This window comes from Anarrhichthys ocellatus, unplaced genomic scaffold (genome assembly GCF_004355925.1).
Source record: "Anarrhichthys ocellatus isolate YVR2014 unplaced genomic scaffold, GSC_Weel_1.0 scaffold49, whole genome shotgun sequence".
In the NCBI taxonomy this organism is placed as follows: domain Eukaryota; kingdom Metazoa; phylum Chordata; class Actinopteri; order Perciformes; family Anarhichadidae; genus Anarrhichthys; species Anarrhichthys ocellatus.
The window spans coordinates 2199836-2266852 of NW_022280079.1; the positions used below are offsets into that span (position 1 = coordinate 2199836).

The window sequence follows — 67017 nt, forward strand, 5'->3', positions numbered from 1 at the left end:
GTAGGCGCGCCTCCTCCAGGAAGCTCTCTGAATAGCGGGCATCTGGACTCCAGCCTGGACACACAGGAAAGCTCAATTCAAATTGACCATGTCTGTATGTGGCATATTTAATGATTCCACTTCCATCACTTGCCATAATTAATGTAAATGTAAAAAGTAATTAGTTATGTCTGAATAATATGTTGAACACTATTGTAATTCCATTAATCTTGTTTATAATGTATTGTTATTAGTTTGCCACTGAGACCAATGTGTAGCATAAGTGCCCTCCTCTCAGTGTATCCTGTCCCTATGGTAGGTTGATTTGTGATAAGCTTGGTTATAATACTTTAATATTGTTTGTTGAAGTGTGTTTTCTATACTTTGTATGCTAAAATGAGCTTCCAATTAGCACAGCAATTAGGCATTTCACAATAAATACTGGAATTATTCTGTATGTGAACTGGAGTGATGATCTTACCCATGTGTCTGACGTGCCACAACGGGTCCAGTGTTGTGTATTTGTCATGAAACACTATTAACATGGGTGGAGTCGCCACGCCTCCTGCCATTGCACTGCTGTATATGTTGTGCCTGTTGGAGAGGAGAGGAAGAGGGTTTCTGATCTGGCGGATGCTTCTACTGCTCCGCAACTCTTATAAAATATAAACATAAAAATGCATATTTATGTTACAGCCTACACACGAAATAAAGAAAGGTGATTTAATAAAAAAAGGACTTGCTCATTTAATCACGCTTCATTCAAATGAAACGTCATTAGAAGCTTTGAATGTAAAAAAGAAATTACATTTGGTCCTGCCAAGTAAAAACGTTCTCGCAAAATAACCATAGAAACTTCTCAAAACACGTAGAGTGCTCAAGTTAGTGAGAATATGTCCATCTCTTTAATCTGAAAGTCAACTTAAAACCATTCAAATCTTGGTTTAGTTAGTTAGTAATAACTTATATCTTAATCAATAGACACACAGTCAGGGAGTGTCATCGAACCAGGGACCCAGGTGAAGGAGACCCTCAGACATTTTCTTCGTAATCTCTGATAAGAGACTGAACATGTAGTTTGTGTTTCTGTAAATATTCTATTGTTTTCATATATTTCTCCTTTGCCAATCAAATTACAGTATTGTTTTTGCCACTGTTTTACCCCACAGCTTCATCTTTGAGCTGGACATGTTGCAAAATGAAATGTAAGGGTTTCCAGAAACTGATGGTCACTGTGCGTACCGGAAATTCTCCTCCATCCATTTCTCCAACTGTTTGGTGATCTTCTGTTTCTTCCATTCATTGACATCTGCCACAAACACTCCAGGGTTGAAAGAGCATTCTCTGGGGTCGATGCCCAGGTCTCTAACTTCCTCTTTCCTATAGTCCAGGAAGCCCATGTAGGTTGTCTAGGGGACAAGCTCAGAGGAGAGGACGCCATATTTCAATAAAGCAATGTGTCTTTTCAAAGGAATATAACGTTCAGTATCAAGTCCTCTAATGGTCCAAACTGAAGACCCATTAATAAAAATCAATGCATCTTGCCCTGCATACTTTTTAATGACACTAGCTAAAGGCCAAAAATGGACCGACCCACCTTTTTGATTATCAAACAGCCATTACAATGCCCCTTCACACTGGCGAGTTAATAGTCAAAGTGATTATGATACAATATGATAAAAGACATAAACATCCACCTGCATGCCGATGCTGCGCACCATCTCATGTGTGGAGGGCAGGTCGCAGTCGGTGGAGAAAGCAGCAGCATGACCCGGCTTCAGCTTCATATTGAACAGATCCTTGATGTCGCCTGAGAAGCATGAAAAGGCTGTAAGTGGTACAACACATACACATATTCTATAACTGTTACACTGTCGCCCACCTCTGTATGAAATGAGGCAATATTGCTTATTTCAGTCTCACTGCATATAGACATAATTGATACAAAATCAATTTAAAAAAAAACTTTCAAATATGTGGATTTGATGTTTATCAATGAGAAATTGTAATCATAAAACTTTTGATTCAGTTTAAAAGTTTGAACGATTTAATATTTGATAAATCAATATATAACAATTACTACATTATTATTGTGCTTTTATAATATTGTGTTATGCTGTATCATAGCATTCACTTGGATTTATATTATATGTACTTCCGTTGTCTTAATAATTTATAGTGTTTGAATATTACACAAACTGTGCATATATATTAACACTATATACTTCATTATATTTATTATATTATATTTTATAATTATATCATTATGTATGTTATACTTATTATTCATATCTATACCTATATGTTTATAGCATATATAGTTAACACATCATGGCTGCTGAAGTCACACTAATGACTCTCTTAACAAATACTACTAAAGTGTTAGGTATTGCAATATATATATATTAGTTTTTTAATGTCACCTCTCTAATTTCATTAATCTCTTACTTTTTAAAAACATTTTTAATTATGAATTATATTCAAAAAGTTCGTTATATGTTTTTACCACTCAGCCTGTGCTGCTGTAACTTCTGAGTTAAAAGTTTTATCAATAGGCCAACCTTAAAACCATTTCATCTGAAGGATGCATGGATTCCTGCCTACCGTGATCACACACATACCCTGCACAATGACATCATCGTCTAGGTATATCACCCTCTTATGGTTGATGTCAAGCAGGGGCAGGTAAAAGCGCACAAAGTTGAGCTGCAAACAAAACAGACGTTATGATTGTCGCATCTTTGTGACGTAACATTCAGATTGTGGGGTAGCGCACGTTGGAGCTGCATCTGTGCATGTGAATCGTATGTGTTGTTACATGAACAAAGGCAAACCCAGAACTCACTGGATGTAGCAGTTCGGGTCGAGAGGAATCAGGCTTCACTTTTCCTTTCAGAACCATGGGGTTGAATTCCAATATCTTATATTTGATGCCTTTCAGTTTAGTCTTCACTATGTACTGTCTGGGAAGACGCGCAGAAAGGAAAACTGGGTAAATAAAAAGTCAAGAGTATAGGCAATAATACTGGGGTGTCAGGTGCCCCCCCCCCCCCCCCCAAAGAAAGATTGACAATTAAAGATTCTGTACACGTCTGTACAAGTGACAAACCTCGTCAGTTTCACGGCTTCGCGAAGAGTGACAATATAGAAGAACACACTGGCGTCTGTGTTGCTGTAGATGCTGTTGATGACCGCCATGGTTGCACCGATGCGCTCCTCCGATGCGCATATCAGGACGGGGACGACATTATCCGCCTCTGACACTCTCGCTGCGGGAACTCTCGCTGCAGGAACTCGCGCTGCGCTTCCGAGGCTCTTCCAGTGATCTGAGAGAGAATTCCCAAAAAAACTGCTCAGTAATCTCCTAAAACAGAAGAAATGTCACTCAAAGAAGAGTAACTAGTGCATTTGTTGGAGACTATTTTCAGCTGCGCATTGATACACATTTGTTGCTCTAGTGAGTTTTTGTGGCACCAGGACGGTTTAAGTTGGATTTTGTCAAAATAAACTACAGTGTGTGGTCATGGTAATGTAGGAACATGTCACCCAGTGCAACACTGTGGCTCATTGATGCGTTTATAATAGTTTTTTGAACAATGGGGCTCCATGGCACAGAGGAAGAAGATATATCTGGTTTTATATTCACAGACAATACTCCTTTAATGTTTTCCCACGATTGAATGTGCTCTGTATAGATTTGAATAAAGCCTGTGTGTGGGTGTACCTGAGAGTTTGGGCCGAGTGGAGGCTCTAAGCACTGTACTGTGCAGGAGGAGACCCACCATCAGCACCAGCAGCACCACGAGGGCCCGGTTAACTGAAACACAGGGAGAGGCAGGACTCAGAGTCAGCAAGAACATCTTCACAAATGAACACCACTTTTATGATTTCTGAAACGTGAATGCAATCTCCAGAAGTAAAACACTAACATCGGGCTATAAATGCTCCACACCACGGTCACATGATGTGGCATCACCCCCACTAAGCTGAAGGAGGACTAGTGTTTGGCTTGATGATGTTTTGTAGTCTCATTTAGCCACTTGTTTGCAACCTCCTTTTTTAAGACACGTAAAACATTTAAAATTCCCAAGAGAGGTATTTACTGATGAGTTATATCATCGAACAAAAGTACTTTGAAACGAGGGAATCGGAAGAGCAAAAATACCGACTCATTTCTAGGTTTTAGGACTCCTTCCTCCAGCACTCTATGATTATTTATCAATCTCTTCTTTTTCATTTTTTAATGGAAAATGTTGAATAAAAATGAAAAATGCCTATTGTGGGTGACAAAGCCCAAGCTGATGACTTCATAGTGCTTCTTTTGTCAGACCAAGAAACCAAAATGACATAAAGGAATAGTTTGACATTTTGGGGAAAAGACTTTTTCATTTCCTGCTGGGAACGGTTGATACCACTCTCATGAGTCATGCTAGAGCTTAGCTTAGCTTAGCTTAGCATAAAGACTGGAAGCAAAAGGAAACAGCTAGCCTGGCTCTGTCCAAAGGTGATAATACACATTCCAAGACATCCAAAGCTCACTAATTAATAAATTGCATTGTATTTCATTAATCCGTACTCAAACAGAATAAACTGCTTCTGGCCTCCATGGTCCAAGCTAGAGATGGTTGCTCTTCAAGACATATTTATTTATTTATTTACACATCATGTAGAAATAAAATGTTTTTGTTCAGTTGGAGTACGGATTAAACAAATGAAAATGTGTTAATTGGTGAACTTCACATATGCTCATAGGTGTAATGTGGACAGCACAAGGCTAGCAGTTACCCTGTGCTAATTGCCTCTCGTCCCAGCACCATACTTAACAAAAAATGAGACTTTTCGATCTTCTCAAACTCACAGCAAGAAAAATAATATGTCAAACTATTCCTATAAAGATTAAAGTGCTGACATTTCACTGTATTGTTTACTTCTCATTGCAGCAGAAATACACATTGTGTTTCACCTCTAAAGTTGAACACCAGCTGCAGTCAGGCAGACATAAGAGAAAGGAGGATCGAATACCCATCTGCAACCTGTTAACAGACACTTTTATCATGTCTGGCTGCTCATCCAGGTGCCATAGCTACTTCTGCACAGTATGCTACCTGAGCAGCAGTTTTACACATTCAGGACTTGCTGACCCAGATCAAGGATTGCACATATGTACTTTTTGATGTACAGTTAAAGATGAGACATACACCCAAAAGCAGTGGCGGGCCGTGCATTTTATACCTGGGCCTTCTGTGCTGTCCTACTACAGTTGGACCGGCCGGCTGTGGAGCTCCATTTCCCTGCGAACGTGTTCGTTGATCTGTGGATCCACTCGGGTTTCTCCAAAAGTTTTCAAAAGCACCGTAGTGTCCTGCCGTGCTATGGCGTCCTCAGGTTAGCATCGCGTAGCTCCAAACACCAAGACGCTCAGTTAAAATGAAACACATTCCCAGCCATAAAATGTGCAACGCTGTCAGCCAGGAACACCGTTCATAAAAATAAATAAACTACACCAAGCAAAACCCTAAAAATGTTATAATTTATTCCATATCTTTCAATTTGAACTCTTACTACTCCAACTAACTTCTGCCAAGCTTCCTTAAATTTCACATTAGTCACGCGCTGGCCCACTGACCAATCACGGCGCACGTTAATGCTGATATACTTAGCAGGCTACCTGGGTAGCACTGGCACGTCAAAGAATACGCCCAACATGTCAAACTAAAGATCTGATTGGTTGAAGACTATGACAATCAACAATATCGTCCCCATTCACTTAAACTGCAAAGGCTCTCTAGCGGGCATCGGGCCTCTCTCCTTACATAGAGACATAGGGGCTGAATCTGATTGGATAAAAGCTGAAGCCCACCACTGCCCAAAAGGCAGATAAATTCCTCAAAAGCAAGGGTTGAGACAGACATTTAGTGCTTTAACAATGTTGGGTGAACATAGATGTATTTTGCTTTCAGTCCAAATTGCTTTTCACACACTGGATGGAATCCTACATTTTAACTCATTACAGCCTGACATCTGGTTACCTCATCAACCCTCCCCCAGCATACACACACACACACACACACACACACACACACACACATACAAACACACATTTGGTGCACGTGCATGGAAGCTGGATGCTTCCCTTGAGAGAAATATGGGGGTTTCCTCACTGGCCTTTGCACAAAGTAATACTGATGCTATTGTTAATAGTCCACTCCCACAGCCTCATGTGGGAGTGGACGACGCCATCATCTACCTGCTGCAACGAGCTCAGTTGCACCTGGATGGAACCGGTGGCTCTGTGAGAATCACTTTCTTTGACTTCTCCAGTGCATTCAACACCATCCAACCAGTGCTGCTGAGTGAGAAGCTGCGGGTGGTGGGGGTTAACACGTCCACTGTCTCCTGGATCACTGACTACCTCACAGGCAGACCACAGTTTGTCCGACTGGGCCGTGTGCTGTCTGATACGGTGGTCAGTGGTATTGGAGCTCCACAGGGAACTGTTCACCTTGTGCTCAGGGTCATGCCATCTGCAGAAGTTCTCTGATGACTCTGCAGTGGTCGGGTGTATAAGGGATGGACGGGAGGAGGAGAACAGGGCAGTGGATGACTTTTGTTAAGGATTTCAGTATTAAAAGCATTATTAGTAGGATTAAATAACACCCAAGTGGTGAGTAGAAGTGTCACAATAATAAGAATGTCAAAATATGTTAGAGTCACAAAATATTTACTTATGGAATGTATTATGTTTACAATATTCTTACTTGTAGAGGATATTATGTTACAGTATTTTACTCATTGACTGTATTAAACCATAGAAGTATAGTCACTAAAGGTATTAAAACACTGTATGAATAGTTTTGAGGGTCAGAAAGGGAACATTTTGAGTGAGACTTTACAGAGGTGCAGCAGAGGACAGAGGGATGGACAACTGACCACCAGGACCTGAGGAGGAGTCCGGACGACTTCAACCAAACACTGAGATGATAACTGCCCCAAGCCAGGAGGGGCTATTGAATTTCGGCCAATCACAGAGGCTGATACTGGACATTTAAACTTTCGGACAGAGACTTTTAAATATAGGCTTAGTTCCAGAGGGTTTTGGCCAGAGGTCGCGCCGTTACCACTCTGGGTAGTTTACCAGCTGGGCTGGGCTATTTAGTGGGCCTTGTGAGAACTCTGCCCTGGGGACATATTGATATCGATAGAGTAATTCAGTTTGCAACTGTTCTAGCTTTTCTTGTTTATTAAATACTTTTTGATTGTTAACCGGATCCAGTTCATTTTTGGTGCGACTGGAAAGTCCAGCGGTCTGGGTCTCCCCTGAAAACATCTAAACCTAACACTTTGTAGAGTGGGCCGGTAGAAATCACCTGATTCTGAACGTGACCAAGACCAGAGAGATGGTGGTCGACTTTAGGCAATACAGCAATTAAAAAAATAATGAAGCTAAGAACCAGGTGTGGACCTGAGCCTGCTCCGACTATATACAGGTGGTCTACCACGTGAACATACTTGAGCAAACTCTCAAGATAAATCTTCAAAAAAAACTACATGGAAATAAATAGTATTACTCCCGCTGAGAGTTCTGGGAGAGGATGTGGACATGATGGAGTACAAGTTCCTGGGTGTGTCCATCGACAACAGACTGAACTGGCAGACCAACATCAACGCTGTGTACAAGAAGGGGATGAGTCGACTCTTTTTCTTGAGGAAACTTCGATCCTTCAACGTGTGCAGCAAGATGTTGGAGATGTTCTACCAGTCTGTTGTGGCCAGTGCACTGTACTTCGCCGTAGTCTGCTGGGGGAGCAGCATTGGAGCCGGAGACACCAACAGACTTAATAAACTGGTTAAGAAGGCCGGCTCCATCATCATAGCAAACAAGACTATCTGGAAGAGGTGGTGGAGAGAAGGACACTGAAGAAACTATTATCCATATTGGATAACCCGGAACACCCTCTCCACCACCTACTGCAGGGACAGCAGAGCACTTTCTCCAACAGACTGATCCAGCTCCGCTGTCACAAGGACAGATACAGAGAACCTTCCTGCCCACTGCCATTAGACTGTATAATAAATCACCTCTGGCCAGATCATCATCCTTCAAATGACTACAACAACGCTACGCGGTTGTTGCTTGTTGTTGGTGATTCTTGGACAACTGTTTAGTTTGTTTAGTTTACCTAGTTGTTAATTTAATACCATTCTAATAAATTGTATATACTGTGCATTTTTTGCATTTTTATATTTTATTCTGTTTTATCTTATTTTGTATTATTCTATTTCTTCAAATTCAATATCTGCTCTGTTATTTTATTGTACTGTATATATTATATTTTACTCTGTAAATTGCTGCCGCTACAATCTAATTTCCCCCTGGGGATGAATACATTTTCTATCTATCTATCTATCTATCTATCTATCTATCTATCTATCTATCTATCTATCTATCTAATATGAGTCTGTCTAGTGTTACTGTCCATCAACAGGAAGATTTCATGTCAAATTATAGAACCCATGACCATAAATCAGCCACAATTACATTTGTATTAAAATTTGTTTTTTACTTACTTTTTCTCAGGAGACTCATATTTCATGCTTGCTTCCAGCGACATCTGCAAACATACAGAGATAAAGAGAGCTATTTAGTCACTCAAGAGGAGGTAAAAAGATGAAATAGAGTGCTGCAGTAGGTACCCTCTCGTCTTTGCGCCGTACTTTTCTTTCATTGGCAAAGGAAGTTCCTCCTAATCCAAAATGTTTCTCTCAAACCAGGAAGAACTTCTGCCAGTACACTTCCATGTAGTACACTGGTGTACACTATATCGTTACTTGCGTAGTGTGAATTTCGACAGGGTAGCGTTGTCTCCAATGGCTGCTCGGCACTCACCAAAAGTGATGATCGTTAGCTAGCTAACAGCGGCAATGGCAGCTAGCTAGCGGCGTCTTAGTTTGTGGTGCCAAATGCTAAATTAACCCAATAAACAAAACTGATGGTTTCTATCCGAAAATATAGGTACATAACTTTTATTAGTATAGTGCGGAGTTCACCGGAGCAACTCCAGCCATTTTGTGATTTTATAGCAGGTTAAACCGGTTTAATTGATAACATTTATCACGGTCACATTCTTTTTAGTGTGTAACCCGCCGTTTCCGGTCAGCAAGCATGCACAATACCTGGGCCTTAAATGGATCGGGGCCAACCAATGTCAAAATGGCTGCTGTGGAAAGGGCCTATTGCTTAGCTGTAGTTTTATAGTGTATGACGCATTGAACAGATGCAGAGAGGAGCTCCGGGTTCTTTTGTTCATGGAGAACAGTGTGGTCACATTATATTATTATAGTATTTTTGTCAATTCAAGATTTGTGGAACCACTTTAGGGCCCTCATATTGCTGGATTTGATTAAGACTTGTTGAGGATGGGGTTGGTTGGATCCAAAAGCGATGGTCAAATTGAACACTTAACACAAAGACAAATCAGTAAAATGTGAAAATAAAAGCACACACAGAAATGCCACATGTCTTGCACATATGTGTTTGTGACTGTTACAAACTACCATGGTGACCGGACCTGCAGTAAATTCTCCGAGGCCCAAAGCCAGGAGACACTGGAGGACACATGGGGCTGTGCTTGTCCAAAACCTTCCATCACTTCCTTCCTTCCTGGTGCCAGGGCTTCTTCGAGGAATATGTTTGCCTTCCAGCTTTTTCAGCTTTTATATAACTACAGAATAGAAGTGCTTTCACAAGAAACAACAAAACGCTCATCTTAACTGTCCAACAGCTTAAAACCCCTCCTTTTATTCCCCCCCCCTCCATCCTCTGTAAATCGTCAACTCATGTAACTCTTCTCTTGTGCATTCGGTGCGAAGTGGCGAGCCCTCGGCAGGTAACGGCACACTTTTAAGTTGTTCATCAGTTTCACACCAGCAGTAGTGACTCTGTCTGCTTTTCATGTTTCAGCACTTGAACCGAATGAGGACAGGGCGTGCAGTTTGTGTCATGCATTTGTTTCTGGTTTGTTTGTCACTGTTTAGAGCAGCCCAAAACATCTGGACCTGATTAGCTCCAGATACTAAACTGGCCAGCATGGTAATCCACTCAAGACTTTCCAAATGACAATGCATTGTGCTGACATTTAATGTGTTCTTGAATCTTAATGCATTTAAAGTCACACTGTCAATGTTTTTGCATAATTCTAGCACCAAATATGAACTCTCACACTATATTATTTTCCTTAAATGGCTTCTTCAAGGCATTATCGAGGAATTGGGAGGCGGGATTTTTTTTTTTTTAATGTAGAAACCAGCTTCTGAGGTTGTAACTGTGTGGAATCCAGACACACAGTTACATGTAAACTCTCAGGGGGTGGGGGTTGGGGGTGCAAACCATACTACTCTAGTCATCACACTGCAAAAAATTCCTAACCTGGGTGAAGCGGTTAACTTTTTCAAGACTCACAATAAAGAAAATGTCTGTAACTTTTCGTAGATTTGCAATGGAGTTAAATCATTTTGAGGGAATTTTCTAAAAAACAATTTTTGAAACAAGCCTAAATGAGGCAAATCATTTCCCTCAAGGCCTAAGTATTAAAAAACAAACCCTCGCTCCAAAAAACTATGGAATTGAATTGACACAATGGCAAACTGGGTCATGCATTACACATTTACAGATTTTCTTTCACTTGGTATTAAAGTTAAAAATTAACACTTTTTTTTGTAAAGATAGTTATTTTTTCCAGTGTGGCAGGACAAAAGGTTCTCTCGTATAACATATAGAACAGGGTTGCATACATACCACAAAATGCACAAATCATACTTCACAATATACAACATACATATATGGGTAAAAAATGCATTATCTTAGTGAACATGCCCTGTAGAAGTCAGAGATAAATGGAGGTGTGTCCCTGTTGGTTTGATATGTAACTTATGAGTCATGTAGCACAATTTAGAGCACATTTAAAATATCACAAATGCAGCCTATACTTACCAGAAATAAAGACGGTAGTCAGTCTCATTCCTGATGTTCATGGTCCATGTTGTAAAACCTCTGAGGACTGAGACTCACCCTCACCAACAATCCCACTTTTCTCCTCTCTCTCTCTCTCTCTCTCTCTCTCTCTCTCTCTCTCTCTCTCTCTCTCTCTCTCTCCTTCCAGATGGGACTCATCTTTTTCACCAGCGCTCTGATTCGTTGCTGTCATTTAGCCAGAAGAAGCCACGGAGGAGAAAAGTGGGATTGTTGGGGCTCCATATGTTAAGCAGAAATGATACTGGAAACTGTATTTCTGCATAACTTACGGAGCCCTGGAGGTTAGTTTATTTTTAAATGTCTTGCTCAAGGCTTGCTACCGTACTTACTAGTACTAAGTGAGGAATACAAATCTATTCTAACCAGCGGGCTGAGCCATGTACTTAAAGTGGTATTTATCAATCTAAAACATTGGCAAATCACCTTTAAAGTCATATCCTGACAGAAATAACTGATTTAAAACAGGTTGGGGGTGTTTTAGTGAGCCAAATCGCAAATCTTTACAAAAACCACATTTCCCAAAAAGCCCAGCGTGTCGCTGTGCTGGAAAGGACGACTAAAGTTTATTCCTGCTTCAACAGTTTGGGATGTCACATTTGTTAGGCCTGTAGATATTAATAATATTGATCTATAAATATTTGCTGACCATGAATAATGTTTAAATTATTCAATTATCAACATGTATTAAGCCCTTTACGCGTTTTCCCTCACGAAATAAACATTTTTAGTTAGTTTAAACTTAAAGTAATGTTTTTATATGTAAAATTCGTATCAGTGAGCATTCCGACCGAAGGGGATTAGCGCCAAATGTTAACAATTGATTTGCTCAAATTACACAATTATTACATTTCAACAATAACAATAACTTTTGTTTGTCCTTGCCCTTTTTGTTATTGCCTTATGTATGGACAGATATGAACAGCGTAAGGTCATGGTTGGCCACTTAATTGTTTGCTACTCTGCGAAAACAACCTAAACAGCTCTCTCCGGCATGTCTTCAAGAAGCCCAACTAACTATTTTCTGTCATTTTGACTATTAAATCGACTTTGTGTTCCTGCTGCAGCCTTTAACCTCCACCCAACATGGACGAAAACACGTGTAAGCTGCTGGTGAAGCTCGCTCAGGAGGGACAGTTGAGTTCTCTGGAGAAACTCATATCATTAGGTGGCTCGGCGGAGGTTCAGACTGTCGGCAGTAAACACTTTGGTCGGTCAGGGGACACCCTGCTGCACTACGCTGCCAGAAAGGGACACCTGGACATTATGGAGTATCTAATAACGCGGATAGGCACGGATGTGGAGGTGTACAACAACGACTACAAGAGACCGCTGCACGAAGCTGCTTCCATGAGCCACCAGGCTTGTGTTAGCTACCTGCTCCGAGAAGGAGCCAAGGTGGACAGCTTGAAGAAAGCTGACTGGTGAGTACGAAGATATCGACCCGGTTACAATTAAGCAGCGAATAGTCGTGTACATATGTGGTAAAACCAAACTGTCGTCCTGTGGATGTCATCTCCCTTCGATAGCTCAGTTGGTAGAGCGGAGGACTGTAGAGGCAACATGCTGAAATCCTTAGGTCGCTGGTTCGAATCCGGCTCGAAGGAGATATATTTTGTTTTACTCAATTGAATATAGAGGCATTTTATCGTTATCTTAATATTATTTACGAAACTCTTGTCCGAGAGAACAATGATACGGAATCAGCAACAGCCGGTTTATCGATTACAAGCCCATTTTGTCCATGTCCTGTGGTATGGTTACATTCAACTCAGAGCTAAAAATCTATTTTGTCAAAGACAAAGCCTAAAAGCTGTGTCATAAAGGTATTTCCTCTTTCCAGAAGCCTCAAACACTTTCCCGTCCATCTGCATCAAAAAGTATTTCTTGGCCCTGCACATTAAAAAAAGTTTTAAACCAGTCTTCCAAGTTGTGACCATTTCCTTGCCCAAACAAGGTGATCGATGTACAATGCCTCAACAAAAGAAATAAATATGTAAAGTAAAAGTTTTAAAATCATACATATATATCTTTTTGTATTTTGATGTGTAAATAACATTTTAACTGCATTGTAAAAAAAACAGAGAGAAAAGTTTAGTCTTCCTACGCGAGGGACACAAAGTGGGCCTAATCACTTATTATTAGAGCTAATGCACAATTTAATATTTGATGACATGATTTAAGAACTGTGAAGGTTAGGATTTCACAACACTATACACCACACATCACAACAACATGCACAGTTCATTTGATGGTTCCTAGTCGAATAGTTTAAGTAAAGATTTAAAAGGACAGATTTGATCATTTACTGTGAACTATTTACAATTTTGAATGTAATTTCTTTTATTTGCAAATATTATTTCCCTGATATAATGTTTAAAAATCCTTTTTTTAATTGGCATGTGAGCTTGTTATGTGACTGACAACATAGATTTCACTTGGTCAGAGTAGACGTCAGTGTTGCCTCTTCTCTCTCAGGACTCCCATGATGATGGCCTGCACTCGGAGAAACCTCGGCGTGATCCGGGAGCTGCTGTGCCATGGTGCCGACCCCGCACTGAAAAACAAGGACGGCTGGAACTCCTTCCACATCGCCTCCAGGGAGGGTGATCCCCTGGTCGTCCAGCACCTGCTTGTTGTCGCGCCGGACGTCTGGAGGACGGAGAGCAAGACGCGCAGGACTCCACTGCACACTGCAGGTAAAGCATCCCTCACCATCCCCATGGATACGTTATGTGTGAGGAACCTCTTGCGTTCAACCTCAGACTATAACCAGCTCTCTCTCTGTCTCTTCCAGCGATGCACGGCTGTGAGGAGGTTGTTAGGATCTTGCTGGAGAGGTAGGCTGGACATTTGTACATTCTCGAAACACATCGCATGGAAAGTCCAGTTTGTGAAATGTTTCAATAAGCTCTGGAAACACTGTGATCTTTTAAGTTAATATGAATTTTTTATTTTTTTTTATACCTCCGTGCTGGCTACAGCCGTGGCTGGACTGATTATAATTTGGTGGTCAAAGGTCACTGTGACCTCACGAAACACCTTTTTTGGCCATAACTCGAGAAGTCATATGATTTCACACAAATGTCTTAATAGGATCAAATGATGACACTACGGACAGACATGGATGTAAACTGCAACTTGACGTTGACGGTTGACGGAGGCATGCTAATTCAAGTTGAGCAAACAGTTGCTCATTTGCATAACCAACAGATAAGAAGCAACATTAGCATTCATTTGGAGTTGTGTTTTGGCCGCTTGAGCTCTGTTTTGCTCTCCACTTCAAGCTCTTCAGTTGTTAAACGCTCCACTTTGTCCACCTGCTGTTTTGGTGGAGGGCAGGTAGAGGTTTAGTTAGTTACTGGGTTTAGCTCAAAACCTACTAGGTGCATTTACCACTATTGTGGAGTTTTCAGCTTTATTTGAAAATCTAAAATGTAGATGTGAAAATATACCTTGTGCTTGACTAGAATGTTTGTCAAAGTACTATTTCCAAGGTCAACAATCACCCTTTAAAGTCATTCATCTGCGTCATATACATATGATGCCTGATGGTTACAATCCTGTTTGTAGACACTGCAACGTCCACACTTTGATATGTGGGATGAATATACAGTAGCTCCATACTTTCTGAGCTTGATGATGATTCACAGATAACCATGTCTGACTGACCCTCACCTTCACTGGTCCTCTTCCAGATGTGGCTACGCCCCGGGCTGCACTGACAGCTGTGGAGTTACTCCTTTCATGGATGCCGTCAGGAACGGACACATTTCTGTGGCCCGGCTGCTTCTAGAGAAACACCAGGTAGAACAAGGCCTTTCAGTTCAATAATGCTTCAGCTTTTCTAGAAATTGAGGTATTTACATGCACTGCCACGTCATGACTTGTGTGCTGTAGGCGTCTCCAACAGCGGCTGACGTACTTGGGGCTCAGGCGGTGCACCAGGTCGCCGTCACCGGCCAGGAGGAGGCGCTGCGGTTCCTGGTGCAGGGCTTAAACGTAGACGTGAATCAGAGAGCCACCGACATCCAGCTCAGTGCCCTGCATTATGCTGCAAAGGTTGGATCAGTAACTGGGGTTCTTGTACCTTAAAGGGATACTTCTGCAGTTGCTAAGAGATACGTGGAAAGATTGTGGAGTAGCTCAAATCATTTGAAAGAAAAGGAAATTACAATTTAAATAGAAAATACATCCACATATTGAGTCAGCTGTAACACCCAAAACAACTGGCCTCACAGCATGCACGGTGAGATGATGATCTACATCTCACTGTGTGTGTGTGTGTGTTTGGTAATACACACCTAAAAGGGTCACTAGCAGTTAACAGGAATTAAGTCGAAGGAAGAGAAGGTCACAGCTCTTGATTACACAGATTAATAGTCATCAAATCATTGATTTGTCTGCTGTATTTTGTGTGATAGAAGTAGCATATGTGATATTATCTATCAAACTCTATAACTGATGCCATAGGTGTGGTTTATACAGAATAGTGCCAGTAGTACGACTACAATATGGGAATATTCACAAACACAACTAACACACCTTAAACTCTCCTTCCTCATTTCAATCTGTGCTTTACAGGAGGGCCACACGTCCACTATAAAAACTCTGCTGGAGCTGGGGGCAGATCTTCACGTTCGGGACAAAAAGGGAAGAACTGGTAAGCAGTGTATCACACTCCATGTTGGGTTTGGCACTGCAGCTCTGCAGTGGTGTCCCTTTCGTTCTAAACTAAATTAAAGCCCCTGGAAATGTGATTTCAAATCTTAAGTATCTCTCTATAATATTATTATTCAAGGCTAAATAACCAACGATGAAAGTTCAAGTTTAGAGAACAGCACACTTAAGTATTATTAAATTAGGCTTTCACAGTCAAACTCGGCTCATCTGCTTCATGTCATTTTGAGGATGAGGTGGTGATAACTTGAAAAGAAGATTTGAAGATGTTATGTCCTTTTCACTATTGATTACAAAGTTCATTTAAGAACACTATGGAAATATTAGATAGATAGACAGCTCAAGAGCATTTTATTCAAGCGCTGTATTGTCCCAAAAATCGAATCCTGAGGAAATGAATATAGAGGCTATGAAAAGAACAGTCTTCAGGCTTTGATGAAGAAACCTTCCAGCACAACTTGAATGCACCAGCAAGAAATAGCTTTCAAATTAGTTTAGGCTTTCAGCTGCATTACCGCATAAAACAAATACAACTGCGACCAAATAAATAAAGGCTACTAAACGAAGCGTTATTATTACGTGTGGACCAGCTAAAGCTCACAATAGTGACAGCAAATGGGGATCCACATAAAACGCGACATGGTTTTCAAAATAAAACCAATGGCGGCCTGGAGGGTCAAAAATCCTCTTCTGTTCTCCTCTCTTCCCCAGCTCTTCACATGGCCTGCATCGGGCAGCACGCGGACACCGCCAGGACTCTCCTGCAGCTCGGACTCAAAGACTCAGAGGACGCATGTGGCACGACAGCAATGCAGCATGCCAGAAAACCAGACGTAGTGCGAGTGTTTGAATGTGGCCTACCGGACCCATCATAACATAGCGTTTGTGGTACAGGATGCAGATGTGTGATTTAAGTAGAGAGAAGAACCTGAAACCTTTAATGTGATTAAAGTAAATCAATTTAGGGTGTAATAAATCTTAACTTGTTGTGTGGTGTATTATTGAGTGACAGAATTTGGGGACTTTAATCTCATTGAGTTGAACAAAGGTCTTGCTTTAGTGTCTTTTATTTACATCAGACCTGACTTTCGTGAATTAGACTGCTATAACTTGAAAAGTGCCTCCAAAAAGAACTTTAAAAGGCCATAATGGTGTTTGTGCCAAGAGGCCGGCATGGGAGTAAGTATCTTGTTTAGAGAACGCTATGCAGTGAGGTGTAGACATGATTGTACAAATGATTTGCCTTGTGTATGCCACACCTGCCTGTCTATGATTTTGTACAATTGTTGCTGTTATGTCAGACGCAAAACAAAACCTAAGCTTGAACCATTAGCAACCACCTCTGACAATTCTCTAGTCTTTTTCGCCGGCTGGTGTGCATTAGTTTGCATGAAGGCCTCGTTTGTCAAAACCGGTCTGTGTAAATGTGTTGTATGTATTGAAATGTAGTTTTAGGCTCCTGAGTTGAGTCACTTGGGTGAGTAATACAGAGGCTGACTTTGTGAACATCACTGGGTTTACTCAACAGGTGTGTCTACCATAAATGTAGTCCACTCTGGCAACACAAATAGTGTAAAGAGACTGCAAGGCATTGTACATCATTACACTTGACTTGATGGTGGAATTCCTCATATGACATGATGAGTTCCTACAAAAATAGACATTTTAAAATAGGTAAAACTTAATTGAATGAGAGTGACCATGTATTCTACATACAAGGTGGGAGAAACTGTAGAGAACACAGAATGTAAGACGAATGACATTCAACAATAAATAACATACAATAGCACTTGTTATTTTAGGTCATGTGGTTAGAAAGCAAACCATTAATAAATTGTATTTTAAGAAAAGGTGAAAACGTTTTTTTCAGAAGCCCAGTTGACTCATTTACCAAACCAAGGCAAAGTGTGAAATATTATCTAAATGCATAACCTGAATCTTAAGATATGCACAGCACACGACACACAGTACAGTAAGAGGCTCGTGGTGAGAACTTAAGACGTTGTAATTATTATAACATGTCAACTGGCTGGTCTATCTTGGTATTTTGTCTGCCTGTCCTCTTGCGTCTCTCTATTTCTTAAATAATAAGACGTTATATCTTCACACACGCGCTCTTCTTCCAAGTGATTGACAGATGAGAAGCCCCGCCCCCCGAGGCGCCTGACGCTGAACCGCAGCCCCTTCTCAGTTCCAGCCCCGCAGATCTCCATTTTCTTCTTTCCCGATATTCTGTAGCGGAGGAGTGAAGACTTGGAAAAATGAATGAAGAATACGACGTTATCGTTTTGGGCACCGGGCTTACGGTGAGAAAGAAACAAACGATGCATTTCGCATCGTGGAAGTGATTTGCAACCTGTTACCGACGCAGTTAGCGCTTTGAACTAACGAGGCCTAATCAGCAGGGCTAGTGCTAAATAGCTAGCTTAGCCGCTAACCGCGAGTGAGCGAATACCTGTTAGCTAAAGGAAACTGCGAGCAAAGTAGCTAACGGTAACTGTTAGCACTATGCTAGCTTCAAATGCTATCGGTGTCTGGAAAGATTAACGTTACCTAAATGTTAACGTACTCAAGATACGTTCAACTCTCACTCTGTTGTGGCTTTACGTTGTTCTGGGGACTATGAATGTAGGTACATCGGTAATTTAACTGGTTATTTGGACGCCAGTCTCTCAGTCAAGATAAGGTTATACGCGGATGATTAGTCTGCTAACGTTAGCCGACCCAAATTAAGCTAACTAATCAGCCCGCTAACAACAGAATAATTGCGGGTCAGCTTTCCCGACTAATCTCTCGTGCACGGAACCTGTCAACTCGGTTGTAGACTTTATCGCAGTCTGTGTTGTTTTATTAAAGTATTAAAAAACATTAAGGAGCTAACTAAAGCTTCCTTGAGATTATGCTATGCTCCTGGACTCAACAGGCTGGCGAGTAAAAAGAAGCTGTCGTATACAGTCTTAATAATTAAAGTTAACGAAGCCTCATCACTTTAATGATAGGGCGTTTTGGTAAAGACCATACTGACTGATTATCCGAAATCACAGGATTACTGTGGACTATGTGACTGTCAGTCAGGAACTTTATCAATGGGTTGATAACCTATAAATTAACTTGAAATTCTTGTGTCGTTTCAACTTGCATATTAAACGCCAGAGAAGCTGAGGAGGATGTGAGGTGGCAGATCATGAGCTATTCCCCATGTGTAGGGCTTGTTTACCCGGATATTAAGCTTGTCAGTGTTGACCATGCAATAGCCTTATTATACTACAGGCCTCCCGACTTTCATCTTCATCTCATCTCATTCCAATACAATAATATTTTCACAAGAACATGGCCATCTGGATTGACACTAAGTGGTGTGAAAATAAATGGTGGACAAAAACTGCGTTGTTAGATTCATAACAACTGCTTCTATATCCGCATTTCTGGGTCTTCCGGTTGTTCTGGTGCATGACTGCCGTGACAGTACCGCGAGGCCAGTGGGCAGCTTCCTGTCAACTTTCATAGCAGTTTCTGGACTGTTCTTAATCTGAAGAGCCCTAGTACACAGTTTTGATTCTGATGTCATCTGCGGTTCAACACAGCCTTACGTTTCTATAAATTTATATTTTTTATGATGTCAAACACTGAGTTGCAAAGTGCTTTGCTTTAGGTTCAGAGCACGCTGAGGTGGCAGCAGAGCAGAAAGGGGCTTAGTTAACTTCTCTGGTGGGCTGAGTGTTGAGTTAGCTCACATTTGGGTGTGGTTCCACCAAGGCTGAGGAAACGAAAGTACACTGCAACTAATCTGAGAGCTAGACTGACTGCCAGCCCTGCAGACCGCTGCACAGAAGCTTCACTTTATTTTTACTTCCGTTATGCAAATAAGTGACTTAACTTCTGTATATTTGACAGATTACCATTTTACATGAGCACTACTATGACTACTAACTCAACAGGTTACACTGAATTCTAATCATCTAATGTATATTATTTATGCAACAGTATGCACTAGTTTTGTGTTCTTCAATGGAATATTTTCTGCCACCAATGGCACCTTTTTATGTCATTGGGTTATGCAACTGGGAGATGGGGTTTCCCCATCTGTCCACTACTAATGACACATGAGGGGAGTGGCTTGGCACAAGATAGTACAACAAAAAATTTAAATCTTTTGAGCTTGTGTAAACCACAAACCTTATTTAAGGCATCTAACCAAAAATCCATTTAAATAAACCCATCAACTTTGACACGAGGGAACCAGAAGGGCAAAAATGCTGACTCATTTCCAGGTTTTAGGACTCATTCCTGCAGCACTGACTGGGGGGGATAGTAGTGATGGACAAAACTTTTACTTAGCCTCCCAAGAAAAAACTAGCAATACTGCAGTGGAATAAAGTTCTCCATTCAAAACTTTGAAACTAATTTAATAAAGTTTTAGACTTTTTTCCAGTATTTTTTAACATATAAAAAATCTTTGCCTCCAAACTGATTTATAAAGAATAGAATTGGTAGATTACTCCAAAAACTAAATGTTTGTTAGTTGCAGCCCTAAAGTTTAATATACACAAGTATATAAAGTAAAACTATTCTTTTCATCGTGCTAGATAACTTTTGCCTTCTCCAGTAAGAAGTTTACAGTTGCTGCTATCTTTGTGCCCATCAAAAGGAGGATATGGTATTTAACGAGAGGAAATGGACACAATGCTTGCTTTCACTCGCTATATAATGAATAAGGGAGGTCTGTTAAACAATCAATTACACCGTACAAAGCTTAAAGATTTCCGTTACTACTGTAACTTTATATTTACCAAATTCTGCTGGAAAATAATAATCTTAAAAATGAAAATGGCTCTGAAGACATTTCCATCTGATTTTATAAGCTCATCACATGTTTTGCATGTCGAACTTTAATCTGCTGTGTATCTAACAGATCCAACAGATTTAAAACACTTGAGAGCAGTTTAGAAGTTTTAAGTTTCATAAACTGTAAGCAAGTATAGTCCTGCCGTGGTTGTAACTCCCTGTCATGTGATGGAATTGTTTTGAACTGCAGACACACATCCAGTTCTTGTCTTCTGTGTTGGACTTTGTTGCCTCTCGCACACATTTTTATGGGTCTTATGTGTTAAAAATTGAACTGAGAATTTTGCCTTTGGTCACAATGGTTTGGTACTGGCTTGATTTTCTGCCTGACTGTACACTGGATCAGTGTTTGTTTTCCTCTGTCAGCATGGCCCCTACTAGCTGGCTGATGTAGTGCTGGCTGATGTAGTGAGGACTACGCTGCCTCCGGCTGTGTGTCAACGCCTGTATTCATACAAGCAGCTGTAGGTCGGCTTCAATCACATGTCACCAGAAAGGAGTGACAGTGACGCATCGGAACTGCTCCGTCTTCCCAAAAGAATGATGAAAAGCCTGAATTTATGCCCTTCAAGTCAGCGGCATTGCAAGCTCAGACAATAGATGAAACCCAGACGTTTATAGAGGCGATCCGATTTCACTGGCGCATGTTATTTTGGGAGAGCACTTATGCAGAAAGTGCAGTAAATACGAGGTTATGAATGGGCCGCTTTATTGTTTCAATGCATTCAGCTTTAATAACAGCAGTCTGTGCAGGCCCCACCAGCAAAACTAAATTTCATACACATTCATTTATCATCCTGTCCTGGAGATTTTGTGGAGATAATTATATTGACAAAAGTCACGGATTAAAATGTCTATAGACCTTGTGATAATCGTACAAGTTCATTGCGTGTTAAACTGCGCGTTGAGTCCAGTAAAGTGAGGGCCGGTGGAGTTTATTGTGGGGAGGTTGCTCTGCCGGTTTTTGCTGTATTGTTACTGGATGGAGGCAGACATTGCTCCCTCTTTTTTGAGTCTTGAAATCATAAAAGTAGTTGTTAATTTGTGATGGTTATCTTGCTGAAAAAAACCAACAACTTGTAAGAATCATAAAAATGGGTTTATAACCAGTATGAAGTTGGGAAACAGAAATGTCTCTTCTGAAAGAAAGAAATGGTACAAACCCAGAAACTTCCTATGTCATTACAGGCCACCATCTCTACACTGAGGGAGCGAAGGTGACATCCAGTGAAAGTTATGAGGCGCTGGTGTTTGTTTTTTGGTCATGTGAGAAATGAGTTATACCTTGCACGGCCATATTGTAAAGCTGTCACTCGATAGTAATTATTTTAGAGGAAAGTCCACACAGTCACATGATGCACGCAGTAATCGCATTATGGCCTTTGGTCTGTGCGAATTCCAGTGTCTGGTCAACATGCACATTTTCCCTCATCATAACCAAGGCACTGAGACTTAAGTCCATGTGAAGGCTATAATCATCCGCCCAGCTCCGCAGCAGCATGTCAGACATTATGTTAGTACTGGGTGTGGCAGAACTGAAGTCGTGGATACCGTCCTATTCCTGTTTCTGTTAAACTTGGTAATACGGTGTCCCTTCAGTCTTTTGTGTCCAAAGCCATCTTTAACATTTACTCACGATTGTGAGTGACACACAGTGGAAAATCTGAATAAGGGGTTCACAGTACTGAGGGGAATGCAGGAAACTGGAGTCAGGATTTGTAATTATACATTAAATTCGACAACAGCCATCTGTCACTCTTTATTAAAAAGTGGTTAATGTGAGATCGATCATTAGAGCACAAACGGAACAATCGCATACATGCGTTTAGTGTTCCGATGGCGATAGTGCTTTACCATTACCATCAGCATCCTATCAGAATCAGAACCGTTTATTGCCAATGAATGTTGCACATAAAAGGAATTTGTCATGGCGGGTGGTGCATAACAAACAATCAACAACAATTCCACACTGTGCAAGAAATAGAAACATATTAAAATTTACAATAGAATATAAAAGAATAACAATATAAAATAAAGTGCACAAACAGATAACGGTACTATAAACAAGTATGATGAAGTGGAGTGTAAAAGTGTCGAGTGTGTTTAAATAAATAAACAGAGAAGGGGAATGACCGGTAGGAAATTGTCCTGGGGATGACAGAGTCAGTGGGGGTCCCGGGCTTTGTTTATGAGCCCAATTGAAGACGGGAAGAAACTGTTGATGTGGCGTGAGGTCTTGGTCCTGATGGACCGCAGCCTCCTGCCAGATGGAAGGGGCTCGAACAGTTTATGTCCAGGGTGAGAGGGGTTGGCTACAATCTTTCTTGCTCGCTTTAGGAACCTTGAAGCAAACAAGTCCTGGAGGCGAACAAGTCCTGGGGGGATGGCAGATTGCAGCCAACCACCCTCTCAGGAGAGCGAATGATGCGCTGCAGCCTGCCCATGGCTGTGGCTGCTAAGGACATTGGTCCTGGTCTAATTCTTCTTTTGGTTGTTTTTCTCCCAACAGGAATGCATTTTATCAGGAATCATGTCAGTGAAGGGGAAGAAGGTTCTGCACATGGACCGCAACTCCTACTACGGAGCTGAGAGTGCCTCCATCACGCCTCTTGAAGATGTAAGTTGATCTGTGATGCTGCTGGCTCTGCTTTGTTACACTGGGGCGGTCACATTGGTTTGAAATTAAAAGCATGAGGACATAAGGAAGCAAGAACTGTGGAATTGTGATATATAAACATCAAAATATTTACTTCGTATCTTAAAGCTGACATCAACAGCTGGAGAAACAGGGTCTGCAACCAGTATAAAGGTGGTCGTTCAGACGGGGTTCTTCGCTGCCCAGATTTTATACGTATTGTTGTTAGCGGTGTTACTAAGGCTTTGTTTATACTTGCGCTGAGCCCCGAGCATGAACCTCCACTATGAAGGGATTGTAGTCATCTGTAAACTCGTATCTGAAATTCATGGCATCTTTATTGCCTTTGTACAAGCCCTGTAAAGAAACAAGTCAAATTAAATGCATTATAAAGAAACTAAGGTTGAATATCCTGTAAACTGTTTGATTTGGCTGCAAAATATTTACTCAAATGTAGGTTTTTTAGACCCGTTTCTAAAGCATTTTAAAAGCGAGCTGGCCTTCTTTGTATAGTCCCTAGACATGTTGATAGTGCTTTCATCAGTGAACTGTTTGTGGCGGTCACGTGATCACCAAGTTACAAAAATTCTGAGCTGCACGACCAAGCGCTGCGACCACTTGCTAATGGAGGCCTTACTTCCTCAAATGCACCTCTGGTGTAATTGTAAGTTACTGGCTGTAGCTTGTGAATCAAGTCTGGTTCTGTGTGTCTCTACAGCTCTACAAGCGCTTCGACCTTCCAGGCAAACCTTCTGAGTCGATGGGAAAAGGCCGGGATTGGAATGTGGACCTCATCCCTAAATTCCTTATGGCCAATGGTATTACTTGGATAACTCGCCTGTTTTAATGGTTCTCAGCAAAGCTGTAAGCTTTAGCTTGTTGTTAGTGCTGTATGTGTCATAGTTCAAATATATATTTAATATAATTTAATATATATATTTGATATTTAAAGCCACTCTAAGTAGCAGCAGGAACTGCTATACATATCATTAAAGAGTCTAAATTGACATGGATGTTAATATTCAATAAATGTTTTTTTACCAATCAAAGCTGAGGTAGGCAGTTTATTTTTGGTGCCATCGGGCAAAAATTCCATAATAACCCTTCAGCATATTGTAACTCAAGTGGTAGCCTAGGTTAGGCTTTTGGAAAAGGCAAATAAAATTAAAAATGGCAGAATCTGAAAAAGAAAAGCCCTCATTAAGCCCCTCCCACGAGCATTGGCATATCGTCCTTCATACAGTAACAAAGTAATTTCTTTGCAAACTTTTGGACCTGTAAAGGGAGATGACATACTGTGATTTTAGGCAAAGCATTTCAGAAATGGAGAGAAAATGTTGCTAATAGCTTAGCCTGCTGCTAACTTTAGCTGTCAGGACTGCGCTGCAGCGGTTAAGGTTAGCAGAAGGCTATCCTATTAGCAACATTTTCTCTTAATCTCTGAAACGCTTCGCTCATATTCTCAGGCTTTCTTTTAGTTATGTTGTTGGCAAGGCAGTAGTCGCCAAAAGTTGGAATAGCAACTTTTCTTGCAGGATATTCTGCCATTGAATCAGGCGTTCACTAAAGCGACGTGCAAAGGAACGCCCTCTCGCTGAAATAACCTGTGATTGGCCAAAGTCTCCCATCACTGGCTAGATTTTCTTAAGCCTGCAAACGGAGCCAATGGGAGGTGCAGAAGTCTAGTTTTCATTACGACCACTTGAATTAAAATATTCTGTAAGGTCATTATGGATTTTTTGCCCAATGATGGCAAAAATATACTGCTTACCCGGCTTTAGGCAATGGCGTCTTTTTGTGACCGTAACGCTGATGTTTGCGTCTCCTTCCCTCAGGTCAGCTTGTGCGCATGCTGCTGATCACAAAGGTGACCCAGTACCTGGATTTCAAAGTGATCGAGGGCAGCTTTGTGTACAAGGGGGGAAAAATCCATAAAGTCCCCTCTACTGAGACCGAGGCTCTGTCATCTAGTAAGTCATTTAAGGACGCAGCGCCAAACGATTATAAAAATGTGCGGACAGCTTGAAACCATCGAGGAAATATTTTTGATTTAATATGCTGTATTTGTGTCTTTCTACAGAACAATCTTTGTATTACTTGTTAGTCGTTGTTTTTAAGTAGTAATGTTGTTTGGGTCTAACCCATAACACTCAGCTGCTGGTTCCGCTTTGCGTTGCAAAGCTTGCCCTTCACCCACTTAGTTGCTTTCGACACGGGCCCACTCAGTCTAAACTCTCGGTCTCCTAAAGGTCTGATGGGGCTTTTTGAGAAACGGCGCTTCCAAAAATTCCTCCAGTTCATCTCCAACTTCGACGAGAGCAACCCCAAAACCATGGATGATGTCGACCCCCAAAAGACACCCATGCGAAACATTTTCCAAAAGTTCAAACTGGGCCAGGAGGTCATGGACTTCACCGGCCACTCACTCGCCCTCTACCGCACAGACGAGTCAGTGCTCTTTCCAGTTGTTCAATAAGTGCTATTTTTCCAATAAACTTAATTGCACGTGATTGTGATACCATTGCAGTTTTAAATGGTCTCCATCTCTCTCCACTCAGTTACCTGGATGAACCCTGCATTGAGACGATAAACCGGATCAAGCTTTACAGTGAGTCTCTGGCCAGATATGGAAAGAGCCCGTACCTCTACCCACTCTACGGCCTGGGGGAGCTGCCACAAGGGTTCGCCAGGTAGGGGACTATTTGGATGTATCACTTTGTTGCATCTGCGTGCTGCTGCACACAGCGGAGTTCATTTACTACACCAAGTAAAAAGGACTTTTAAATGCTTGGAGTAGTCTTGAAAATTCCAGCAGCATCAGAGGTGTAAAACACATTTATGTTTACAACCAAAACGCACAAACGAAAGTTATTGTAATTTGATCCGTTGATTTCACCCCATTATCAGCATGGGTCACGGGTTGCAGCAGCGACTGTGACACACAGCTCATTGTTTTCAGGTACTTGAAGTTCCTCAGCGTCTGATTGCCCCAATTTGCGTCAAAATCACACTCTTTTTAAAAGTCATAATCTGAACACACGGACACCTTCCAATGTTCCTTATAGAAAAAACAGAAGCTCCTTAAAACTCAGGAACTGACCTGTGAGCCATCAAATTTCCTTCGTATCAAAGTCACACAGTGATGTCGTCTGTTTTTTGACATGATTGAGGCCTGTCAACAAGGCTCTTGTGGAACCTGTGGACGCACAAGCACCAAGTACATAGTTTAATGTTTTTAACATCATTATAATGTTCAACAGCTGCACTCAGGGGATTAAAGTACTGAAATTGACCTTTATCAAACATAAATGGTGGCTTCATTAGATTTAAGTGTCCCATTAGGTCTTTACTACAACAAATATTTTGACTGATCAGCAGGGCTGGGTTGTATACCTGTTTCATCACCGTCACCAGTTTCCCGTTTGGTCACGACACAGATTTTGCAATACCGTCTTTAAACACGCGCACGTTTTGGTATTTTCAAACTTTTTCTGTAAAAGGTAATGTCAGCTTTTTTTGTTTTTTCAGAGATGAAAATTATTTGAAGTGTAATGTAATTCCCTTTTTGGCCGTGGTGAAAACAGGTGAAACTCTTTTAAATAAGAAAAAAACAATTATATGTATTGTTCCAAATATTATTTATTGCTTAGATCAGTTCACAGTTACTAGGCTACTAGCTCTAAATGAATTCCATTACATTAACATAATGGAGCAGGCTACTCCTCCCAAAACACATTTAGGTCAATACCTCATTTTGTTCTTATTTAGAGCCAATAAACGCAACCTTCTAGACATATGCCTAATGTCACATGTATGAATAAACCGTGAATTCGATCCAATATTTGCTACTGACGTTTCTACCGTGGGTCCACCCCCAATACGGCCACAAGCGGGGGGATGTTGACAGCAAATTGACGTAACGTGATGGGGAACTCATTGCTTTTGGTGTATGCGAGTTGGCACAATGTGGTATTTAATACTTCTGGTTTTAAACGGAGTTCAGCTTAAGATATCTGATCCTTTTGATATACATTATGTTCTCTCTCTCTCTGACTATGCCGTTGGCTAAATAACAGACTTTCCATAAAGAAAGAGGAGGGGCCTACCTTTTCAGCAGTGCCACCTTGTCTCTAGGTCTTTGCTGAACATTTTCCTAATGGGTAGGTAGTGAGACCGGCAGCCTTCATTGTCCCCAAACGACCGATAACTGACTGCCAGGCTGCTAAATCCCTTATCTCTGACTCTGGCTGCTTAAATCAGAGATAAGACGTTTGTTGCCTTTGGGGGGAGATAATAGGAAGCAACATCTCACACTTTTCTTCCATTCCAGGCTTAGTGCCATCTACGGCGGGACGTACATGTTGAACAAGCCCATCGACGAGATCGTGGTGGAGGACGGGAAGGTGGTTGGAGTCAAGTCCGAGGGAGAGGTGAGCAGTTTGCTTTCCGACGTGTTTCGTGTGTCCCTAACCCTTTTTCCAGGAGTTAAACCTTCCCTTGACCTCTGACCTTTTGGCCGTTCGCCCCAACGCAGATCGCCAGGTGCAAGCAGCTGATCTGCGACCCCAGCTACGCCATGGACCGCGCCACCAAAGTGGGCCAGGTGATCAGAGTCATCTGCATCCTGAGTCACCCGGTCGCCAACACTGGTGACGTCAACTCTTGCCAGATCATCATCCCCCAGAACCAGGTCCAAAGGAAGCATGGTGAGCACACACAGGAAATTAATGTGTACTATTTAATTTCTTTATTATCTTAAAGAATGTAAAAATCCAGTGTGACACCTCTGGTTTCAACAGACATTTATATTTTCAGCCTCCACCCAAAGCTATGATACATGGAAAATGCCTAGACTGCCAGCTGACCCATATTAAATGTACCTTCGTAATGTGTAACAACAACCGATCATTGAATAACTATTTGAACTCACCAGCAGACGCTAACCTTCATCTTTTCTTCGGTTTCCAGACATCTACGTTTGTATGATCTCCTCTGCTCACAACGTGGCAGCACAAGGCAAGTACATCGCCATCATCAGCACCACAGTGGAGACAAACGACCCCGAGAAGGAAATCAAGCCGGCCTTGGACCTACTGCAGCCCATCGAGCAGAAGTTTGTCAGCATTAGTGAGCAGTATGCACCCACCGACATGGGCGCCGACAGCCAGGTAGGATCTTTTTGTTCTATTGTTTGTGTTTCCACTCACTTCACACTTGCTTGAGACGAGTGGCACAACACAGTTAACAGTGAACATCATCTGCTGTACACTTGCTCAGATAATGACCCCATTAGAATGTAAAACGTCCCCTGTCCACCTCATTGTTTTTTAGATTTTGTTTAATGTTAATATTGTAACTTCAGAATGTAACTGTTGTGCGGTTTTCTGGTAAACTTGCAAAAAAGGAAGTACCACTCATTGCAGCGATCCTTGCATGTTGCTGTTTTGTAAGAATACGCCATCTTTGCACCACTTGGCTTTTTTGCGGCCAGAGTGTGTGAGCAGAAATTTACGTGTCTGCACAGGAAACACTTCTGTGGTCGGATTCCTTCCGTCTGTAAAACTAAAATCAGTTGCCATTTAACAGAAGAATTACTGTGTTTGGAAACTTTTTGTTTTGTAGTTTATCTTGTCGGCATCGCAAGAATCTAGATTAAATCCAACTTTGACTGTTCATCTGTCTCTGCGCACTGAAAGAATTCTTCCAATAAAAGGCCTCTTTGATCCGGTTTTCTCCCCTAGATTTTCATCTCCCGCACGTATGATGCCACGACTCACTTCGAGACCACCTGCGACGACATCCAAGACATCTACAAGAGGATGACGGGCTCAGACTTTGACTTTGCCGAGATGGAACGCAAGAAGCAGGACACCTTCGGCGACGCCTGCGATTAGAGGAGAGGCACCCGCTGCAATCCTGATTATTAAAGACGACGACAACTGAAATCTTACAGAAAATAGTGAAAAATAAAAAAAACTACACAAAAATGTACACACCAATGGCTGATCATCCGAGTAAACGGTTTTGCCCATTGAGGAAGTTCATGATATTTAGAGATATGATATAGTGTTGTTGGATAGGGTTCAGGGAGGGAGCTATGCTTTTTAAACCCACACTCGGATGGATGTTGCACTAAACACTGGTTATACCTAATATACAGTAATACCCTACATTCTTCTGCCTCATCATGTCGACATGATGCATAGTCCAAAGATGCCAAATCAAATGATAATTCAAAAAACGATCTTACATAGTGGGTATATGTGTCAGCGGGGTGGGGTGTCCAATTGTTCTGTCATTGTATAAAAGGCGTTTGGAAGATAAATAATATCTATACATCAGTTATTGGTCTCTGCAAATATTCTTTCATGTCAGGGTGAGAGAGAGAAGCGGCTTTGGCTTCGTGTGTCCGAGTTAAATCATGCGAGCGGAGGAGTGTTCCTCCGCGCACATTCAGGCCCAGCAGCCACAGACAGCCGTGTGAGGCGGCAGCTTCCATCGTCGGCTGTTAACGTGGGTAAGGGGTGTGTGGGCTTCATATTTCTATGTCACTGTTTTGTTTTTTTGTTTTTTTTTTAATATTAAAAAAAAAAAAAACCTTTCCTGTCAAATCTCCATCACGGCCCGACGCATCCTATAAACCAAGACACAAGGGCAACTGGTCCAGCATTAACTACCCAGACCTGTGTATCCGACAGCTTGAGTTACTATAATGCGTCAGTGATCTAGTAGTTTCTGTTCCTGTATCATGCATCATGCAAAGCATTAACAGCAGATTGGTGGGATGTGTGGTTGACTGTAATTGCTTAAGGACCAAAATGTGTACTGCAGCAGTATTGAATTGATGAGAGCCCATTTGGTATCTCCTGTGTTGAACAACTTAAAAAAACAAAAACATCCTGGGCTCAAATGATTTCTATACTGCAAAGTAAAAACAACTTTGTCAAAAACCAAAGCTGTGTTTGATCACTTTTTCCCCCTCACGTGTGGAGTGAACGGTGATGAATGTGTGCAACACAAGCAAAACGCACCTCTAGATTTCTGCTGCTCACAGCAGCTTTTTTACTGACGGAGAGGCTAACGATGAACTTTTGACCGACTTAAAACAAAATGCCTGGTTATTTATTAACATTGATCTGAGTTATTGCAGACTATTGCAGCAGTCGGTTTTAACTGCTGTAAAGTCTGTTGGGTTTTGAATTTACAATTCATGACAAAAGATGCAACATTTTATTTGCAGTTTGATGAAACATAATTCAAAAAAAGAATTCAACTCTTCAAAATGAAAAGATGTCTGAATATGCAGAAGAACATTTATTACCGGATAAAATCAAACCGATATGGTTATTAATTTAGATCTGTCTCACTGAAGAATTGCATTGTAACATCCCAATAATACAATTCAACCGAAGATGCACAGGACAGCCAGCACCAGGGGCCCAACCTTTTCATATCCTAAAAGCTCACCACCCTGAACTTTACAAGTCACAAAGATTCATGAAAGCCCTGAGAATGGGAGGTATCAGCTATTTTAATAAAGTTAAACAGAAATAATATTGAAAACTCTGGCTACCTACATCAATTGTGAAATATAATAAATGTAAAATGCATGACTCCCATGTATTAGCACACAACCGAGTTGCCCTGTCATACCTGAACAGGGGATATTATTTCTGAGTAGCAGCGCAGCAGGAACACTCACACCTGTAAACTACGACTCCCACAATTCTCTCTGTCCTCTCCCTTCCACGCTCGCATCATTAGCTCATGTTTTCAAGTCCCCTGCGCGCTGTTCGTTTCTGAGCACCGTTAATAATGTTCACAACAGCTGTCGTACAGCACATGTTATCCACTTAAAGGTCTAGAATGGCAGTGGATTCTCTTGACATCTAACTTAGTTAATCATATTAGCTCGTGCTCGTGCCCTGTTCGTGACACTCACGTTGTATCATATCTAAAAGATCTAACTTTACCGATGTATAGCTAGCTGTATACACAACGTCAACCATGGATATAACTGGCTAATAAGCGAGTTAAAGAAGGCTACATGACACGAATACTTACTAAATAATTATATTCCATTATAAAAAGTTATTACACGTAGAGATGAAACTCTGACAAAGTAAACACCTTTTAGGGAATATACATTCTGTCATAATTGCGGAGTAGCTAATTGGCTAATACAGCTACTATAACTAATGACTTATTAGTTGCTGTTGTATTGTAGTTATTGTTTATACGGTTACTATTTTTATTAACATGTATTCAATACTGTACAGACAGCAAGTAAGGTTTAACTGAATGTCGGAAACCAATACGAATATGTAAATGTTATTTTAGTAAGGTAGGCTAACGTTATTTAAAACTTTATGAAAGCTTTTAAAACTCGGGAGACTTATTTGTGTTTCTGTGTTTGTGTTACTGTCTGTGTGTGTGTGTGTGTTACTGTCTGTGTGTGTTACTGTCTGTGGGTGTGTGTGTGTTACTGTCTGTATGTGTGTGTTACTGTCTGTGTGTGTGTGTGTGTTACTGTCTGTGTGTTACAGTGTTTTTGTTACTGTCTGTGTGTGTGTTACTGTCTGTGTGTGTGTTACTGACTGTGTGTTACTGTCTGTGTGTATTACTGTCTGTGTGAGTGTTACTATCTGTGTGTGTTACTGTCTGTTTTTGTTACTGTCTGTGTGTGTTATTGTCTGTGTGTTACTGTCTGTGTTTTTGTTACTGTCTGTGTGTGTTACTGTCTGTTTTTGTTACTGTGTGTGTGTGTTACTGTCTGTGCGTGTTACTCTGTGTGTGTGTTACTGTCTGTGTGTGTTACTGTCTGTATATGTGTCACTGTCTGTGTAAAAGGCTTCTGGGCGGACCGGACCGCTCTGCACGAGGCAGCGTCCCACGGCAGGGCCCTGCAGCTGAAACAGCTGATAGAAAGTGGGGCAGCGGTCAACATGGTGACAGTGGACAACATCACTCCTCTCCACGAGGCCTGCATCCAGGGTCATCCAAACTGTGCCCGGCTGCTGCTGGAGGCTGGAGCCCAGGTGGGATAAACCCCCAACGGTCCTACCTCCAGCTATGGAGGACCAAACCTGACTTGTGGAGATGTGAACAAATAAAACCTAAAGTGACGCAATCTATTACAGAATAAATAGTGCCTTTGTGAGGTTTGTGAAGCAAAAGTTACCATGGATGGAAATAAGCATTATTTACATGACACGGGTGTTAATGGGATTATGTTTGCCCACTTTTCGAATTGTGATGACAATAATGGAAAGACGTATGGAGAAAGTAGAACCAATCGTTTCTCTGGTTGTTCCAGGTGGACGTACGGACCGTTCACGGGAGCACTCCTCTGTGTAACGCCTGCACTTCCGGCAGCCTGAAGTGTGCCCAGCTGCTTTTGCAATACGGAGCCAAAGTGAACCCACGTCCACTTTGTATGAAGTCCACTTTGGTCCACCACTCCACATCGCATGTGCTAAAGGACACGTGGACTGTGTCAAGGAGCTGCTTAATGCAGGTCAGCGAGAAGGCTGCATCTTGTGTTAAGTTGGAATTCTATTACTATGAATACTGGGTTCTGTACTATTTTTGTCCAAGGCTCCAGTCATTGTCGAATGGTGGGACTGTTATGAAAAAAAGTCCATAATATAATGTAGAAAAACACTTTTTCCTCATTTTAAATCCATACGGTATGAGTTAGGGGAAAATCAACTGCAGTGAGCAACTGATTCATTCTGTCTATTAGGGTGTAGTAATGAGCCTCTGTGCCTCTGTGATGATCTATTTCTGGATTATTGCATGTCGGTGCAGAATGACAGCTTTAAAAGAACAAATTTTACCGTTGGTATCTGCAGGACGAAGAGAAATACACCACCAAGCGAACAAAATGAGAATGCAGGATTTATTGTCAACTCTAACAGCACTGTATGAGGGCAGATTTTACATAATTACAAGGTCTACCAAAGCACACAGATACTTTCTGTTGTGAATCCAAACAAACAGGCCTCAACTCATTTTAACTTCCTGCAGGTGCCAATCTGAACTCAGTTAAGTTCCACGAGGTAGCCTTGCACCATACAGCACGAGTCGACATGGTGGATATGATCGAGCTTTTGATGGAGTTTGGAGCCAACGTGTACGCCAGCGACAACCTAGAAGAAAGCCTGTAGACTACACAACACCTGCATCTCCGGCTTACACCTGCCTCATGTTTTATAAAAGTAAGTTCTAAGAAAGAAGCAGTTTTTCTCAGTTTTGCTTTTGAATTGTGATAGCTGACTACTTCTTCTCCTTCTCTCAGGTAATCCTCTGAGTCTACAGCAGCTTTGTAGAATCACTGTGAGGATGAGGCTGGGTACCAGAGCCTCAGAGGTCATAGGTCAGCTGGACACATCCCACCGCATCCACAGCTACCTCCAGTACTGTGATCACCCTGCATCGCTACAGAGTGGCACATGAACAGATTTTTAAGCCTGGATGAGAGACTAGTGTTTGATTTTGAATACAGCATCTGTAGAAGAAAGCTTTGGGGACAACATCTGCTTATTATTCCAAATATTAGGTTATCCACCATATTTCTTACATGTCACGTGACTCAGGATTGACGTCATATTGTGTATTATGTCGCATTATTTATTCAGACTTCGAATAAATGTGTTGTTTCTTCAAAGATCATGAAATAATCAATGTAGTGTAAAAACTACAAAGGCCAGCATACGCTTCGAGTTCCGGGTTTGTCACGTGACTCCCGTTGCATGTAAACATTAACAAGTCGCGGTTGTTTACAAACACCTCGTGTCTGTCCGTCTGCTTAAACGTTGTTAATTTCGCCGGGAGAAACAAATACAGGATGGAAATTGAAAACGCTCGTCCATATTTCTTTGGAGACATCGGTGAGTATGAAATAAAGACACCTACCGGTGAGACGATCGTTTTTTCGGGTCTTGACCCGGTTTGACGTTGGGTGGCATGTATGGTTGCACTGTCAGCCGGAATGCTAACTATAGACCGCTGACATGCCAGCAAGCGGCTTTACCGTAGCTAGCTGCTACTACCAGCTGTATTATACAGTATGTAACATAATTGTAGCTTCATACGATTGCTATTAGCTTCTCGTTCGCCTTTTTACCTTTGTATTGACTGCAGAAGATGCGCGTGAACAGATTTTGACAGACAAAATATGTAACTTTAACAAACGCTGCTAAATGTAGTTTACATTAAATAAGACAGTCACTCCACAGCTACAACAAAGCGAGGACAGACAACGCAATGAAGGTGTTTATTAATTCACCAGAACAACAGTGAGGGAAAATACTGATGACAACATTGAACTATAACCCCGCAGGCTGCTGGTCGGAGAGAACAGAGGTACACAAGGCGGCGTCGCTCGGCCACACTTCACAGCTGGAGCACCTCATCCGAAGCGGAGCCTCGGTCAACATCGTGGCGGTGGACTCCATCACAGCGCTGCACGAGGCCTGCCTCCGCGGACAGGCCCAGTGTGTCCGGCTGCTGCTGGACGCTGGAGCCCAGGTGAGCCGGGGAGAGAGACGGATGCCTGTCTGCCTTATCATGGGTGACCTTAAAAGCAAACAGAGCTTGTCTATATGCGTAAACGTTGACTATATCTCGCACAATTCTAACGTTTCTTTCATTAAAAAAATATTGAACCATTAAGGTCAGATTATGAACAAAGATTGATTTTGTATAGAGACGGGAGTTTGCTGAAGTAATCAGACACATTGAGTGAACGAGGAGAGGACATGTGAGAAGAGGTTGAAGTACCTCTGTAGATATAATCCTATGTCCCATAATGCATCTCAGGTGGATGCGAGGAACGTAGACGGGAGCACCCCGCTGTGCGATGCCTGTTCGGCAGGCAGTCTGGAGTGTGTCAGGCTCTTGCTGGATCACGGCGCCAAGGCCGACCCTGCCCTCACCTCCCGCACGGCCTCGCCCCTCCACGAGGCCTGCATGGGAGGTGAGGGCCACCGTTCATGTCACACGCTTTTACGGCTTCTGTGCGATCAACTTAAGCCTCACGTTGATCTTTACAAAGAGACTTTGATCGCGACAAATGTCATTTTCCAGGAAACTCGGACTGCGTGAAGCTCCTGATTGCCACGGGTGCTTGTCTGGAGGCGTACGACCTTTACTACGGGACCCCGCTACATGTGGCTTGTGCCAACGAACACACGGACTGTGTGAAAGAGCTGCTCAATGCAGGTGAGCGTCAGTGCAAAGCAGGATGGGGAAATTTGCCTTAATTTAAATTTACTTTTGGTAACCTGCAGTTTTGCATGGTTTGGTCTATTGAGTAGAATTTTTTAGATTGATTTATTACCTTCCAGATAGCCACTATTTTCAGATGTTTCAGCATCCTGCGAAAATCAACAAGCAGAGAGTGGAAATGTGAGTAAGATATGTAAAGTAATTGCCTTCTTTATTTGGCAAAACAATGCATCATAATGCAGTTATAAGCATGGACAATGTTGTTTACTCTTCTTTCTACAAAAGCTCTGGCATCTGAGATTTGAGTGTCAGTTGCCAAACACCAGCAACTCTGATGATAAAAAAACCTAAAAATCTAATCAAATTCACATCATCCTTCCCATGATAATTCTGTTTATTATTCTAGAACATATCGCATATTACTTTGCGACTACTGTTTGTCTTTCACAACAAACTATTCAGCTGTCCACTCATGTCAGAGATTGTCAAAGTTCTTCCAAAGCAACTCTCCTCTTCATCCACATAATGACAATGGAACTTTGACAGAAAGATATATTTATATATATTAGACAGCTAAGCACTGAGGAAGTCTGTTTAAAGTGTTCTGTGTTCCCTGGGGGAAAACATGGAGGCCTCAAAAATATGGAACATTGTCATCCTTAAACCGGTTTAAGGATGACAATGTTCCATATTTTTCATCTCATGAGAAGACTATGTATGCTGTAGACCATAAATGTATTGTGTATCCAAAACCTTCATAGTCCACAATCTATTAAAAACACATCAGTGGGCCACAATGTTGCACTGGGGCACATGTTCCTTCATCACCATGAACACATTTTAGTTTATTTTGACTCAATCTCACAAACACCGTCCTGCTGCCAGCAAGACTACCTAGAGCACCAAATGTGGATTAATCCGCCGCTGAAAATGGTCCCCAACAAAAGCACTATTTCCTCCTGCTTGAGCTGTTAAAGGAGATGAAACTGTATATTTGTGACCCATTTTTGAAGCTTTACATCTTCAGCAGGAACCACCGGCCAGACAGACGGGTTAGGGAGGTCAGAAAGTATCGAGAGACGGACTAACCCATTTTTGGATTTGGTCTTTTCATGAGATTTGTTAACAATAAGAAAAAATATGAAACATCAGCAGCCTTTTCCTTCGAGAGCTGACATGAATGTCCCTTTCCCTTTAAGGCGCTAAGGTGAATGCTGCCCGGCTACACGAGACTCCGCTGCACCACGCTGCTAAAAACATGCAGGTTGAGATGGTGGAGACGCTGGTGGAGTTCGGGGCCAACGTCCACGCCAGGGACCAGCACAACAAGAGACCCGTCGATTACACCACGCCCGGCTCTCCTTCTGCCACCTGCCTACAGTTTTATGAGAGTATGTTATGCGCAGAAGTCAGGGCTGCATGGAAAACAAACATCGTTTACCCGGTTTGTGCAGATGTAGTTAATCCAACGTAGCACCAGCAGATGGCAAGCAAGGATTGCTTTTCACTTCCAAGAAGTTCTAGAGAGACGCTCGTATGTCATGTGCTGTATATGCCACGTATAGTTTAGCCGGTGCAGTGACTGCATATGAGATGGTGATGATTTACAACTCTTAACTCCACTGACAGAGCCTTTTATAGAAAGTGGAGCACAGTGTGAAACATGAAATCTACAGCAGTTTTTAGACTTCAAATACAAGAAGATGAAGGTAGAAAAATTCAATATTTATATTAAAAGAATAATTACAGGATGTTATCATTTAGTTACAAATCTCACGCAGAATACTAATATTTGTGAACGCTTATATCCACCTCTTGTTTTCCTCTCTGTAGCCAACCCCATGAATCTGCAGCAGCTCAGCAGATTGGCAGTGAGGACGAAGTTGGGCACCAGAGCTGTGAAGGTCATAGGTCAACTGGAAATACCGAAGCTCATCATGGGCTACCTCTGCCATCAGTGAGTGTCCCAGGGGGGGAAGGACGAGTCGGACGATGTTCACAGAAAACCTGAAACCTCAAAGAGCTGCAGCACGCTTCTGAAGGAAAAGAAACACAGCGAAGGTGCCAGTGTGTTAGATATGATAATAGTAGACTCACAGTTTAGGCACAATTCTTCTTTTTATCAAGTTTTGCAAGTAAAATATTCGAAAGTGGGGCAGAGACAGAGAGGAGTATCCTAGCTCCTCTGTTGGAGTTGTTTCATTGTGTTCACACTCACGCCAACGATTGGATTTTACTACAAGAAATTTTGAAGCGGTAATGAAACAGTCTCAATTTAATTCGACCAGGAAATGATAACCTTAAAGTAGAAATCCAGACTGTCTCCTCAACGGCAGCATCTTGAGGGAAAAGCCGCCCTCACCGCTACTCCCTTTGCTTTCTTTCACTGTCAACGATCACAGTCACTAGCTCAGGTAATGTAAGCACGCTGCGTGAAGGTGATTGTTTTAGTTTATTTTCAGTTCGCAATGTTGTTGCCAATGGAAGCACCAGTGTGTAACCTTACCCGGGGACAGTATGGATGTTTAGAAGTGGGGTTGTGTGAGGTGCTTCTCCATAGTCAGCGTAATAACTAGTAGATGGAGTTTGGAGAAACAGACGGGAGCAAAGCAATGTACTCGTGTGGACGTGTTTTAGACACATGAAAAAATGTATATCAGTTGAAGTGTCCGATATATTTAGAATATGTTCACCTCTTTACCTTGCTGTCAGACAGACCTTTGTGACGGGGAGCTGAAGTCGTTATCTGTGCTCTCTTCAAAGACACCAACAGTCATTTCACCTCTCAGAACACAGCGGCCTCCATCGGTTAGTTAGTTTGTGTCATTGTGTGACTTCAGTGTTTTAAAGGGTTCGTGTTGGATTCACCAAAGTCACACTGGTACTCCTGTCTTTCCCATTTCTATACACTGGCTATGGAGAAGTGCTTCATACCATCACACTTCTAAAGATCCAAAATATCCATTAAGCTATAAAAGTCTTAAATAGCATTTCAGGTTTGCTTTAGATAGAAGAGAAGAGTGTCCCTCTAATAGAAGAGAGGTTTTTATTTGAATTAGAGAACAGCTTTCAGAGCTCAGGTGGAGGAAGTAGTTTTTAGGAACTGAGGCAACATCATTTGCCCAATTAAAGGTTGCTGGATGGAATCCTGGATTTGCCGGGAAAATGCACGCATGTCACTAAACCTGCCGGCTTACCATAAATGCTGAGTAGCGGCCAAAATGTGAAATGACCGAGACGTTGTATACATGCTCGGTCAACAGAAGGCTGTCTCATTTAAAAATGTAACACCCAGTTTGCATACCGAGGAGTGTTGCTGTCACAGCAGCACTCGTGACTCTCCAGATGCTGCTTCGCTCCTGCTCAGATTCCCGTGATTCACAACCTCAGCGATGGCCTTTGTTTCATCCAGTTTTGAGGAGACTATTTATAGCTCCATGTCTGTTGCTCCACTAAAGCTGCTCATAGAGGCGACCCAGAGAGCTCAGTGAGGTCTTAGTATTTTTAGAAGGAGTTGCAGGAAGTTGTTCCACAAAGTGCTTTGGAGTGCTTCATCGGCTCTCTTCTGCGTTGACACGGCCTGTTTTGGTGTCTTATCCACAGAGGTTGAAACCGGCCAGTTTATTACGCAGCCTAAACTCTAATCACTGCTACTTTTGAGCATGAGCACCAGAGACTTCCACCAGCTGATAATGAAACAAGTAATTTCTCAAAACAATTTAGAGAACAGAATTATAATAATAAACTTAATTATCAACCTGATTAATAAAAATAGCATGCACTGTAGCTATAACATGTTGGATAACTGAAGGTGTTAGTTATCACCCTAACAGCATGTTAGATTAACACTAAATGAAAACACTGCAGGTATGATGACCGTGATACCGTTTCTTGTTCCCTTTGTTCCCCTTCAGTATGAAGAATAAAACACCACATGCAGTTCACTGAGTTCACCCTTCAGGACTTTTTGGGGTGTTTTCAAACCTCTTGCTTCCATATGGAGCTACCAGGGGCACAGTAACCTTGCCTAGCTTTGAAGAGGCTGATCTGTCAGTCTTCATGGAGAACTGCAGCTGCATGTTTACCGTTTTCTGACAGATCTCTACTAAGCATTCGAAAGCAATATCTCACGCTCTCGGCCGTCATCCAAACCTGTCGTATCACCCCCTTCTCTCCAAACGTGCCCGGGCTGCACGATGCTGGCTGCAGCTACTCCATAAATATGCTGAACCGTTAGTTTGTTTAACCAAAAATGAAAATTCCTAGAAACCGATCTTCCATCATCACAAGAAATGTTGACTAGTTTCCATGCTACAGAGACGCAGTCTGGTTCATCATTATCTTAGCCTGTAAATAATATGGAAGCACAGATCTCTCCTTCCTCCCGTGGAGCATTCCCTTTAGGACTTATAGTATCTGACACTGATACAGGTTGGGTTTCTACTTGCGGCTCCTCGACAGCAGAAGGGACTAGAAAATAAGCAGAGGCAAGCAGGGCAGGCATGCAGGGGACGTCCAGCTATCTAAGATGAGGAATGGTCCATATTCCAAAATAGGAATGTTCAACTTCAGGTTAGTTGGCGATGTCCGTTCTCTCGGTTTAAGTGTTGTCATATTAAAGTAAATAAAGTCCGGTTTAATCTGCTCCGATGTTGAAAACACTCTGATTCATCTGTTTAAGGTGCTAAGAAAAACAAACTGAGGAATGATCCCAACAATGTGTCATCAATATTTATCGAATTAAGCTGTACAGAAGTGTTGCTCTGAATATGTTGATTTATTGAATAAATTGTGCTGTCCTCATGCCTTTGAATGAATCCGGCTTTCATACATGTACTGTATGCTGGACTGTCTGCTGCCAACTGATTCTTGTCAACACAAATCCCAGAACAGTACGTGATGGATGTTTCATCCTGACAGCACATCTTCTCCCTGTACAGCAGGGCAGCAGCCGCACGGAGGAGAGACGCAGTGTGGGAAAGCAGCGCTAGAACCATCTAACTCAGTGAATTAAGGATTCAGTTCAACCAAACAAGAGTTGTGTATTGTTGGAACAATGGAAAGACGAACGTTTTGGGGAGTTTTATTTAGTTTCTGTCCAGTTTGAATAAAGTGTGTTTAACAAGGCAATTAAATCTGTCTTAGTTTGGTGGAACAGAATCTTCAATTCAGAAGGTGTGCTGATCTATTTTTCAGTTTAGGTGTCAGAATATTTCCTTCGTAGAGTTTTATCGTTTATTTTTCAGACGTAGCAGAAGCAATGCATCCTGGTACATGGAGGCACAGCGAGCACAGCTCCGCAGCAGGAGAGGTCAGCTTACTCGGTCGATAGAGCACACAATGGTTTATTTCATCAGTGGACTACACTTACCATCAGCACTGATTGGACATCCACATAAAAGATGACACATTTTCCCTTTAACTCGTCATTACAGATTAATGTTGTGCAGACAAACCTCATTTTATAAACCTTAAGTACGAGTACAGGGAAACTCAAAGGGAATGTATACAAAATGATGTATGTAATGAAATATTAGGCTACCTAAAATGTATCAGTCTTTCATACATATTGTGTCCATATCAAAAGAATTTGTTTTCCCCAAGCCTCGTGCAGGGGAGTAGTAGAAACATACATCCTAAAAGAATGCTGTTTGACCATGCTACATGCCAGCTGATATCTATTCTAAAGGGTAAGATTTGAGACTAATTCTTCAGCATATCGCTTCATAATAATGATTTAGTCAGACAGAAAGCTAAGCTACATCCCTACGTCTCACCTCCAGCCAGTCATAAGTATGGGTGCAGTGTGTTAATGGTTAAGACATTCAAAGCTGCAGTCGGTGTTTTGGCCACTTAGGGCAGCCGAAACAAGCTGTAGTGTAGACACTTAAAGTATAACCACTTTTTGGTATGGCAAACATGCTTATTTAGCAACATTAGCATTCATTAAGTCCAATATTCAACTAACTACAGGGAACTACAGAGTCGGGTGATAACTCTGTGTGTTCATCACTGTGAGCGACTCCTTTTACATTACATCTAGTCATTGGGTCCATTGTTAAAGGAACAGTTTATAGCATTTAGGTATTAGCAGAAATGGAATATAATAATAAGTATGTTTTCTTTAAAATAAGAACGGCTGTGTTTTCATAACCTAAGCATGAGCCGTTTATCTACATATGGAGATTGGCGTTCTCACCGCTTAAATGACATTAAGTATTCATCGCTAGATGCCACCAAATACTACACACTGCACCTTTAATATAAAGTTATAATTATAGCAGCTTTAAGGTCTTGGAAGGTAAGCAGACCATCTTGTCCCAAACTATGTTTTAAAGTAAGGACACCATTTCTACTTATTTCATCAAAAACAATTAACCTTCCTGTTGGTGTCGCGGTCACCAACAAGAAGATTACCATTTACAATCAGTGACTGATTTAGGACCCTGCAACCTAACTTAGAAGCTACTTAATTCAGAGTAGGAGTTTAAAGGCCGTGAAAACACATTTTCACCCACTGATTTGAAGAACGTTGAACGTTGTTTATGTTACCAGGACACTGTCAATGAAATCACACCACACAGCATCATTGGAGCAAATGAAACTCTTAATAAATTACCATTAAAGATGTTGTGCTCACACTATTGGTGGGATTTTTGATTATTAAATCATGAACACTTAATGTTATTAAGAAAAACTTCACATTTTCAGGGGCTTTAATGTGGATTATGGGGCCGATCGGGTTCAAAAAATTACTGTGTGTCAATTTACCTGATTTCAAATCAGTATTTCCAACAATAAACTCAGTTGCGCTCATCTACCACTAGGGTGCGCCGTGGATAAATAAATCATTTGTCAACCAAATGCTTGCAGTGTTAGTGAGCCAACAACAAAATGTTGTGTTCAGGCCCAGAGGGCACTGAGGAAACAAGCTCCTGTAACTGTGGTCCCTCTGAGGCTTGTGGCTCATTAATCCAGCCCTGTTGATTTACTTGCGCCCGTCAGGAAACACAGCTCTCTCCATCTCATGAGATCTTGGCAGTAAGAGAGTTGAGGAGGAAAAAGATCAGGAGGGCAGATTATGGATTTCAGGCGTTAAGAGGACAGGAACTGGGAGGCTTTTGTTTGAGAATGGGATAAACAAAGAGAGCTGGATGCTGTGATGGTCCAGTGCCACGCTCCCCCATCAGACACTGCAGCCGGAAAATTAGCACCCTGAAATGAGCTGCAGATGTGAGATTGATTCTACAAGAATCTGTTTACGTAGACGTACATAAACCGCAAATCACCAAAGAAACACGCCTTTCAAAATTTTCTGCAGATTGAAATTCGCTAATATGCGTTGCTGTAACATTATTTCTACATCAAGATGATTAATGCTAATCAAAAGTAGTTACGGTCTGGTGGGAGTTTGTATGTGTGAGACCCTGAGTGGAGAAAGACTAGTAGTACATCTCTACATAAATAAACTACATTTTATATACAATATGACAATTGGGAATTGAGCCCAGGACTGATCAGGATCGGGACCATGTCTGCTGTCAATTTCTAGAGCTGGCTCTGTGTTACTGTAATAGTTCTTCAGTAGAAATGGCTAATTTTAAAGAAAACATCTCCCCCAAATCTCAGTTTGAATCAAAAAAATATTTCTAATATCTATATTAGTGGCCTTCCAAAACCTGTTGGGGTCAAATCCAAACCCACGTTTAGACCCAATGCATCTTCAACTGCATTTTCAGTTTGCTTTTGTGAACATCTCCATCCACACCAAGGGGCCTGAAATGTGGGCTGAGAGCCAAAAACCAACTCCTGTAACAGACTTGAATGAAAACGTTCTACTTTAATGCAGCATCGAAGACAATTTTGACCTTTTCGTTTCGTTTCTGACGTCGTCGGGCAGGTTTGATTTTGCACATCCTGTCTGAACCTGTGGCCTCTGCTGTGACCTGTAGGATTAGCTCGTCCCACCGCTTTGCTGTGGCATCCCTGTCTAAACGGAGGAACACTTTGAAGAAAGACTAATCTCCATGAGCAGAAGTATCTGTCACAGCAGATGTTTTAGTTCTGTCGAAACGTCCCGTCCACGTGGAAAGAAATAAAGGCCAAAGGGCCTTTGGATGAAGATTTTACAAATAATCGTAAGAGTTGTCATTTCAGATTTTTATTAAACATCTGTGTATTTCTGCCAGCTTTTTAAAGAATTCTTGGATACTTGCAGTTCCCATGTCAAGCCCATTTTTAGCATTATAATGGTATGTGCTGTGGCTTATTCTCCTGGGTAAACTGTCCAGAATTGACTCAATCCAAGTATTTATAAAGAGCCTAAGAAGTCTGAAAAGACTATGAGACCCTGACCTCTTGCAGCTTTATCAGGAACACAAGTCGGAGCCTGATAGCAAACACCGAGGAAAATCACAAAAAACTATTCCACCACGATTCCACGAAAAAATACGTCAGAGCACCAGCAAGTGCAAGAGACGACACAAACCCAGGAAACGCACATCTTATGAATAACAACTTGAAGAAAACAGCAAAGATGATGGCGAAAACAGATTCAGACGATTAATAGTCTTATCGTATCATTTATTGATTGGACTTTTGGTAAATTAAAGACTCCATGCTGCAGTTAATTGTTCCCAGCCACCTTAGATGATGGCCTCCACCCTCATGTCTGCTCCCACACTTACAGTAAACCAGACTTGCTTTGGTTTGAGAAAATTAAGTTTGTGTTAGTCTGGACGACAACGCCCGGGGTCACACACGCACGCACAGGGACACTTCAAAAGCAGCCATCTGGTTGTGTTTTCTGGAGGGAGTCCCCCCGGGGAGTTGCCCAATCTCCAGTGCAAATGAAGTGAGCAGTTTCCTTCCCAGATGCTTTCCCTCTCTGTCCTGAGCCTTTCAGAGTGGTGCCAATTCTCATTGTAGTTGAAGGTTGTTTTCATCCTGTAGAAGCTAAAGTTAACATAGAAGACCAATGAATTGGCCTCTGCAGGTCAGATCCCAACACTGTCTTTCTTAGACTCATCTACTGACGGTTCCTCAAGAGGGAGTAGCCAACAGAAAGGCAATTCCAGGTCTGGGATGAGGACAGTATTGAGACACTTAGCCTTTTATATGCTGGCACTGATTTGGGGGGGGGGGGCTAGGAATCCCACTACATGACAATCATGTCAGTTTGCATTTTTGCAACACTTACTGGCAGATGTCCACCTATAACCTTTTACGTAGATAAGCAGTCAATTTGGCCCATTTCCTCTATCTTTTACTTTTAGCTATTTAAACCATTTTCCCATTTAGCTTAGTTAACTATGTCAGTCTATCCTTTACTGATAGCACTTTAGCTCAGCCCAATAAGCAGTTGTTCATAACGTCTAGCTAACCATTACAGCAATTTTTCAGTTGGGCCTACTTTCAGCTGACTATGTCAACCATGTATCCATACTTTTAGCTAACTATTCAAATGTAAATCCATCACCTAGTTAACCATTTATCCATTACTTCTAACTGAATATTGTAACTGTTTATCCATTCAATTTAGTTAACTGTTCAACCATGTATCCATACTTTTAGCTAACTATTCAACCATGTATCCATACTTTTAGCTAACTATTCAACCATGTATCCATACTTTTAGCTAACTATTCGAGCATTTATCCATCACCGAGCTAACCATTTATCTTTTTGTTTATCCATTACTTTTAGCTGACTGTTTAGACCTCTCTGCTAGCTATCTTGCTAGTTTTCACACGTCACAAAACGTAGCATCCAGGTGTTAACAGCTGATTCAATATATGTAAATATCAAATCCAATCACCATTTATGTTTTTGTCCAAAATAGTTGCGTTACTCCATAAACATTACTGGGACCCACTGCATCTTAGTAGAGGACAAAAAAATGATTTAATCACAATTTACCAATTGGCACACAGTCATGTGTACCTAACTCATGGCTTGCAACAGCACTTGAAGGCTGCATTGTACTAGATGTCTGTGTTGGATGATGGAAGGTCATTCCTTCGCCTGAAAAACAACCATCAAGTACAGAATGTGCTGCAGGTAGTGCCGTGTTTTCAGACTGCTGTTTGGACTGTAACAGAGACATACTGGGATGTCACGCTGCTCTCCATAGCAGGTGAGAAGTATGTTAATAGCTGGAAAGCCAGAGAGAAGGAGGGGGAGTGTTTCAGGTTGTAAATGCCTCGACTGAGGCACAGCATATTAACATTAACTTACATAAGGCCTTGTCCATCGCTTGTGTCCTCGATTTTGATTGGTTAGTTGTATGCTGAGACAGAAATGTAATTTCAGTAATTGTTTAATTAATGTTTTGAACTAGTGCTCAGTATTTGTTGAACATTATGTAACAATGCTAACTAAACATGTTAATGACACCGTTCCTTTATAATAACTGAGAGTTAAGACATTATGGCAAATAGAGGCTAGATTACCTCAGTTGTTGGCACGAATCAAAACACGTAATAATGAAAAGCACGACATAATCATTTATTGTATTCGGGGAGATCTCTATCTCGATATCTTTAGCCTGTCCGTTACCGACCACGTTATTCTGCAACTGTGTCTACTGTTATATATCCTGCTCCCAAACCCGAGTATGCATCTCGGTGTTCAGGTGTGTTGAGGGCAGGGATACGAATGAACATGCATTCAGAACATTGCCACACCGCGACAGCAAAAAAACAAACAGATTCACGGTTGATTCAACAAAGTGTTTTATTTTTTCTTCCCTGCAGCTATAAATCACTCCTGCTCTAATAATAGTTTATAGGAAGATGAGATTAGCCTGAAAACATTGTGCCGCCTGTGAGGGTGCTGAGGAGAGAACAGTTTACACCCGTGGCGGTGCCTCAACCTCCTTATTTTTTGGCTGGCACTTAATTTACTGTCTCGTGTGTGTGGTGGTGATAAGGTGTTACTCAGTGAAAACCGGGTGATCAACATTCCTGGAGGCCCCGAGGCACGAAACTCTCACATCTCGTCTTCATTGTAGGAGTGCAGCTAACAGAAGTCAAGGTGTGTTCTCTTTGTTATACTATATTGATCCCTTTAAGGGGGAAATTTGTCTCTGCATTTGACCCATGCCTGTATATAGGGAGCAGTAGGCTGCCAGGCGCCCGGGGAGCCTGGGGTTCAGTGTATTGCTCAGGTACACTTTGACACGTGACACGTGACACGTAAGGTGAGTCTGTCTTTTGCAAGACCAAAATAATATATTGTCCAAAATAATATATTGTCTGTGCCTTTTTTTTCAGCTTTCATACAGTTGCATAGTTTTTGAGAAGTTACTTTATGTTCTAGAAGTAAAAGTCCTGTTAACTTTCCACATAGATGGTGTTATTTGACTGACTTTAAAGGAGCATTTGTAGGATGTAGGGGGATTTATTGGCAGAGTTGAAATATAATATTCATAGGTTTTCGTTAGCCTAGAAGGAGTCCTTCATATCTACATAGGGTCATCTTCACAAAGTCCGCCGCGTTGCACCGCCAAGTTTCTACAGTGATCCAGAACGGACAATCCTACACACTGCTCCTTTCAAAGGCTTGGAACGGCAGTGTCCTGCTTTAAATTTAGGGTCTCACGAAAGGTACTGGATCAGATTTGTCCAAAGGGGGTCCGTTTAGGTCCACATGCAGACAGGCTCACTTCACCCAATCTGTTGCAGCTCTGGCTGGCTGTGTCATTTACTGCGGAAAATCGTCTCTCGCACTCACTATTCACACATGGGAATGAATGTTTTGGAGTTTGAATAACTAAAACTGAAGAGGAAGCTTTTAAAATACATTTTAATGACAATTGCAATTGACAAATTATTGTCTTATGATTTTAGAGACTTCCTGAAATTTTGCTATTAATGCTTACAAGGGGCCTCAAGTGTCAATCAAGTATTTCGAACACTGAGTACATATATTTACATGTACCCTGAGATTCAAGTTTTCATTGCCAACGACTGCTCCGTTGTGGTTGCTGTGGCCAGTGGCTGATGTCTCCACCCCTTCGTCACGCCATCCACACGGTGTGCGAGCGTCAACTGTCCCGAGAGGTAACAATGCTCGCATTCACGTTTATAAGTTGCAAAACGGATACATTCATTTCACCGTTCACCAAAAACACGAGCATGTTCGATGAACGCTTTGCACTTTAGATTCTGCATACCCACATGTCCTAATTTTCTGTTTTTGAGTTGTAAGCTAACGCCTCACTCAGGCTAATGGCTCTATACATAACCATTTTACAGTGCAGCATCCTCACAACAATTGACCTTTGACTCTGACCTGGCCCCCCTCTATTAACAGTCAGAGGAAAGTTAAATTCAGATCGGTTATCTCACAGTTGACAGCGTTTTTTCTTTCCCCTCCATATCTGCACTGTCCTACTATTTCTCATCCGTCTGTTAACAGTACCTCGGCTGCAGAAGCCAAATTACTATGTTGAAAATACTGTTTTTCCACAGGAAACACTTACTCACACTCTCCAGGCTCGTTGTGACAACTGGAAAATGGGTGAAGGATAAGAGGGCAGGGAAGGGGATGATTCCTGGAAACTGTCCACCACCACCCGACGCTAACCTACTTCTCCCCCGAGGTGTGTGGGAGGGGGGTAAAGGTGAAAGGGCACCAGCTTAGCTGTGTGAAGTGGCAGGAGTGAGAGGGTCAACCAGCTGGCTCAGACATTAATAGAGCTGGTGGTGAGGGGGGGGGGGGTTATCTGCTGTTTTCTTTTCATTCTGTTAGGATGGCCACGTAGCGGCTGGACTTTAGAAGCAGGAGGCTTGACACAGAGGAACCAGGTGTTTATTTCACCAACAATTATCACAAAACATGACAGTCATCTTATTCTACAGTGGACCACGGGCAGCATGTGGTCCTGGCAGCGACAGCACTTGATTGAATCTGGCAGCCTTATATAGCCTGCCACTGACGAGGACCTCAACCCCACTACAGTATCGGTAACTCTGCCCCTTACCTGACAACACAAATACCTACACCATAACAAATACATTAAAATACATTCTCGTCACCCTAATGCCAATCATCTGCATGATCTCAACAGTTTATACCTATAATGAGGACGCCTTCTCTTTTACATTAACAGTGACAGAAAAACGACCGGAATGCAATGCACTTAATTCACTCTCTTGATAGCTAAGGGTTCTTTGGTGCACTGAAAAGTAATCACCAAAAGAAGTCCTAGACAGGCTCCGACTGTCACAGACGAAAGATATCCAACAGTGTAAATGACTTTCGATGCGTCACTCACGTCCAGCCTGATAGATCTCCCCTGTGCCTTCAAACCGCAGACCTATCGGCCGGTCACACGGTGGGTTGGCACGTCTGTAGGCTAAATGAGCCCCCCCCCCCAGGATATGGGGTAATGTCTGGATTCCTTGCATTGTTGCATTGTGGCCTCGCAGTGCAGGCTGTCTGCTAAGGCAATTGTCGCGGCGCTGAAAGATATTGTGATGATCGCTGCAGCCAAAATATGAACTAACGATGTGAGCGGACTGCAGTTTTTCCATCCGTGTCGAATGTCTGCAACGAATGGCCGAGCGCTCTGAGGAACAGACGTGTAATAAGAGCAGGACTGTGTGTGTGTGTGTGTGTGTGTGTGTGTGTGTGTGAATTGGCACATGAAGAGAGGGTGTGAACAACTCCGATGTTATTGTTTGAAAGAGGGAGAAGTCAAGCAATATATGTGTGTGTGTGTGTGTGTGAACAAGCACAAATGATCTCCAGACCCAGACAGCGTTTGTTTAAGATCGTGGCTTATTCACACAGCGAAGTGTGTGGAGCTCCACTGGTGGGAGGCTTAAACGTCACTCGAGCTTTGAAAAATTGCAGCAGATCCGCTGCGTGTAGCGGATCTGCTATTTCCGTCATGTTTTCCACTTTGCTTTCGTTAGTTCAAGGTCTGACTGGAGCTCATCTTTTCTTCTGCAATGGTTTAAATGTGCAACACGTGAGATGTGGCCAGAATATTTAGTTTATTGTCAACAGAATTTGAAGAGGCGTTATGTCAAAGACATCTACTGGAAATTAGCATGCTAACCAGTGAGCCCCAGCCTGTCATGTTTTTTGCGGGCAAATCTAAATTTGTCCAGAGAATTATTTTGACCTGATGGAGGTGCAATGAAGATCCGTCAAAGGGGAAAGGATTCAGACACAGTGGACCATGAATGTCCTGATCATTTCATAGCACGGTCAAGACATTTCGGTATTGATCCAACCACTGCTGCGAGTGTAGCTAAAAACAGAAAGATTGTGGAATATAGAAAAGAGAAGCAGAGAGGAGGCCCAGCCAGCTGGCAGCATTAAACATTGCTGCGAGTTTATTAGCGGGTATCGGCTTTCTGATGGAAAATCCTCTTTGAATATTTTACAAGACAATTAAAATTCTTCAGGGTCCTTCGAGCGCATCAGTTTCAAGGGGAATTCGTTCGCATACTAAGAAACTGTTGACAGAGATATTTTGGAGTCATCGTGTGTGTGTGTGTGTGTGCCCTAAATGGAGGTGTGTGGCAGGCAAGTGCGCTGTCCACAAGCTTTCAGGCCGTGCAACCAAAGGTGAAAGGTTGAATGCTTAAAAAAGCTGGCCTGTGGCCAGGGGCTTTGACAGCTTATCAGACAGTTTCAAACTTAGCCCAGCCGACATCCGCCGCCATTTTAGCTGTTGAGAACTCTTCTAATTCTTGAAGATCACTGCCAATGTAGATAATGGGACATGATGGACACATGTCAAGATATGTAGGACAGCACTTGAGGGTTGCTAATGGAAGGCACTAAATATAGCAGACTGATGATATGTAACATTTTAAAAGGATCCACAGTCGGGGTTTTCTTTAATTAAGTGACACGTTTAAACCTGTTCCCATCCTACAGTGTATCACTTTTCCACATGCGGTTGACCTTATGTAACAAACCCACCACGGATCAGATGTGTTGTGCCTGCAGCGAGAGGTCCCAGTCTGTTTGTGCTCATAACCATTATTAAAGGAGGTTAGATTGCACCGTCACTGGATGACAAACTTATTCTTTTATTCTGCCAGCATCTTTCTGTTACTTTGGTTACATAATCCCTCTGCAGACACTCCGACAGTGCAAATGTATGGTGGCTTGGCTTAGGCTGCTGTGTGTGTGTGTACACAAACGGTCTGACAGTGTGTGTGTGTGCGTGTATACATCTTTAGAGATTACCAGCTTTATGTTAAAATGACTGACTGTGTTTACATGGACTGCTTTATTTTGACTAAATTAAGACTCTGAATAAGAAATGTCCAGATAACCTTAACAGATTATGTATAGTAAAATGAAGACAGCAAAACAATGCAGTTATCAAACTAATAGATAATCAGTGTTTTAACATCTGAAGTGAATATTACATGTAGTGTCTACGAATATTCATTGTCAAATCATTTGTGTCTATGTCTGTGGTTACATGTAGCCTCTTTGCATTTCTTCACAAAAAGCCTTACTTGCTTGTTACAATGTTAGGTTAATAAAACTAAGCACTAGTTTCCAACCCCTAATTTGATACCAGAGCCGTAAGCAACAATTTAACTATATACCAAGCGTCTGTTGAGCTTTGGATTCCTCCACATGCTCCGCTGCTCCAACAGTTAATCTTGGTGCAAAGCGTGATGGTGGTGGCTTTCCAGAACTAAAGGTTTCTGTCAAGTCCTGTCATTAGCTTACTTCATTAGCTGTTTGGTTGGCGGTCATGTTAGAAAAAGCCCTTTTCATTAGCTGTTTCCTCACTGCTAGTTGGAGTAGAGAGTAACATTAGCAGTTTACAGTATAGCTCTAGCCTCAATCTTTCAGCATGGTATTATGTGTCATGTAGCTAAGAAATTCCATATTTAAGACACTTTCACATGGTTTCTCGTTTTGAAACTCAGCCAGCTGCACACAGTGCTTGCAAGCAACTCAAGTTAATGATTATGAGCTGGCTAGCTCCAGCTACAGGTAGCAAAACGTCATTTCCGCTTGCTGAAAATGAGAGGGCTGCTTTCGTCTACCTCTGTCTGAAATACAAGGGCAGTGGCGACCCCAGATGGGGCCACTGAAAATCTTTGGGCGGCACACCAAAACCAAAAACCGATTCAGTCAGTAGCAACCTGCAACCTCCCTTCAAGATGCCACCGACGTCAACGTAAGGACGGTCTGTGGTGTGGAAAAAAAAGGTTTCTCCAACAACAGAAACACAGTGAATGCCCAGCTTGAACATACTTGTCATCAGGCATAACATGTTAATCATTAGAGGTGTTAATATGTTTGCATCAGTCTCTCTTGTCAGGCTACGATCTGATTAACACACGTAGGTGGGTTTTGCAATAGAAACCAAATGTCTTGGCCATGTTGACTCCCAACCAGGTTTTTTAATTAGGATTTAGAATTGGAGCAGTATAGCTGTGGTGGCAGTATGCCTGGAGGGCAACACAGGTGCTGACTGTGTAATGAGCTCCTACTTCATAAATCAACCAGTAATTACATGCAGATTTTGAGTGTAAATTGATTAGAATCCCGGCACACATTTTACCCGTACATTCTGTACAGCTGCTGTCAGTGTAATTCAAGCTTTCCAAAAGTATATTTTGCAGTACTAAATGTACTTAAACCTTCAATATTACTTTTGTTTTTCAGAATGATTTGAAGAGAGCACACTGAACTCACAAACTGTACCAAACCTTTGCCAACATTTGGCCAAACGAGACATTAAAAGCACCAGTTTCCATTTGTTAAACCGCTTTGTAAAGTTCTGGCAATGCTGAATGTAACATTGTTTTTGCTTTTTTCTACTTCGGGCCGAACTCTTCACCCACTGCGGTCTTCTTGAGTCACTCCTGAGCTTCTGCTTACCTTTGGTCTCATTTTGTAGCTGGTCAGTACCACAGGAAAATGCTATATCACTTATAATATCACTACTGATATTTGTGGTATCACTTGTTACTTTTTATTCTCCAAACCAGAAAAAGTTTAGTCTTATTGTAAGTCTACATAAGTTTGTCTTATGTAGACGGACCTTCAGTTAGCGGCTGTAGCAACTGTAATTCATCCAGCACTGGCAGAATGTTTGCAGTTTACGGCCGCTAACTGACGGCCCGTCTCAGCCGGAGCTGCTGCTAAGTGCTAAATGCTCCATATGATCACCAGTTTGTCACTAACTGTGTCTGCTGTTTGCTGCTGGACAGGAAGTGGGTGTATCAGAGCTCTTTGACGAAAAAACTGCTGGTCTGGGGATCACGTCAATGTGAGTGGTGAGGCCGGGCAAAAGCAATGAATTTTTCGGGCCTGTGAAACAAAAAAGAAGTGAGCTGAGAGATGCTAAAAGGCTCAGTAACTGCAGAGTCACAGTGAGTTTGTCAATACGAATGAGGCCTTTCACAATAGTCATTTCATCCACTGTCGACATAAATATGATTGAAGCAGCTTTAACTGCCTAGTTTTATACTGAACTGAATGTGACAGCTGACTGAATTTATCAGTGAACTGATGACAGTCAAGAGGCAGCGTCGTGACATCACAGTTTTCTAAACAGTAACTAAATTGCGTCAAAAAAGAAATATAGACATAGCAGTGAATACAAATCTTCTGACTGAAATGAACAAAACATTTCCAATCAGCGATTTGTAATGTCCACCCATTTATTTTCTGATCAGTAGCGATCTCATCTCTGTCACGGAGAGCAAGAGGGAGATCAGTTAAGGTCATGAATTCCTCATCGCTCCTTGTTTTTGTGCTCGTCGACATTGAACTTCTTCTGTTCGTCACTTTCCACCAGATGTCTGCTGGGATATCTCTCCTTTTTTTCCTTCCTGGCCTCACACCTCTCCCTCCGTCTGGTCTGGTATTTCCATAGTTTCAGTCTCTCTGTGTCCACTGTGTCCATACGTTGAAGATGGAAAACAGCTGCCCGCCTCCTGGATTTCCCAGCATCCCGTTGCTTTTGGAAGATGCCCTGGTCCGACAGGCTTCAGCTGTGGCTCTACACACTCTGCCGTCTGGACGGAAACTGTGACAAAGCACAGACAGATTCGCTGCTGGCCAGAGCCTTTGATCCAGGGTTTAACACCTAATGCCTGACACATGTGTACGGTGTGTTCACTGGGTGCGCACACACACACACACACACACAGACGGTAGCCTCCTTTCCAAATCTCATTAGTTACAGGGAGCACTTTTTGGGAGAATCATGTCCAATGATTCATGGTCTGGTCTGGTCCCACTCGGATGATTTACCAACATAACCGTTTGACCTGGTTGGTTGCTTTAAAGCGAACCATCGCTGTCGTTTATCTTATTCACGTCATCTGACGTCCCCGGAATGCAAAATGTGACCGTTACTCCTCTTGAAATTCGTTGTTACCTCAGTTTTCTCAACATGAAGTGTTGCATCATTACGATTAATGGGGAGCTGGATCCAGACTACACACACAGAGTTCAGGATTACATGAAAATTAAAGTGCCAGCGAAACGGAAGTTGGAGCATCTTTAGCTTCTGTACTGTGACACAGAATATTTCAGCAATTGGATTTAAATCGAATCCTTCTCTTTTGGTTGGACCGCTTCAGAGTGGGCGGGGTTAGGGTTTAGCGAGATACAGAGCTGTAATGAACACACAGCTCCTTCACCTGTCGTTAGATGAGGAAGAGGACGAGGAATAGAATGGAGGGAAACCTTTTCAATGATTTTCACTGCAGCGCAGGCCAGCACATGCAGATGAACGGTTGCCTGCAGCGCCCGACCTCACTCCTCACTCATCTGCTGGTATCGCCCTGCCGGTCATTTTGGGTCATTGGAAATTGGCAAAGTTTTCCTTGAATGAATTAGAACTCAGCCACATTGTTTTGGAAATGAAAACAAAAGTTTTTGCCCACTAATATCCAAACACACATCTCTTCCCGTCTCTCTCCATATTGATCTCGGTGAAGTGGGATTTTCTATGGCCAGTTTGTCTAGCTAGAGGTCCCACGTCTCACTTGATTGGAGGATATTTGTTGTAAACACCCCTGAGTGCAGAATGAGTCAAACATTTGAAACTGTTTTACAGGAGAGATAAGACAAAAACTCTGATATAGATTTTTTTGACATTGGTGGCATATAACAAGAGATCAATAACCAACACGGGGACACAGGATTCAAACTGGTAAAGTATTTTTTGTTTCACTGGTTCTACAGGTTAAAGACAAAGTGTTTGCATGCACAAACACACCTAAAATGATCTCCTTTGTTGTTTAAACTTTTACTTCCAGGCGCACACACACACACACTCCTAGCCAGCCAGCCTCTGTCCAACATCTGCTTTGGCGAGACATTTAATTTCACTCGTTACGTCAGCCGCACACTCTGGCTTCCAGGAGAAGCCATTAGAAACATGACACTGGACAAGGTCTGAGGCTGCGAGACAAAGGAGGCTTTTCAGTGCAGCATCAGGCCCTTCCATGTCTTAACATTACCTCTGACTGAAGCTTACCGTCAGTGTTATAACAACAGCACCGCAGAGTGCACACGGACGTGTACAACTGCTGCTGAACATGACCATGAATATTTACAGGACAGGAGTATACGTTGGAATGTAGTCTGTCAGCGTTTGAGTTTTCACTGCTAGTAGTGAAATATCAAAGAACTTTGTCTGAATTTTTTTCTAAATCAGGGATTTAATCTATTTTTCAGCTAGAGTTGACAAAAAACAAAGAGAATTTTGTTTTACTTTAAAAGAAAGATTTTGACTTGGTTAAAGCTGACATACTCAACAGACAGTATATTAACAATGGATTAAATGACTGTGTATGTGAAAGAAGTCACTCATAGCAAATTCATTTCCAGAGAATTAGCACCAAGTCTGCACTTCCCATCCGCTCTACGGAGCTTTTTAGATTCTTTCAGCTCATTGTTTTGGTTTTACAGCCCACAACTCTACTGTTTTAGTTCACTTTCACTGCTCTCATCTGCTGTTTTCAGTGAAAACGCTCTGATAAACCCGCTGTATGCTACGTCCTGACCTCGACATGGAGCTTGTAGCAGCTCTTTCTTGCTCCACTCTGTGCTGCAGTCACCCCGAAAACTTCCAGAGCGGCTTGAAACACAAACTGCCACCCGGTGGAGAAAGACAACACCGACTCAGGATGTTGGTCAACACAGACATGAGAACACTGGCTTCATGTTTGGATTCAGAGAAGTGGGTCCACTGTTAGAGGCAGGTACATGAGGTGGCTTCAGTTCAAGAGCAGCAGACAAGTCGGATTTTATCAGGAAGATGTCTTTCATACTTTTTTGTACACACAGTACTCCAAACGGGCTCCGTTCAGGCTACTGCCAAATCTGTTAAGTGTGTGTGCTAGATCGAACTGGAAGCTAAGGCTGGAAAAATGGACGGTTGGTATAAAGAGGAGAAAGTTCTCAGTGGTGGTTGCGGTGTGGCACATAACCACCGTACAAGACAAAAGGACTGCCTGTGTGTGTGTGTGTGTGTGTGTGTGTTTGATGTGCCAGATATGTGAGTCTATTAGCTGCTCTCAGGGGAGCAGGGAACCAAATCTTTTCATGGCTGCTGTAAGTCACTTTACCATGTGGAGCTGCCGGGGCCTTTAAACCGGTCTGCTGCATGCATTAGAAAGGAGGTCATATAAATAACCCCTGAACCAGTGCTGTGTGTGTGCCTGCGTGTGTGCGTGCGTGTGTGTACATGGTTCCCCTGCTTAGGAAATGAAAGCCCAATTAAACTGGGCTGCGTCAGGCTTATTAGTGCAAACTGTGTTTACTCAGGGAGTGTTGGAGAGAAAGAAAAACAGAGGAGTGTTAAAAGGAGCTTAGATCAGCAACATATGGCCACGCACAAAAATGCATACACACAGATAACTGACACAGGCACAAGATGATTGAACATTACTACATTATCAGTGTCTTTTCTTTTCGCTAAAGGGAGGACAACCAGAATTTTTTGGAAGGCAGAAAAGGTCATTCATTTTGATTACACCCAAGATTTATATCTTCATTTTGTAATTTTCGAGCAAGATATACTAGATTGGGAATGCTCCAGAGAGCATGTCATTTTATTTCAAGTTTTTCAGTATTTCTACTGAGAGTTGCCTTCTCTTCAGTCTAAATTATAATGTAATGGTAAATTCAAATGTATCACATAGACTAGAGTTAGACTCATCCAACATCATGCATGTTCAACGTGCTATTAAAACAAGACACAATAAACCAATATGTTTCCTTTAATACATCCCTGGCAAACACGGATGCCTTTAAAGTCTGTGTTCCCATCACGTGACAGATCCGTTAACCCTGTAGACATATAAGAAGAGGACATAGTCACCGTGACGTCACCCATTGGTTTGTGGACTGCCGTTTTGAAGCCTCGTGTTTGGCATTTTGTACGTCGCCATGTTGTTTTTTTGCAACCAGAAGTAAAACCAGAGGGTGGGACTAAGTACATCTCAGCGCTGAATAAAACATCAATGAACAGAAAACACACTGTGAAAGGGTTAAAATTCTAAGATGAAAAAACATGGACATCTCCTAGACCGGACAAGGATGGGGTTGCAACCTGTCAATCAAAAGGTAGCCCCGCCCTAAAGCATCCCCTGCTTTATGGTCTGTTTGACTCTAAATGGACCATAATGTACTAAATGAACATCATGCTGTATTGAAGAAGACTTGAAACTAGAGATTGAGACCATAAACTCATGTTTACAATGTTTACTGAGGTAATAAATCAAGAGAGAAGTAGAGTCATTTTCTCATAGACTTCTATACAACCAGACTTCTTTTTCCAACCAGAGGAGTCGCCCCCTGCTGGTCAGCAGACAGAATGCAGGTTTAGGGAACATCTGCAGTGGCTTCGCTTTTGGGACCCCCAAATCCTGATGTATGCATTTACAACTGGAATAGTTTGCTGAGTGTAAATGAGAGTAGATGCGAGTAAGTAATAAGAATAAGACGAAGAGAATAAAACTGGACTATAGACAATCCCTGATGATGCCTTTGAGGGAGCCTGGCACGTTGTTTCACTCATGTCCAGGCTAAATACTTGATTTCTGCTCTCCACTCCTGGCCGCTAGGAATCACGTTACCTTCAGTTGGAGGTCTCGGGCGGCTTTTACAAGTGGATACTGTCAGACAGAGCTCGGAGAAGGAAATCCAGTCAGATTGGGTCAATGCTGCAGTCGCATTGGATCGCCGTGCCATGCCGACTTCTAACTGCACTTACAGAACCCCTTCAAGACTAAGTTAAACAGCCACCCACATGCTAGCACACGAGCAGATTCAGTAGCTTTTAGAACCACTGCTTACACGCACATACGTTAAAAAAAAAGCCTGTCGGGATTACTCCATCCCGTGATTACAGCTCCGCATTCTGCCAGAGTGTGTCGGACGCCAGCCATTGTTCAGTGCTGCATGAGCTCCATCTTGTCAGAATGCCAGCCCACACTAACTGAGGACCTGAGGGAGGACGGTGGGGAGGGCAAGGAGTGGAGTGATTGTTGGAGCCAACAGACTGGGGTTTGGAAAGGATTCCTAGACAGTCATTCTATCGAGCCGCGTGTGTTTAAAGTGAACAGAGGAGAAGGACAGGCTGATGAGGTTTGGATCTCAGTTCAGGCTGAAGAAGGAATGAATCTAACTGACTACTGTTGCTTCCAAACGGCCAGAGGATGCTGTTCTTTTCACATAGGGAAGCGTTCTTTAGAAAGTTTTAGAGAAATGTATTCAGGGGTTCTTCAGAGTTGCTAAAAAGTCTTTAATTTGAATCGTATGCACCTAACTCACCAATAGTTTGACACATATTGTTTTTGACATTTTGGGTTTTGTAGTTATAAGAACAGAGAGAGGGTAGAAATAAGGGATTGGCATGTGGGGATAAAAGTCAATACAAAACGCTGCTCAAGGCTAGTATTCTTCTTTCTTGGCACGCGTGTACCGCCTTTACACATGCAGACGGGGTTTCTGGGTAAGTGTGGTTTAGAGCACAGGTCCCCAACCTTTTTTGCGCCACGGACCAGTTTCATGTAAGACAATATTTTCACGGACCGGCCTTCAAGGTGTGGCGGAAAAAAACGACGAAATAAAATGATACGATCGGCATGAAAACAAATATAAAATGCATAAATAAATACAACTCACAATAACGCTGAATCAGTGGAGCCCTGAGCTTGTTTCTCTGCAACGAGACGGTCCCATCTGGGGTAATGGGAGACAATGACACCCAAAGTCTGTTCGTGATGTCCAGTCTACTCCGTAATTTTGTTTTGATTGCTGTCACTGCAGAACATCCTGCTTCACAAAGAGGATGTGTGAAATGGAAGCAGGGTTTTCAGTGCTTTAGTGGTGATCTCAGGATATTCAGCCTTGATTTTAATCAAAAACACCAGCAGTTGTTGTTGTCTCAAACATACTTTTAAGGCCACCGTCATTTACAATCTCCAGCAGCTGATCTTCCTCTGTCGCCACATATTCTGCAGAGCGGGCTTGGCGCGTCAGAATTACTCCTGATATTTAATCAGACTCCTGGTATTGTCTGTTAAATGAAGCTTTCTTTTTCTTGGAAGTTGTAGCTCTTCTTCTGTCTCCTTAGTGGCCTTTTCCCTTTTGCAAAGAAGCTCTCCAAAAGTTATTTACTCATTTTCGCTAGTTTGCGGGCTTAATTTTTGAGGTAACGTATCACGTGACCGGTCATTTTTCAAAATAAAACTTCTTTCAGACTCTGATAATCAATAAAACGGAAATAATATAATATTAATTCTTTCTGTGCGGCCCGGTACCAAATGATCCACGGCCCGGTACCGGTCCGCGGCCCGGTGGTTGGGGACCACTGGTTTAGAGGGGTCGATTTGATCGACTCAGAAATCTCAACTGACTCAAGGACCCACACAACGAAAACCCAAAGATATTTTAATGTTTTCAGTGGTTAAAAACAAGACTTTGTTTCTGTTCTTACTTTTGTTTCTTGTGTGTTGATTTGTGCTTTTGGCTAATGCAATCTAGACTCTAGAGCACATATGAGCTTTCTTAACTCTGCCACATTGGACCGTTTTTACAAGCTCAGTTTTCAATCCAACAGAACTAAATTGTAAGTATTGACAGACAAATCAATCTCCATTCACCGTCCTTTTATTTGCTTGTTCTGTAACTGTACCACACTTTACAACCAAGCAAGTGAAATTCATCTGCTGATAAAGTCTTTGTGTGATGGTCAAAAACAACGGTACGAGCAAGTAAGTGGACCTTGAGTGAAGACCATTTTGTCGTTCTATTTGAGCATGAAATATATACATTTTTGAGAAATATATATAAATGATGCATCTTGAATATCAGACTTTTCAGACATAACATCAAGAGTGACTCGTCTGGAGAACTGCATTGAGGCAGAAAGACCTTTCAGCTCCTCTAAGGTGCACAAATCAGAGTAAAATTAAAATGCATTTTGAACAAAGCTATAATGTTCTAAAAGTGCACTGACCTTTAGTGTGGTTATTAAAGGGCTATTACAGCCACAAAATGCTAGTTTATAACTTTACAGCTTTGTCTAAAGATCAGCTCCATGTGCTGCAGCTGCCTCTCTGCCCTGATTCTACACTCCGCTCCAGGCCGTCTGTGAAGGAGGCCATTGTTGCCCGATGCCCAGGTATTTTGGCAGGTCACAATCAGCGAAACGACAGACAAATGGTACCTCTGGCTCACCTGCTTTGGCTGCTCACAAGGAGGATTTTGTGCAAGGAGTTGAGCTCCCTGCTTGGTTTACAGTCTCCGATGGGAATCGGGAGAGTGAAGCAAGAGAGGGGGAGATGAGGAGAAGGTATGGAGTAATGCAGCTTATCAGATAAAGCTGTGCTTTCTGCCTGCCAGGTCATTACACAACTGGCACGAACAGATGCAGAAAAATGAACACACACACACAAGCTGGTTCCCAAAGATTACATGCAACTAAAAAGATGGGGGCAAGGCAGTGAAGTCAAGTGCATTTTTAAATATAATGATTATAAAGTCAAACTGAAATCTCCCGTCTTTTTGTGTAAGGAAATATAGGCTGATTAATGCTGCCGCTATTGTGCATATTCTTCCATCTCATAAGAGCATCAGAAGTTTTTTTTGGATATAAAAACGTACCAGTTTCTTTTGTTTTTTTACAGTCTGTTTTGACAAACCCACAAAGGGTCGGCTATCAACTGTTAGCATTCAACATTTGGGAGGATGCCAGGCTCTACTGAAAAACAGGAAGCTAGTCAGCCTAGCTTGCTAACATTAACAATGCTTCCTCGCAGACATTACTTTTCGTTCATGTTATCAACACCTGCTAAGTGCCATTGTCAAGCTCTGGCAAGCTAAATGTTGTCATTTGTTGCACATATTCAGAGGATTCGCTAGCATTAGCTGTTCTTTCATGAGTTCAGAGGCTGTGATGGACTACACTGTCAAAACTCAGCAACAGCAAGTCCTGTAATCTCACATTCGAATGGCAACAATGTGCAGATTAACGTTAGGAACAATAGAGTGCTGCAGGGATGATATATTTTTGTAGGCCAACCCTGGAAGTTAGCATAGCACTGGTTCCTGTGGCAAAAGAAAAGCCAGGGGGATTTCTCCATTGGATGTTGTTGCAGAAAACAAGCTCCGTGGCAAAGTTATGATACTTACACGTGATACTTAGTTCAGCAAGATAATCTTCACAAATGAAAGCTACTTTTATGATTATTGCGTGATTGCGTGATTATTAAGTATGTTTGAGACAACACCTCTGCTGGTGTTTTGGATTAAAATAAAGGCTGAATATCCTGAGATCACCACTAAAGCACTGAAAACCCTGCTTCCATTTCACATCGCGTGAATGCAATCAGATTAAGCAACAAGGTTGTTAAAACGGACTAGTCGGTGACATGGTGACGGCCATAATCCAAGATGGCGACGGCAAAAATCACCAAACTCGAGGCTTCATAACGGCAGTCCACAAACCAATGGGTGACTACGATGACTACGTACACTTCTTATATAATCTATGGTTGTGAACAACCGCATTGTTAAGGACACGTAAAAGCTTAAAAATTTAAGAGAGGAGTATATACTGACGTATTTTATATCATGTAACAAAACGTTCATTTAAGCTTGTGTTAACCACAGACCTTATTTCAGGCATCTATCCGAAAACTCATTGATTTCGAAGGAACCAGAAGTGCAAAAATGCTAACACTTCTGTGTTTTACCACTCATTCCAAAACACTCTCCAGGCTCATGGATGCTGTAACTTCAAAAGACTAAAGGGAAATGGCTTTGAGAGTTCAAGTTGCTGGTACTTGTAAGAAACTGCACCAGATCCAAACAAACCTTGGACAAACTTTTAATGAGCCCAAAAAGCAATAATCATGAGCCAACACTTAGACTTTTCCCAAAAAACCTTGACAACAAACATGACACTGACTGAGAAGAAGAGTCTCCTGGCAGTTAATTATAATGTTTACACTTGAGCACTACCAATAAAATAAAAGTACATCTATCCTGCTATTTTCTACCGGTCTTGTTTGGCAGGTGTTACTGTTTCGTGTTAAGGCTAAATCAGAGGTAATTGCCCTCCATTATATCCCTGTGAATCATGGGAGCCACTGCGAGGTGATGTGAAGTGTAAGCAGTAGGTGGCAGGGTTAAATTTGGGACAACAACCTGTAATGCACCCCTGCAGGCTAAATGAAGGCACCGGTGCCTCGACCACTCACACCGCCCACACAAACGAGAGGTTGTAATCCCTGATGAGTGAACAAAGGCGACGTGTGTGCATGAGGGATGAGAGAGTCCATGTGTGCAGTTGGCAGGGTCGGAGTTTAAGGGGGGCAGAGGTCACCTCGACCTTCAGAGAAAGCAACTGATCTACTTACAGCAAGGACACGCATGCTTCCTGCAGCCAAATGGGAGGGGAAAAAAGACTTCTGCTGCGAGGAGGGCACGAAAGAGAGACGAACCCGACCAACACACGATATATAGTGCTGAGCTTGGCCATATTAAAGCTGCCGAACACATGACAGGCCACAACAAAGGAGAGACACTGAGAGAGCATAACAGCTCAGAGTGTTAGGATCTGGAGAAGCTCAGCGCAGACAGGAGAGCAACACACTGCTCTGCAAGAAGCTGGGTCCGAGTGTGTAAACATGGTCAATTAATAACCTATGAATGCCTCACGCTGATAGAGATTACCTCCAGTTCCCCTTTCCAGTTCTCAAGAAAGATTAGATATTAGTTCCTATGAGCCTGCATGCTGCATGCAGAAGTATGGTCCATTAGGCCTGTGTGTCTTTGTATTTTGCTAAATGGGTCCAACTAAAACAGAGGAGGTCAAAGTAAGACTGTATGATAGAAGCTAATTACCAGAGAAGTGGCGGCTTCATCTTGAGCTGTCTGATGAGGTGAATGCTTATGAAAGTTGTAAACCTGCAAATCTTTCCAATGGCTACCTATTATCCAGGCGGCAACCTCCGGTTCTGCCGAGTGAAGCCAATGCAGAAGTGTCTTAAAACTTGCATTAACTCTACTGACCAGCAGGGGGCGACTCCTCTGGTTGCAAAAAGAAGTATGATTGTATAGAAGTCTATGAGAAAATGACTTTACTACTCTCTTGATTTATTACCTCAGTAAACATTGTAACCATGAGTTTATGGTCTTCTTCAATACAGCATGATGTTCATTTAGTAAATTATGGTCCATTTAGAGTCAAACAGACCATAAAGCAGGGTATGCTTTAGGGCTGGCTTACAGTGATTGACAGGTCGCTGCCAGAGCCGTATACAACGTTTCTACGTCACTCCTCCACATTCCAAATAAAGCAACTTCTGTTCATCGGTTGTGAAAAAGACAACATGGCTTCTAAACGGCAGTTTACAAACCAATGGGTGATGTCACAAAGACTATGTCCACTTCTTATATACAGTCTATGGTATTATCCCACATTATACTAACTTGGCATATGTGTTAACAGGCTCCAGATAGTCTGTTTAGTAATGTTTTTCACCCATAAAATAATGAACTTCAGTAAAAGATTGATTAAAATGGGCGTATGTTGGTGCGACCCAAGCCTTGTCGCCATGCTAACCTGCTTTTGTGCCCGGGAACAAAAATTAGCTTTCCCATTAATACCCCATTCCTCCCACTCTGTATGATATATATGGAGTGAATATATCAGTTGATATTGTGCTTTAGAGTGCATATTCCCAATTTTCAATGAAAGTAGTACTTACCAGCTGAGGCATAAAAAACACTTTGCCCAGTTGGTAATCCAGCCTTTCTTGTCAAAGTTGACATCAGGGCCATGATGAAGACCTTCATCCAATTGTAACCAAAATAGATGACTACAATAACATAAACTGTTGACAACTAGAAAACGACAATAGATTTGACCAACTTGGGGCCAAAATAGCCGGTAGCAGAACAACAAGTTACATTTTTGTTGTCCTTTTACCAACCTTTGTCTTGTGATTGAAACATTGGTCCATCAAGCACGCCTATGTTAGCCCGTATTTAAAATGAGTGTAGAACTAAACTTTACGTCAAGCTTGTTGTTTAGCTGGACAATTAAACAAATGGTAGCAGTTGCTACCATTTGAACTTAACATGTTGTAATTATTAGCTTTATGAATGGTTTAAAAAGGCATTTACTGAAAGATAATCTATTCATTCACAACCTATATTTACAACTGCAGAATAGATGGATAGTTGGGAAAGAATGAGCATTGTAAATGAGCATGTAAATATAGCTTCTGGCAGCTGCTCGGCCTTTTGCCCATCAGACAATATGTTAAGAAAAGGGAAGGGAGCAAGTATTGTATAGGGTGAAGCTCAAAGATCTAAAGTTACATGTTTCTGTCCTAAAAATGTCTGCACTCAATCTTCTTTGGACCGTTTCCACCAAAATCTACCAAACACCAGACATTACAGAGAACTCGAAGGAAAAACAAGTCAGCGGAGTCATCATCTGAGACGCACGAGTGGAGCTTAAACATATGGGATTTTTTGGCAGTGAAGAGAGACAAAGGCTCAGCACATCAGCGAGCCAAAATGTGGGCTACTTCCAGGACAGCGTTGCAGGAAATTAAGAACGTAAGAGAGAGCAAGGCTGGAGGCCAGCATGACTGTCTGAAGCCTTGAGAAGAGGAGATAAAAGGCAGTAGGAGAAGTCACAGGGTCTGTTTGTGAGAAGTGGGTGGAAAGGAAAGGCCCAGGCCAGCGCTGAGCAGAGTCAACCTACTTCAGCTTTTTACTCAGGAAACATGGGAAGGGAGGGAGCACGCATCGACCCCCACGCTCCGGGCCTTTAGATGAAGTGCTAATTGAGTCCTGTGGCGGATGACTTTCAAAAATAGGCTTTCCCTTGTTCCAAAATCCCCCCCCTCAAAGGCTTCCTCACCATACGCTTCAACAGAGTGCGTGTGTATGTGAGTGTGTCGGTCCTGGTGAGTGTAAAGGTTATACAACAGCTCTGTAGGTGCAGGAGTCAGGGAGCTTTTTAGTGGTGAGGCTTAGTGAAAAAACGCTGAGCAAGCTTTTTGCTAAAGCTCTGCGCTGAACGATTTTCAAATTTGGTTCTCTTCTCTTGTGTCAGCGTTCTCAGCACAGGCTGGGCCCCAGTCAGACACAGCTGAAAATGACTTATGGATGATAACATTTTTACCAGATTAAGATGCTAATACCCACCGGATGGTTTAAATTTGGGCCCAGTCAGACCAACATAACTATCAGTTCTTGAATAGATAATTATTACACTTTGCAAAGGTTAGTTGGTCTGTTGTTTCCTTCTGTGTCACGAGGACCGGGTCACTGTAGAACAGGACATCAGTTAAAGTAACAGTCCGTTGCTTTACATTTGCAGTGTTTTTACGTGAGCTCCTTGTATTACAGGCTATGAAGCATTTGAGGGACCCCCCTCGGCTTTGTTTACAGGAGTGCCATCACTCTGTTTGCAGATGGATCAAGCTGAACTCCGGGGTTTTTTGAAATTCATAAAAACTGCACGGCTGCAGCTTGGGTGGCTTTGTGTTAGACTGCATTCGCCTACGTGGCCGTTTGCGCCCCCGTGACAAGAGAGAGGCCCCAGCTTGGTGGATGAGCTGCAGAGGGGGTGGCAGATCAAGTTTCAGCAATAAAAAGTCAGTTACCCCTCAGTTTTCCTCTTGTCTCTACCTCCATCGGCCCGCCTCCAGACCCTCCACGAACACTCGCCACCCTCCCCCCCTCCTCTCCCCTTCCTCTACGTCCTCGGCATGTGAGTTGTCTTTTGACCCACTTTGACAGAAAATCAAAGGCCGGCTTTGCTGTGTCAACATCACAGGCAGCAGGAGTATCGCTGTTAGGCCGGGCTGAGATGGAAAGAATGAACCAGAACAGATAAAAGCAAGGATCCTGTGTCAGAGCCATTAGGGCGGCTCTTTTCACTGAAGTCTGAATCACAGTCACTGAACTCTTGGCCTTAAAAAAAACAAAAAAAAAACAACTGTGAGCAATTTGTAAGTTATTTTCAAATTTGTAATCTGTTTATTGGTCTAGACGGGGGACTATCTCTACAGACGACTAACACAAGTGTTTGGTCGAGTGTTAAACAGCCTTGGCTTTATTATATTTCTGTGTGAGTAAACCAGTGGGAGAACAGTTAGAGACAGAAATTCAGTTGTATTTGATGAGATGGGTTGGACCAGAGAGAAATCTGATTTATTGGTTACAGTTTTTTATTTGCACTTATTCGTACACATTAAAGTTAAGACATAGTCTCAATTTAAAACAGATGGCAGTTTGATTGAAATATAAGGAAATAAGATGATTTGGCAAACAGGTTGACAGGTTTGTTGAACCTCAGAGTCCTTTGTTCGCAGAATCCCTGCTTATTAATAATCCATTTAGTAAATATTGATGGTTGTCTTCAGATATCCACAATGAAAACATTGCTACTTTCACTGATTAATTGATTAATTAATGATTTCCACATCAAGCTAAGTGTTTTTCTTTCCTCCTGAGAAATCCCTGGATATAAGCAACAATATGTACTGTGTATTCACACAATGAATAACTCTTTAACTCAAGTTCTTTTCCGCGCTCCAGCCCTCCCTGCCGCCTGTATTTTTTTCTTCTGCCCAGCCTGAGGAGAGATCGGTGGGCCTTGAAGCACAGATCTCTCCTGGATTAGTCTGGAATGCAGCTTCATAAGGGGGCTCCGAATGCACTTTTCATTTCCAAAGCGCTCAGCCTCTATCAATAGCAGCCCGCTGCGAACCCTGTGCCTAAAAACAAACCGGACGCTTAGACAGGGGCTTATCACAGCAGTGGTCCGCTACTGTATGTACAACCACCTGCTGAAATCGTTTCTGTAAACACTTCAAGCAGAAAAACATATTTTCTTCTCTCTCACACAAACATATGTATAAAAATGTACATGTATATGTGGGTGCAAAGAGATGTTAATGTCACATTAAGTAGCATTTATGGTAGGCAAACTGAAATAAAATATTGGTCTGCTACAGGTCTGCCCTGTTAATATGGTCGACCACCTTCCCACTGTCATTCTCTAACTCTCTCCTTCTCTACAGTCTAACACCGACCCACTGTCATTCTCTAACTCTCTCCTTCTCTT

At 42.1% G+C, this 67017-nt stretch overlaps 4 protein-coding genes and 1 non-coding gene across 6 annotated transcripts in view; 4 read left to right on the forward strand and 1 right to left on the reverse strand.

Moving 5' to 3' along the window:
* Positions 1 to 5326, reverse strand: part of LOC116395768 (glycosyltransferase 8 domain-containing protein 2) — a 5957-nt gene extending 631 nt beyond the window's left edge. The window contains exons 1-9 of one of the 2 annotated variants that reach the window (XM_031869867.1): positions 5212 to 5326; positions 3704 to 3796; positions 3089 to 3305; positions 2825 to 2942; positions 2601 to 2685; positions 1677 to 1789; positions 1222 to 1388; positions 461 to 573; positions 1 to 54 (exon numbers count right to left, since the gene is read on the reverse strand). The exon at positions 1 to 54 is cut by the window's left edge and continues 631 nt beyond it. In XM_031869867.1, coding sequence (XP_031725727.1) covers positions 1 to 54; positions 461 to 573; positions 1222 to 1388; positions 1677 to 1789; positions 2601 to 2685; positions 2825 to 2942; positions 3089 to 3305; positions 3704 to 3764 — 928 coding nt within the window. In that variant the 5' untranslated portion in view covers positions 3765 to 3796; positions 5212 to 5326. Of the gene's footprint in view, positions 55 to 460; positions 574 to 1221; positions 1389 to 1676; positions 1790 to 2600; positions 2686 to 2824; positions 2943 to 3088; positions 3306 to 3703; positions 3852 to 5211 lie in introns of those variants that run through there. The other variant, XM_031869866.1, reaches the window with a different exon arrangement.
* A 6653-nt stretch (positions 5327 to 11979) lies between these two features.
* Positions 11980 to 17783, forward strand: ankrd16 (ankyrin repeat domain 16). Its single transcript, XM_031869865.1, has 7 exons — positions 11980 to 12432; positions 13487 to 13707; positions 13806 to 13848; positions 14707 to 14815; positions 14909 to 15070; positions 15593 to 15671; positions 16400 to 17783. Exons 1-7 carry the CDS (start codon positions 12095 to 12097, stop codon positions 16561 to 16563), a joined length of 1116 nt encoding a protein of 371 aa, XP_031725725.1. The 5' UTR covers positions 11980 to 12094; the 3' UTR covers positions 16564 to 17783.
* Positions 12528 to 12615, forward strand: trnay-gua (transfer RNA tyrosine (anticodon GUA)). The gene is given in 2 exon segments: positions 12528 to 12564; positions 12580 to 12615. It is a non-coding gene; the product is annotated as a tRNA-Tyr (tRNA).
* Positions 17784 to 17861: 78 nt separating the features above from the next.
* On the forward strand, positions 17862 to 30123 carry gdi2 (GDP dissociation inhibitor 2). The gene is made up of 10 exons (XM_031869864.1): positions 17862 to 17994; positions 23043 to 23150; positions 23887 to 23986; positions 25004 to 25138; positions 25418 to 25616; positions 25727 to 25858; positions 27499 to 27598; positions 27703 to 27874; positions 28137 to 28336; positions 28910 to 30123. Exons 1-10 carry the CDS (start codon positions 17950 to 17952, stop codon positions 29060 to 29062), a joined length of 1344 nt encoding a protein of 447 aa, XP_031725724.1. The 5' UTR covers positions 17862 to 17949; the 3' UTR covers positions 29063 to 30123.
* Positions 30124 to 30665: 542 nt separating this feature from the next.
* On the forward strand, positions 30666 to 40529 carry asb13a.2 (ankyrin repeat and SOCS box containing 13a, tandem duplicate 2). The gene is given in 14 exon segments (XM_031869840.1): positions 30666 to 30687; positions 32019 to 32206; positions 32485 to 32599; positions 32602 to 32685; positions 33198 to 33320; positions 33323 to 33388; positions 33469 to 33615; positions 33839 to 33855; positions 33940 to 34060; positions 34513 to 34700; positions 34992 to 35148; positions 35259 to 35393; positions 36599 to 36790; positions 37233 to 40529. Coding segments are annotated over 14 exon segments (1683 nt in total). The 3' UTR covers positions 37361 to 40529.
* Positions 40530 to 67017: the final 26488 nt, after the last annotated feature.

Excerpts from the sequence above, each read along its gene's own strand:
- ankrd16 (XM_031869865.1), top strand. The coding sequence starts at position 12,095 with ATGGACGAAAACACGTGTAAGCTGCTGGTGAAGCTCGCTCAGGAGGGA. Across the intron at positions 13,849-14,706 it reads GTTAGGATCTTGCTGGAGAG|ATGTGGCTACGCCCCGGGCT; the intron begins GTAGGCTGGACA and ends GTCCTCTTCCAG. Across the intron at positions 15,071-15,592 it reads CCCTGCATTATGCTGCAAAG|GAGGGCCACACGTCCACTAT; the intron begins GTTGGATCAGTA and ends TGTGCTTTACAG.
- gdi2 (XM_031869864.1), top strand. The coding sequence starts at position 17,950 with ATGAATGAAGAATACGACGTTATCGTTTTGGGCACCGGGCTTACG. Across the intron at positions 17,995-23,042 it reads TTTTGGGCACCGGGCTTACG|GAATGCATTTTATCAGGAAT; the intron begins GTGAGAAAGAAA and ends TTCTCCCAACAG. Across the intron at positions 25,617-25,726 it reads GCCCTCTACCGCACAGACGA|TTACCTGGATGAACCCTGCA; the intron begins GTCAGTGCTCTT and ends CTCTCCACTCAG.